Source organism: Girardinichthys multiradiatus, chromosome 1 (assembly GCF_021462225.1).
Source record: "Girardinichthys multiradiatus isolate DD_20200921_A chromosome 1, DD_fGirMul_XY1, whole genome shotgun sequence".
In the NCBI taxonomy this organism is placed as follows: domain Eukaryota; kingdom Metazoa; phylum Chordata; class Actinopteri; order Cyprinodontiformes; family Goodeidae; genus Girardinichthys; species Girardinichthys multiradiatus.
In genome coordinates this window covers 29,513,839-29,585,927 of record NC_061794.1, presented here as the reverse complement: position 1 = coordinate 29,585,927, position 72,089 = coordinate 29,513,839, and the positions used below count along the sequence as shown (strand labels likewise).

At 39.2% G+C, this 72,089-nt stretch overlaps 2 protein-coding genes across 3 annotated transcripts; one reads left to right on the top strand and one right to left on the bottom strand.

The window, feature by feature from the left end:
- Positions 1–26,384: 26,384 nt before the first annotated feature.
- On the bottom strand, positions 26,385–34,904 carry spata2 (spermatogenesis associated 2). Of its 2 annotated transcripts, none has more exons than XM_047374893.1 (3): positions 34,848–34,904; positions 32,879–33,686; positions 26,385–31,781 (listed from the first exon to the last, which is right to left on the bottom strand). In XM_047374893.1, the coding sequence occupies exons 2-3, from the start codon at positions 33,221–33,223 to the stop codon at positions 30,426–30,428; spliced, it is 1,701 nt and encodes a 566-aa protein (XP_047230849.1). In that variant the 5' UTR covers positions 33,224–33,686; positions 34,848–34,904; the 3' UTR covers positions 26,385–30,425. The 2 variants fall into 2 exon arrangements, with proteins under 2 accessions (XP_047230849.1, XP_047230857.1); XM_047374901.1 differs by having other exon boundaries at positions 34,809–34,899.
- Positions 34,905–36,772: 1,868 nt separating this feature from the next.
- Positions 36,773–46,350, top strand: rnf114 (ring finger protein 114). Its single transcript, XM_047368504.1, has 6 exons — positions 36,773–36,962; positions 37,522–37,672; positions 37,866–37,972; positions 44,192–44,306; positions 44,407–44,514; positions 44,620–46,350. The coding sequence occupies exons 1-6, from the start codon at positions 36,826–36,828 to the stop codon at positions 44,683–44,685; spliced, it is 684 nt and encodes a 227-aa protein (XP_047224460.1). The 5' UTR covers positions 36,773–36,825; the 3' UTR covers positions 44,686–46,350.
- The last annotated feature ends 25,739 nt before the right edge of the window (positions 46,351–72,089 follow it).

The following is a 72,089-nucleotide window of genomic DNA, read 5'->3' as shown; positions in this document are numbered from 1 at the left end:
CACGACTGTGAAAGCACCACCAACATTCAAAAGTGACCAAAACATCAGCCAGAAAGCATAGGTACTGAGAAGTGGTCTGTGGTCCCCACTCCTTTATTGAGTGTGTCTTTCTAATCGCCAAAGATTTCCCCGTTGTCTATTCCATTTGCACAACAGGATGTGAAATTGATTGTCAATCAATGTTGCTTCCTAAGTGGACAGTCTGATTTAATAGAATTTTGATTTACTTGGAGTCATATTGTGTTGTTTAAGTGTTCCCTTTATTTTTTTGAGCAGTGTATAAACTCCTCTTCTCCAAAAACAAGAAAATAATTGATAAAAACTGCAAAACCACCTTTATTTCAGAACACAAGGAAATTAGAACAACACAGAGGCTTGTCAGAAGGTTTTATTTAAAATATTTAAAACAAACAGGCTCACCTTGTGTTACCTACACTTAAAAAGTCAAATATCATTTATATAACAAGGTTTCCTTTTTTCATAAACCCAAGTTTTAGTCCATACATAAATGTTGACAATTCCGGCGTCATTTGACATTTTGCCTAAAACACAAAGATTTCCTGAAAACTGACTTTATCAGATGGAAAACATTGCTTCAGCAAATAAGTCAAAAAATCACTTCTACCAGGAACAAAACTTTTATTTTGAAACTTAAATGTTGACTTCTGCAATTTTCTATACAGTATAAGTGAAAGTTTAATCACAATCACTTTACCTCAGTCAAAAGACCTCACATAATGGCAATTAAGTGTATTTCTTTTTTCATTATTTTACAGTACCAGCGCCTTAGCTTTAGATGTTATGGCTAGTTAGAAAGTTATGACTGGCACACTGACTGTGGTTTAATATGAAGTCTCAGGTCAACAGGTTTGCAAAAATGTTTTAAATTTTAGTTTTAGAGCAAAGTGGAGCAATTGGTGCATTCTTTCTAAAAAGGCCAAGGTATCTACTTATTATCCTCTGTGACTTCTCTAATATTTAGCCTATAAAACCACATTTTGAATACCGTAAATTTCAGACTATAGCCGCTACTTTTTTCCCACACTTTGAACACTGTGGCCTATACAACGGAGCGGCTAATGCATGTTTGTTTTTTTCATGCGGCCAAAAACATTTTGCTTGGTAACAGCAGACCAATGAAATTAATGAGTAGTTCACAGTGGTCCAATGAAATTGTGCGATAAATCAAGAGCACATTCACAATTCAATTACCGGTATTGTAAATCATACATTTATATTCACCCTCATCAACATGGAAAATCACCAACGGGTTTCGAAAGGCTGGACTGCTGCGTGTGGGACCGGGTGAGAGCGACAATAAAGAGGCTAAAGTGAGTGACGAGATCCTGAGGCTGTTCAATTCGGACACTGAAGAACAGGATTTTAATGGTTTCAGTGCGCAGGAAGAAGATGAAGAAGGCAATCAATGACTTTTGACCTGGTAGGCTGCAGTGTATATCAGTCGTTAGGAGATATTGGAATGTTGTTCGTGCACTGTTCAGTAAAAAAGCATAAGCAAGGTAATTTGTGTGTTACTAATAACGTATGTATATTTAAAGGTAGCCGTGTTACAGGCACCATTCGAAAAAAAGCATTTGCAATATGCATTGTTTATATTACCATATGGATTAAATTAAAAGTTAAAAGATCCTCACGTGTAATATCTTTCTGTGTAAATATCTCATATTTCAAAGTGGGACACCCGCTGCTTAAAATTCGGTGCGGCTTGTACAAGTACAAAATTGGTTTTCTTTCTAAAATTAGAGCATGCAGCTTTTAATCAGGTGCGCTCTGTAGTCCGGAATTTACGGTAATTTCTCCTCTTTAAAAAAAATCCACTTGTCTGCAATACTTGATCTCTTTTTATGTTGAGAGGGGAGGTAAGCAGGGAGTCCAAAATATATTACAAATTAGGTCAACTAGCCCTAAAGGCTTAAGGGAATTCTCTCTCTTCTCTTCATGAGTGTTTTGAATATTAGCCATTGAAAGAGACTGATAGTGTGGTAAAGCAATTTTTAAGCATGAACTTCAAGGTTACACAGCCAAATTGGATATTGTGTTTTATGTGATTTTAATTGCACACATAGGTTTATCTGAGTATCTAGGCAAACACTTGAACTGAGCTTGCTTCTTGAACTAAAATGAAGAGAGGTAATTGTGTCACCAGAAAACTGTGCAGTGCAGTTTGATGTCAAGGATCAGGGGGATGCGAGGAAGTTTACCAGAAAATGTTTTCCTGTTGCAGTCGTTAAACACTGCTTGGCCAAAAAAAAAGTCGCCACCAAATAAGGCACAAAGGCTTCTCCAGCACATCCCAAAGATTCTCAATGGGGTTAAAGTCTGGACTCTATTGTGGCCAATCCATGTGTGAAAATGATGTCTCATGCTCCCTGAACCACTCTTTTACAATTCTAACCCGATGAATCCTGTCATTGTCAATATGCCCGTGCCATCAGGGAAGAAAAAATCCATCGATGGAATAACCTGGTCATTCAGTGTATTCATGTAGTCAGCTGACCTCATTCTTTGAACACATACTGGTGCTGAACCCAGACCTGACCAACTGCAGCAACCCCAGATCATAGCACTGCCCCCACAGGCTTGTACAGTAGGCACTAGGCATGATGGGTGCATCACTTCACCTGCCTCTCTTCTTTAATATTGCGTTGGACAGTTATTAACCCAATTTTGGTAGTTTCTGCAATTCTCCTTAGATGTTTTCTTTGCTTGATGCATGCCAATGATTTGACCCTTCTGAAACAGACTGACATCTTTTCCACAACCACGGCATGTGTCTTTCGACATGGTTGTTTAAGAAATGAGAAGCAACTCATTGCACCAGTTGAGGTTAAAAAAACTTGCTGCCAGCTAAAACATAATCACCCATGCAGTAATTATCCAATGGGAGGCTTGTACCTATTTGCTTAGTTAAATCCTGGTGACAACCTTTTTTTTTGGCCAGGCAGTGTATCACGACACACATGAAAGAAGTGTTTTCAAATCACTCTAAATAATCTAGTTACCAGTGCTTTACATTTTCCAGATAGCTAACCCCATTAATTGAAATTGTGTAGTTGAGTTCAAGATCACAATGTGCAATATACATGATCTAACAGATAAACCTTCATCCTTGAGAGGGCAAGATAAGATCTTTGACACCAAAGGAAGAACAGAGAAGGGGAGATAGATAGATAGATAGATAGATAGATAGATAGATAGATAGATAGATAGATAGATAGATAGATAGATAGATAGATAGATAGATAGATAGATAGATAGATAGATAGATAGATAGATAGATAGATAGATAGATAGATAGATAGATAGATAGATAGATAGATAGATAGATAGATAGATAGATAGATAGATAGATAGATAGATAGATAGATAGATAGATAGATAGATAGATAGATAGATAGATAGATAGATAGATAGATAGATAGATAGATAGATAGATAGATAGATAGATAGATAGATAGATAGATAGATAGATAGATAGATAGATAGATAGATAGATAGATAGATAGATAGATAGATAGATAGATAGATAGATAGATAGATAGATAGATAGATAGATAGATAGATAGATAGATAGATAGATAGATAGATAGATAGATAGATAGATAGATAGATAGATAGATAGATAGATAGATAGATAGATAGATAGATAGATAGATAGATGATAGATAGAGATAAGTGGACTGATGTGAGGAACAAATGTTCTACAGAATTAATGAGAAGTGAGCTAATTGTCAGTCTAATTAATGAAATGTCCTGCTCAGAGTTTTACTCGATAGTCCTGAAAAGCAAACAACTCCTTGCAGCAGCAAGAGCTCAAATGAAATATAAATGGAAAAAATACGTTGTTTCTACACAATTCACTACTGCATTTTTTTAGTTCACTAGTTCAATATTTATTTCACTACACCTGTACAGTCATGGCCTTTAAGGCACAAATGTTTATGTTTACAACTTTTCTACAGACTTTTTGTTTGCACTAAATGCACTATTACGAAAATGTTTTGCATTATACTGTTATGCTTTTTTATATTGTTTTAAGTTAAGCAGGACGGAGGTCTTTTCAATAGTGGTTTATTTATTTTAGAAGGATATTTGTTTTTGTCTACTAATTTTATTTTGCAAAAAGAATAAATTATTTTATAAATTGCTGAATAATTATTTTTCCATGGATATTTGTATCAGTCAAAAACATGCATCAAATTAAACTTGGGTTCGAGTCCAATGTTTCCAAAGTCATTTCACACAAAGAAAAATGGTGAAAACAATCACCAGGCCGCTAGAGGTGCAGACAGTGGAGTTGGATAGCCCTACCAGGAGGTGTCCCTTATTTATTTATCAAGGAGTTGGCAACCCTAGTGGCAGGCTAAGGGTATGCTGAGCCAAAGAGATCCTGAGTCAGATCACTTTTGGAGAGCCAAACTGTACAGGTGCAAGTGAATACATGAACATCAGTGATAGCGTGAGCTGTCCACGCAAAGAACCTGCATCATTTATCCCTTTGTATAACTAGCTTGGCCCTGCGATGGACTGGCTCTTGACTGCATATCAGTTGTGCAGCTTCCCAAGAATTTATTGATAGTTTCATAATTTTTGTAGTTATTTTGTATTAGGTCATTTTTTTATTTCTTGTGCAGGGGAGGTTGTTTAGTCAGGTGGGAGGAAGTTTATTGTTTGTTCTTGTATCCTGCTAGCAGTGGTAGCTTCTGGGTGAAGGCTGTCAGTCATTCCAATCCTGGCTAAACCATTGCCTGTAAGTACTATTCTTACAAAAAAGGTTTGCAGACTGTAAAATGCCAATTGCACTAGCTAAACGTTACATGTTAGTTTTTTGTCACCATATGAATGTTAGCATTGTTGTGCTAAGCTAAATAGCAATGTGTTTGACCAAGGCCAGGTTTCAGGCCTAGATATTTATGTGCTTAGCTTTAATTGTAATGACATGTCCAGACTTTATGTTTGGAATTAATTAATATGCTTTATCTATTATTTGGCTGTTGAAGTTGCTATATCAACCAAAATGTAATTTACTGTATTATTTCAGTTTTACAGGTTTCTGAAGTAAATGCCATGAATATAATTCAGACGTCTTGGAGTTTTCTTTGGGACTATTTAATTGCTTGACAGCTGGCAGCTCATGCTAACAGGGTGACACAGTGAATGAAAATTGCACCCAACTAGTATAGCTCATCCTTTTCCTTGTTTTGTTATAGGGAATCATGCCCCCAGAAATGAGAAAGCTACAGTCAGTTTCATTACATCTTGATAGTTTAGAACAGGATGAAAGACAAGTGTCTACAGTACATTAAGGCTTTTACATTACATTACACTACATTAAGTTTTATACAGTTAAAACAGCAACTTTTTAAATCTTCTACAAGGAATAAAGTACCTCGCCTCAATGTGTTCCTGTTGTACTGAATTGAAATACACCTCCTACTACACCACACAGCTGTCTGCCAACCTTCGTGCAACCTCTATCTGCCATAGACTTTTGCAAACAACCGTTGCAGATAGTTAAAGCTCTGAGAGACAAGCAAAGGCAATGGTGTGCAACCATACATCTGGAGATAGGACTCTTATCCATTTAGAAGCACATTGCGGTCATTTTACCGCAACTTCCCTGTCACATTATTGTGCCTTGCTTGCCAATGGGATATAAAGATACAGAGCTTTAAGAAACCCATGTTACAGCATCACCTTTATATATATCTGATATTGTGGCATAGGTAAGGTCATGTCCATCTATACCAGACTGTCAAAGGATTTCTTGGACATGTAGACATATTTTGAGGCATAATCACTGTCACTCAGTTACATAATATACATTTAATACCAATATATTTGGTTTTTGTTCGTTACAACTATTAATTATTTCAGCACTTGTTGCATTCGGACTCTGTATAAAATATTAGATTTCCAGGCCAAGATGGTCAGGTAATGACTGACAATATAAAAAGGAAAAAAGACACTGTGATGCCAGGACAAAACTTACTCTATCCTCATGCTGTGGCACATTTAAAAGTCTTCTGTCCCAAAACACATACATGTGTCATGGGAGTACATGATAAGCAATGTAAAAACTTTATTATAGGACTTGAGGTTTCACAGAATGTGCTCCACTTGCACTTTTTTAGGTAAGCTGACCCCCCCGGTCAACTTTCTCCACATAAGAGGAAGTGTCAGAGCAGTTAAAAATAGACTGTTTGATTAAATCGTCTACACTTAGTTTTCACTCTAGTCTTACATATTAATCTTCCTTATTGCCTCCCAGATGAGGAACAGCGACAAACAAAATGCCAGATACAAATGTCAGGAATACCTTCATATGTCATGCTTATTATACAAGTTTGGACTTTGTAGGCAAAACTTCTTTAAAAAAAACTCAACAAAATAAAAATCTTACTTGATTTTTATTTTATTTTTTATTTTAAAATAATTAAGAAAAAAAAGCTTATTTTTAAAAAATACAATAAAACCTGCCTTACAATAGACTGGTGACCTGTACAGAGTATATGATGTCATTTGCCTTTTGACCACAGTAGATGGATAAATTGTGAACTGCTGCCAGTGATGATATAAAAAACTACAAGCATAATTCTCTCGATCAAGTAAGTGTGAAAAAACAGCATTTTGTCAACAAAATTTCTAGAATTGCGCCGCTCAAGGTGGCAGCAGGTTGGAGTAGCTCTGTTACTTTTGATTCTGATTTATTCTTTTTTGGGAACTATTCCTCTTGTGGTGGATACAGTTGATTTGTTTTGGATGACTGTCCACTCCGGTGTTGGATGCTGTGCAGCTTGGAGGATTTTTCTTAATAATTAATATTTTTGGACATTTGTTATGATGCATTGCCATGGCAACGGGGTTGTTTCTTACAACCGGGAGCAGCTGATTAATATCTCAAAAGCTCAAATAATACTTCAACTACAAACCCTAATCCTTGATGAGTTGAAAAGGACACACCGTGGATGCAGAGCAGGAGCTAAGAGAAGAGAGAGAAGGAGGAAGTTCAAACCATCTCTTCCGTCGATTATGATGGGCAATGTGAGATCGTTGGGAAACAAGTTGGATGAACTCCAAGCCCTACAAAGGACCCAGCCAGAGTACCGGGCATGCAGTATTATGTGTTTTACTGAGACATGGCTGCAGGATCATATCCCCGACTCCAGCGTCTCCCTGCTTTTTAACCATACGAGCAGACAGAGATTTAAAGAGGAGCGGCAAATGTAAAGGAGGTGGACTGGCAGTACTTGAGAACAACAGATGTAATTCAGGACATGTAACTGTGAAGTGTCATCTCTGCAGTCCAGATATTGAACTGTTGGCAGTAAGTTTTCGTCCATATTATTTATCCAGAGAGTTCACCAGTGTTATTTTTGGCAACAGTTTACGTTCCACCTTCTGCTGCATGTGATGCCATCAGCTCAGTTGTTGCTCAGCTATAGACACAAAACCCCAATGCTTTTGTGGCAATTTCTGGTGATTTTAACCATGCTTCACTCTCTGCTACACTTCCAACATTTCAACAGTTTGTCAGCTGCTCTACCAGAGAAAACAAAACATTGGATTTGTTTTATGCAAATGTCAAGGACTCATACATCTCTACAGCAAGACCTCCTCTAGGCAAATCAGATCACAATCTTGTTTTTCTCTGCTCGAAATATAAGCCCCTTGTTCAGAGGCAACCTGTAATAAAGAGGACTGTGAGAAAATGGTCACAGGAAGCTGAAGAAGCTCTGCAAGGTTGCTTTGAGGCTACAGACTGGGACGCACTGTGCCAGCCACATGGAAACCGACTATATAAACTTCTGTGTGGATAACATCATCCCCACCAGAACCGTGAGATGCTTCCCCAATAACTAACCTTGGATCACAAGTGACCTGAAGGACCTGCTTAACAAGAAAAAAAGAGCCTTCAGAGAGAGAGAGACAGATAATTATTTAGGAGTATACAGAAGCAACTTAAAGTCAAGATAAGAGACAGCAAGGAGGTGTACAAGAAGAAGCTGGAGAGCAAGCTCCAGCAAAACAATATCAGAGATGTGTGGACAGGGATGAAGAAGATCACAGGCTTCAAGCAGAAGGATGATGAGACCGATGGAGGTCTGGACAGAGCCAATGAACTGAACACATTCTTCAATAGGTTCAGTTCAGAAACAAGCTTCGCATCCTCCTCTACTGCTCACAGCCAAAGAGACATTCCACCCTCCTTTGACTCACAGGACCCACAGCTGTCCAGTAACACCTCACATTTTTTATCTTCCACCTCAGCCCTAGACCCTTCTGCTTCTACATGTTTGCCTTCAACCATATCAGAAGTTTCTCTAGAGTCCTGAAGGCCTGTGCAGAGCAGCTCTGTGGGATTCTGCAGCACCTCTTCAACCTTAGCCTGGCCCAGAAGAAGGTTCCGGTGTTGTGGAAGACCTCCTGTCTTGTTCCGGTACCAAAGAAAACTCACCCATCAGTCCTCAATGACTATAGACCTGTTGCCCTGACATCTCACATCATGAAGGCCCTAGAGAGACTCCTGTTGGCCCACCTGAGTAAGCAAACAGTAAACCATCAGGACCCCCTTCAGTTTGCTAATCGCTGTTGAGTTGGAGTTGAAGATGCCATCATACACCTGCTTCAACAAACCCACTGTCATCTGGACAAAGCCAGTAGCACTGAGAGGATCATGTTCTTTGATTTCTCCAGTGCATTTAGTACAATCCAACCTGATTTGCTTTGTCAGAAACTCCAGAAGACTCAGGTGGAGGCCTCAACAATCTCTTGGATTAAAGACTACTTGACAAACAGACCACAGTTTGTGAGACTGAAGGGTTGTGAGTCTAACCAGGTAGTCAGCAGCACAGGAGCACCACAGGGGACTGTACTCTCACCATTCCTTTTCACTCTGTACACCTCAGACTTCCAGTACAAGACAGACTCCTGTCATCTGCAGAAATACTCGGATGATTCTGCAGTCGTGGGTGGATCAGAGATGGACAAGAAGCTGAGTACAAGAAGGTAGTGGACCGCTTTGTTGCATGGTGTGGAAACAATCATCTCATTTTGAACTTGACTAAAACAAAGGAGATGATTGTAGATTTTAAGATAAACAGGCATAAGTCAAAAACTATTTCTATCATGGGAGAAGAAGTGGAGGTGGTGGAGGAGTATAAATACCTCGGTGTTCACCTGGACAACAGACTAGAGTGGAGATGCAACTGTGAAGCCATCTACAAGAAGGGACAGAGCAGACTGTACTTCTTGAGGAAGCTTAGGTCCTTTGGTGTTTGCAGCAAGATGCTGCATATCTTCTGTAGGTCTGTTGTGGAGACTGTGATCTCTTCTGCCATCATCTGCTGGAGAAGCAGCATCAGAGCCAGGGACTTAAAAAAAACTCAACAAGCTGATACAAAAGGCTGGCTCTGTTCTGGGGACTCCTCTGGAACCTCTGAAGATCATTGTGGAAAGACGGATTCTTCATAAAATGAAGAACATTATGGAGAACCCTGAGCATCCTCTTCATGAGATTGTCCTACAACAACAGAGTGTCGTCAGTCAGAGGCTTCTTCAGATTTGCTGTAAGACGGAGCGCTACAGGAGATCCTGCCCACAGCCATCAGCATCTACAATGGCTCTTTGAGGAAACCCTCATAATGAGCTACAACATTTAATTCCCTTTGGGATTAATAAAGTATTTTTGAATTGAATTGAATGCTGGGAGGTTAGCTGCTTTATTGCCAGCTGAATAGGAATTGAACATTCTGGCTATGCTTGATTCAGTAGAGCAGAATCGTCTTCAAGCTGGCAGGAGATTAAGAAGTCCATTGGGGAGTGGGAGAAGGATGTCTCACAACACAAAGGGCTTTCTTCTCAAAACATTCTTAACAAAATTGCTCTCTGAGTGGGGAAGTGAGACCCCAATGACTCTCTTAAGAGTTTTCCGGTTAGTTATTTAAACAGCAGTTACTGTACCAACAGGTGATGCAGCATGGCACAATGTTTTCAGCAGTGCAATAGTTGTTGCTTTCTTTCCCTCCTGTGTCCCATGTTTCTCCACTGCTCCTTGGGTAACTCATTTAATTTTGCTGGTGTTGCGGAACTGGTTTATCCTCATAAGCTTGTGGTGAGTGTATAACATCCAGTTGTAGTTTCTGTACAGATCTATAACTTCTTTTTTTATTTAAAACATATATTTTTAAGATATAAAAATAACCACAAAACGTACAAGAATATACAAATCAACAAAACTAAAACAAATTAACACAAATATTTCCTTTAAATAAGACTATTTAAAGGAAAAAAGTTGTCCAAATCAGTCTAGGTCTGTATGAAAAAGTAATTATCCCTCTTGTTAAATCATGAAGTACTTAAGATTAAGCACCTTTTTATTTGAAAAGTGAGTTTAATTTCAATAGCCACAACCAGACCCGATCATTGTCAGACCTATAGAAATCATTCCAATAGAACCTGTCTGACAACATGTAGTTGACCTAAAAGGTCTCAAAAAGCTATTTCCAGGGCTTTGGGACTTCAGCAAACCACAGTGAGAGCCATTATCACCACGTGGAGAAACATGAAACTAGGGTAAAGCTTCCCAGGAGTTGCTGGCCAACCAAAATTCCTCCAAGAGCTCATTGAAAATAATTTTACAACAGAACCCAGAACAACATGTAAAGCGCAGCCTTCATGAAGAGACTGAGCAAACATTGCATTTATGCGTGAGATCCGGGCCAAACAAAATACTGACCATAAACAACACAGTTACCCATCTCACATTTTCCCAAAAAACATCTTGGTTATTCCCAAGACCTTCGGAAAATGCTGTGGAGACGAAAGTGAAACATCTGTTTCTGTGACACCTGGGTAACTCCTGTTATCATTCGCCGTTATGCTAAACTTTCTTTAGGTCACACCAGTCTTCAAACATGGTTTTATTAAATGTAAAAATATATTTGCAAAACATATTGTTGTCAGGTTGTTAGAGGCTCTTCAAAATGTAATAAAACCCTTTTAATCAAAGGACTACTGTGCCCTTTAGTTCTTGTGCCTAATGTTTGAAATGTTGGGGGATAAAAACACATACACAGCTTTTTTTTTTTTTTTTTGCAGTCACTCTGTGTAGTCTCTTTGTTTTTCTAATACATAGAAAATAGTTCTGGCTCGGTGCTTCTGTTAGCTGTGTCACTTTCTATATCAAACCCATTGACAGAGCTATTAAGTCTTTGTTTTCTTCTTGTCGAAAGAAAGTGATCCTGGCCCTGACTTTTCTCTCCAGTTTCTCTCTCTGACATGGTCAGACTGCCATAAACTCTGTGGATTTTTGCTCTTCTTTCAAATTAAAAGTACACCTGGACAAGTGCTTCTATGGTCTCCTTTCTGTCTTCTCAGACTCCAATCTATCCATTTTCTATAACCACTTAATCATGGTCAGGGTCGCAGGGTTGTTGGTGCCAATCTCTGCCATTCAGTAGGTGCGAGGCGGGATACATGATGAAAAGGTCAACAGTCAAGTTGACAGACCAAATAAAAAGATATACAAGACAAACAATCATTCACAATACATAATCGCACCTAAAGCCAATTTAGAATCTCCAATATGCATCCAGGATATTGACTTGAAGGAGGAAATCACTTTAACTTTTAACCAAAAGAAAAACCACAGAAAGGACAGTAACAAAGGACAAACAATTCTATATAAAATGTAGAAGCAGTGTGAAAAAGGCCTTTCCATGACTCTGTTCAACTTCAAGTACACATCTCCTGAATTTATTCTGTCACATTATTACAGATGGTTTTTGCCTTGCTCATATTTTCAGCACTGTTGTATTTTTTTTTTTTTTTTTTTTGAGGTATGGCATTCAACAAACCTTGATTCTTTTCTGCTTCAGCTTTTTTTATTGTACATAGATCTGCCTTGTTAGAGTTGATAGAATTCAAGTCTGTTTTTTTCCACATTTTGTTTAGTTTCAAACCCTGTTGAAGATAGTGCTGTTTGCCATCATGTTAATATACATAAAACATCAAATTGTTTGAGAGTGTAATTACTTTTTATAAAAGTCTGTACAAACAACATGATTGTTAAATTGAACTTAGTTATTCAAATGAGAGAAACCTTTCTACTCTGAACTTGTGGAAGGTTAAATTCTAATTAATTAACCCAGACCATTTGAAAAGGTCCTCAGTGATAAAACAGGTTAAATACACAAGATTAGATTCAGACCACATTGCAGTGACACTTTTTGTATGCTCCATTTTCTCCCAGTTCATGTTGAAATGCTTTCACAAGTCAGCTTTCTCTCATATTGAAATAATGTCACTAAATAGAAATGCTTTCAAGCAATTCTAACCCAACCTTGAAAAATACCGGTGCTAATAAAGAGCTGAGTTTTTGCTGAAAATGTGACAACACAAAGCACTCCCTCATCTTACCTGCTGCTAGTAGTTGGCCTGTCATCTAAAGTCTCCCTTTAGTGCAAATGCTCCAACAAAACGTTTACACCTTGATAAAATGCTGCAGGGATACAGATGCAAGAGAATTTGATCTCCATGAGAGAGACATTAAGGACATCCTTCAATCAAACGAGGTGTGAAAATGTTGGCAGGTGGGCGGGACTTCCGGTGGCTGGGACATCCTAGGGCGGGACTTCCGGTGGCTGGGCCTTCCTGTGACGTAACCGGATATCATCATTAATCGGATGTTGTCATTAGCCGGATATCATCATTAATCGGATGTTGTCATTAGCCGGATATCATCATTAATCGGATGTTGTCATTAACCGGAAGTTGTCATTACAAGGAAGCGACTCTTTCTAATTGTATGTTTTTAGATGTTTTTTACATCTAAAAACAAAACATGTAGTTTCTCCACTTTAAAAGGTCACTCAATTTAATGCAGGCACATCACACGAAATTCTGATAAGAAGAGAGAACCTGACAGATTGTAAATTCATTTTGTTTTAACACAGGGGGTTATTTAGATGCTATTTAGAAAAGAAGGATGAATTGGCTTTTGTTGTAGAGATGATCTAAAACAGAGAAACCAATGAACTGAAAAAAATTGTTATGAGTGCTCAGCATCCTGTTTCCAAATTAGAAATGGATTCTACAGCTAAAAGACTTTGTTTGGAATCATGAGAGACTCCATTTGGTAAAATGGATGATCATTTTACTTACCTTAAGCTTTTCTTTTTTTCATCTTAGAGCAATAGTTATTGATGATTTAGAGAAAACAGTTTTCTCCTCATTCCACGTGGGAGCCAGAGGTTGTAACCAGTATGTCTATGTAAAACGTAACAAGAAACTGAAAAAATAAAAAATAAAGGTTATAAAATCCTCAGACATGTCACTGTTTATTGAATTAAAGCAGACAACTTGTGTATTATCTCAGACAGTCTTCACACCAACTGTAGTCAAAAGTAATCAAGAGGAAAATAGCAATTCCTGGCTACAAGTCTGGAGCATTGTCTGACAATACACATCCACTGTTTAATGAATTAACGCGTCTGCGCTGTTGCTGAGGTGTCTCGGGGGGGTATGGCCAAGGGGCGTAACTAAGCGCGCTAATAGGATTTTGTCATTAGGGGGCGAATCTAGAATCAACAAATTAAAAAACAGAGGGGCGTTCTTCATTGTTTGTTTTAAATACTAGCGGAAAATGCAACAATTTACCTGCAGCATTCGCTGGAAAAGAACGCTTGTTGAACAATGGTTAGAGTTAAGAGAGTTTTTCATCAAACCGGGGAGAAAAGCAAGATGTGCCAAGATGATGAACAACCATCTACATCATCTATTTCCTCGTCTGAGATACCTATCGGAATTCCTATCGTAACATACTCTGCAGATGATGATTCAACTTCACCAACAACAATGGATGAAAAACAGGCCTCAGGTCAGCTAAGACGTACATCTCTTCTGTGTGAAACCCCAGTAACCGTCTACAGGCATACGCGCCGTGAAATGGATGCCCCGAAGAAATCAACATATTACCTATGCAAGGTACAAAGGCCTCCGTTCGACACTCTGCAGGAAGAGTGGTCTTTGGAACCATATGGACTGAGCGGTAGCTGGGGGTATATTTTCATGTACGAAATAGGAGAGCTCTGCCTGTATCAATTGGATCAAGACGAGGTATTTAATGGATCATTGGCTCTGTGTACTCTCACCCACAACGACTGGGCTGTGTTACGGCTGGCAATCCCACACCTTAATGATAACCCTGAATCAGTCTCAGTGTACGAAAGGGAGGATGAAGATGAAAGCTCTCCTCGACCAGCAAAAAGGATGAGAATGTGTCCTTCCGATGTTGAAATAGCTGCGAGAGAACCTCTCTTTAGTGCAGTGTGGGGGTCAAAAACCACAACAAATGGCCGCTGGTCTTTTCAGGCAAGCAAACGCAAGAATAACCAGACGACCCCCTCAGATCTGTTTGTGTTGGAGGCATTCAATCAGAACTGCGGTGTATTCAAGACTGTGCTGGCTCTACCGTATGATGCTTGGGTTGAGAAGATGAATGAAATTGGACAGCGTCTTTCCAACCTTTTCGAAAACTCCCGCTGCTGGATTGATGTTATGTCAGTGAAAAGAATCCTGACGTTCCCTGTTGTGGATCTAAAGCCCACCCTCTTTTGAGGACCCACCCTCTTTTGAGGACCCACTCCCCTTCTTGAGGACCCTCCCACCTTCCTGCGCTATATATCAGGGTCTAACTGCAAGCTCACAGACTCTTCTTCTTCATAACGGCGGGCGGCAGACCTTGAGAATGTATGGAGCGTACGGGAAAACACCATACTGGGACCTCTACAGCCAGCAAGAAGATACCGTCTTCTCTCCTGATCATTATGATAAAAGCTTCAACACCGGGCCATATCATCCACCTTCTCCAGACCTCTACTCACCAGCCGCCTCATCGTCGCAGCTCTTTGAGTCCCTATTCAGTTCAGGGACACCGACAGGATACAACCTCAGATCGTATCATCCGCCTTCACCCGGCCTCTATTCACCACTATGCGTGGCTGAGTCTGTACACACAGATATCCAACCTGAAGACAAGAGGGTGATCGTGGAGGACAAGGCAACCATCAGCTACTCACCCTCCCCACCAACTCCAGACCCGATACCTGCCCCTCAGCCTTCACCAGAGGAGGAGGAGAGTAATCAGGGTGATGAAATTGATGGCTGGATCTCAAGCGCTCTCATCAATACGGTGAAAACAGCAATACTTCATTTATTCAACATAACCTGTTTGAACTATGTCAAAGAAACCTGTTATGGGTGCATTACGAACCACCCGAGCCAACGACAGCATCAGTGCCTGGAGATATTGGAGGAGTATTACCAAGTCAACTTTCAACGCATCGTGCGACGACTCGTAAAACCCAAGCTCCTTCCTGCTATTCGGAAACTTCTGACACTTCGACGCATACAAGCAGATGACTTCAGAGTGAAAACGATTGCTGAGACGGTTTTATATGAACTGAAATCGGTACAAGGCTTCCATAGTGCAATCACTGATATGTACGATAAGATGAGCGGTAATGATTGTCTCAAGCAGCTTAACTCTGTCTCAGAGTGCTACGATCCGATCTCAGATGATTGATGACTTGTTTTGTCTTTTCTGTATTCTCTCTCAGCTTTCTACTGGTATACATACATAACAGTTTTGGTTTTTTTTAAAGATTGCAATGTTTGAATTGATCTTTATTATCTGAATGTGGTTTTTTTTTTTTCTGTTTCTCTATTAAATACGGGTATAAAATAAAGAAAGAAGTATAAATATACCCTCAGGTGTTTGTTTTATTCATTATTTAACAAGTAGTCATCAGAGTGAGCATAAAACTGGGATGTCTGAAAGAAGGATCATGAAAAATGTATATTACAACCCATCAAATCCTGGAAGTTCAGGGGGTTTAGAAAGGTTGAGGAGGGTTATACAAGATGAAACGGGGAAGAAGGTAGCGGTTGAAAAAGTTAAAGATTTTTTATCGGGAGAAGATACCTATACTCTACATAAACCTGCTAGAATAAAGTTCCCGAGAAACAGAGTTTTTGTCACCAGACCATTGAGACAGTTCCAAGCCGATCTCTGTGACATGCAAGCTCTGGCCAAGGAAAATGACGGTTACAATTATTTATTAACAGTCATTGACATCTTTTCAAAGAGGGCGTATGTACGTGTTTTGAAGAGGAAAACTGCTGCAGAGGTGCTAAAGGCTTTTGAATCAGTTTTTAAAGAAAGTCAGGTCCCAAAAAAACTTCAGACTGATGCAGGGAAATAATTTTTTAACAAGAAATTTAAGCTTCTAATGGAGAAACACGGTATTGAACATTTTGCCACAGCAAGAGAAGCAAAAGCCTCTGTGGTTGAGAGGTTTAACCGTACGTTAAAAACAAGGATGTGGAGATATTTTACTGCTAACAACACCCGGCGGTACATTGACGTCCTGCAAAATTTAACTAGAAGCTACAACCACAGCTACCACACCAGCATTAAGATGAGCCCAATGGAAGTGACCTCAGAAAATGCCTTTCAAGTGTTTCAGAATCTGTACGATGTTACCTCCAACAGATATTGCAGGGACTCAGTGACAATGTTTAAACAGGGGGATCTTGTCAGAATATCCAAGGTACGTGGAGTGTTTGACAAAAAATACAAACAGAGTTTTACGGATGAAGTGTTTACAGTGTATGAGCAGATACCCCGATCTCCTCCTGTATACAAACTCAAAGATTTGGATGGAGAACCTATTGAGGGTTCTTTTTACGCAGAGGAACTTCAAAAAGTAAAAATATTTAAGGACAAGATGTATCAAGTGGAGAAAATATTAAATCAACGCACCGTCAAGGGTGTCAAACAGGTTTTTGTACGCTGGAAAAATTGGCCTGAGAAATTCAACAGTTGGATCAAGTTTGATGAACTACGAAACGTATAAAATAGGTGTGTACTAAAACCTAATGATTCATACAGCATCATGGAACGCAAGACAGAGGATGACGGTTTTTACATTACCCTTCCCTCTAATGCTAGCATGGAAGTGTTTAAAAATAATACCAGTTCGAGTTTCCGTGTAAATTTAGCTCAACATATTGATTTAGAAGGCCAATGGATGGTTGCATTAGCAGAGATTTCATACCCTCATACATGGCATAATTTACCGGATTATGATGCCTACTTTGAATGGAGGAAGGTTGGTGATGTGGAGATCAATACGCAAAGGATCAGAAGTGGCTACTATAACAGCGCTATTCAACTTGAGACAGAGATGGAACTGTTTTTCAAAAAAATGAACTCGGGTATCCGCATTAAATTCAGCAAAGTTCAAAAGAGATTTGCATTTCAAGCAAGCAGTCCGTATGAAATACGCTTCTTCAACACTCTGGCTTATATGATGGGCGTGAAACCAGGGGAATGGATTCATGTATCTGAACCAAAACTGGCTCCTTTTCCGGCAGATATAAAGGCTGGTTTCTATCACCTATACTGTTACAGCGACGTGGTCAGCCCTCAAATAGTAGGCAACACTTTTGCGCCTTTACTGCGGACCGTCAAAGTACAAGGCGACTTCAGTGATATGGTTACTTTGACGTTTAACCCCGCCCACTACCTTCCAGTCTCCAGAAGACATATTGAAAATATCCATATAGAAATTAAATTGGACCAAAATGTTCCTGTAAATTTCGTCTATGGTAAGACCATCGTAAGACTACACTTCAAACCGGTGATATCACAACGTAGCCTGAGATAAATTTTATTTGTATAAACAGAGATATATATAACCTCTAAGACTGATTGATTATCATTCATATTACCCTGGTCCTCCAACACTGCATCAAGCAGGCAAGAGAGAACATGGCACATCTAAGTCTGAGACGTGATCCAAATCGCTTTGTAAATTACTATGTAAGTCAATCAGGCGGTAATCTGCCAGGGTTTTATGGGGCCCCGGTCATGTACGGACGCGGAATCGGATCATTATTTTCGTAAAATATTCCGCTTCGTATCCCCTCTGGTTTGCTTTTGCAAAACCCCATCTTAAAACGGCTGCATCAAATATCGCTTCGGATGTCATCGGTAGAGCCGTGAGTAAAATGAGTGGTTCTACACGCACCGAAGGTCAAGAAGGTTCAGGAATTATGGTTTTATCCAAAAGACCCAGAACAAGACCCCCTGGTGATCGTTTAAGGACAGTTAAAAAACAACGACAAACGCGAAAAAGGAGATCAGTTGGAGCTGACAAACGAAGAGGAAGGAAGTCATCCGCATGTTTTGATATATTTAAATAATGGCTCTTTTACATAACAAATCATCAGAGTGCACGCTGGCAGAGTTGGACTTATTTTCTGCCCCGATGACGCAGCTATCGATTGAAGATAACATTTACACCGAGATCCAGCCTTTATCAGCAATCACCGATGAAGGCCCGATCGAGTTTTTCATTCCGGGAGATGGAGAAAATAATCTAGATCTCAACGATACGCTGTTGCATCTCAGAGTGAAAATTACTAACGAGGATGGAACAAACCTGCCGGATGATGCACCTGTAGGGCTCATCAACTACCTGTTAAACACCATCTTCAGTCAGTGTGACGTCACTCTCGGAGATCGATTGATTTCACAATCCAGCGCTACACATCCATACAGAGCCATGATTGAGACATTGTTAAACTTTTCTGAGGATTCTTTAAAAACCCAGTTTAGCTCTGGTCTTTTTTATAAAGACACTGCAGGGGCTCTGAACTCTATTGTTACAACTAACGGCCCTAACCAAGGTCTTAACAGCAGAGCAGGCTTTACGGCAAATTCCAGGGAGGTACATCTCCTAGGCCCCCTGCATGCAGACATATTTTTCTGTGAAAGACTTCTTTTAAACTCTGTTGACCTCAAAATTAAACTTACAAGAGCCAACGATGCCTTTTGTCTCATGGGCGCAAGAGACTCTACTTTCAAACTCAGGATATTAGGAGCATCTCTTTTTATCAAAAAAGTTACTGTCTCTCCAGCTGTACGACTGGGTCACACTACAGCTTTAATGAAAGCAAATGCTCTGTATCCACTTTCACGTGTGAATGTAAAAACATATTCCATCCCTGAAAATTCAAGGGTATGCAACCAAGAGAATCTTTTCTTAGGCGTCTTTCCCAAGTATGTGGTGATTGCATTACTGGATCATGATGCTTTTACAGGAACACGCAATCTCAATCCGTTTGACTTTAATCATTTTGATATGGAATATTTAGCTTTGTGTAAGGATGGCAGACAAATTCCTGCTAAAGCCTTCCAGCCAAATTTTAACCAAGGTCATTCAGTGAGAGAGTATTACAACTTGTTTACGGCTACAGGACGACATCTAAAAGATCTTCCGCTGAGTATAACACGTCAGGAATTTAATCAAGGATACTCTCTATTCACATTTAATCTTAACCCGGGCGAGGACACAGATGCTCTATCTCCAGTTTCCAGTGGGAATTTAAGACTGGAAATGCGTTTCAGAAACCCGTTGCCTCATACCACCACGCTGATCATCTACGCTTGTTATGATTCTATTTTAGAGATTGATTCAAAGAGGCGTGTGCTGGTGGATTATTATTAATCTAATCAGACATGAATAATCATGAAATTGAGAACATACTGCATCATCTGCTGGGAGATTTGTTTTGTGGTGTATGGCCGTGCGACCAGCTCCCGCTGCTAGCTGACAAATTCCCAGGGCCGGCCTACTTTATTGTGAACACACATCCTTCACACATGCCTGGAGAACACTGGTTAGCTCTGACATTGGATGAGAATGGTCAATCCAGCTTTTTTGACTCTTGTGGATTCTCTCCGGATTTTGAGTTCTACCCGTCAAGCATCGTAACATTTTTAGAAGACAGATCCTCAAAAATATTGTATCATAATAATCAGCTTCAAAACACTCTGTCCACTGTGTGCGGTCACCATTGCATTTTTTATCTATGTCATAGAGCGTGCGGATTATCACTGCAGCAAGTGTTGTCAAAATACACCGGAGATGTGATTAAGAATGATTTAATGGTATCTAAGTTTGTGAAAAAATATCAGAAATATGTCATTAATCAAAGTTGTACATTTTATACTCACGGAACATGTTCTTTGGAGATGTTTCTGGATTGTTATGGAATTTAAATTGTCTTTTTTTTTTTTCCATTGTTTGTTTTTTCTTATGATATAATATTTGTGTAATGACATCATATGTTAGTGTGTGAAGTAGAGAACGAAGCTAGACTTGAAAATATAATCAATAAATATTTTATTGAATAAAAGAAATAGGCTACATGTTTCATTTTCTTAAAACGGTTTATGGTGAAAATGTAATCCATCGGGGTGGTAGTGTCGTCTTACGAAGAGACTTTTTTGACTTCCCATCAGCATTTTTTGGATCTTCCAGCTCGGATCTCGACCAATAGGGAGAATGAGTTATCTGCCTTCTTCTTCTTGTTCTTCTCTGCTTAATGCTGGGTGGTGTACCCCCATTTTCAATAGATGTACCCCCTGTTTTGAACTGTCTATATTCTTCACGAGCATAAGGGTTAATGACTGAAGATATGGGGATGTTTACCTCTGACAAGGTATGTAGAAAGTCTGACCACCCTTGGGGTAGCCATGCTCCAGATTTTTTAAACGGAAGGATGAGATTTTTTAACAAGTCAATCATGTGGGACCCCTTTACAACATTCCCTTTATATACAAATTCACCTTGCGAAGTCCAACTCTCACTTCTTTCGGATAATTTCATCAAAAAGTACTCAGCATTTTTACGGTTATGCTTCGGTAGGCTTTTCAGTACATCCGTAACAACCGGATCCTTAGGGGCCTCGTCCTGCCCTGGGCCTTGTTTTTCTTGGGACCGCTCATGTTCAGGAACCTCTGTGTCACGCTGCAGCGTTAAACTTACCCGCTGTTCTTCTTTCACACCTTGCTTGAGTAAAGTCAGATACCTCTGGAAAAGTGCATCATATTTCTTGATTTTTTCATAAGAAGTCAAACCGGGCTCATTTATTATCGCTCTCATTTCAGCATCCAAATTCTCTTCCGCCGTCTGTCTGATGGACGTGTCTGACTGGGTCAGACGCTTGAATTGATGAGGGGAAATGAGAAACATCTTCTGCGATGTTCTGAGAGACATTATCTCCTGATTATACCACCCACTAGATCACCTATCAAGGGAGCAAGAGCCGTTAAGATGGGGAGAATAAAACCACCTCGTTGCCTTTTGAGAGCCAGCTGTTTAGTTTTTATTCCGTTTTTTTTATCACCCAACAATCTGATGATTTTTCTTTGCTTCTTCAATTTCCGGTGTTGAGATGGAGATAGTTTAATGTTACCTTTTAGGATATTCAGAGCAATCTCGCACAGAGCCTGAAGAAAGTCGGGAGAGCAGTGTGCAAGAATATCTTTGCGCTTCTGCGGGGTGGCCTCAAACAAGGCTCTGAATAATGGTACATTCCTTTTTATACGTGCAGACATGATGACTTACTTTGTTCTGGGCACATACACAGCAGACCACTGGTGAGGAAGTATGCCTGTTCTCAATCTGAAATGTTCTGGGCAGGTAGGCGTAAAATCGATGATTAAATATCCATGAGCTTCTCTCGTCGCATCTTCAAAACTCTCCAAGAAGAGACCCTTTTGAGATGGAAACATTTGACGGGCCAGTATATTCAGCTGCAGCTTATCTCTCGTGTTCTTAAACAACACCATATAATTACAGTTCAAACTAATAGTGTGACGGAACTTTCCTTGATGAAAAACATTCTGAGTCAACATCATAACACTCATATTACGATGGTGACGAAACTGGGTAAAGACCTTCATCACGTTTTCATCATCTGAGGCTTGAGTGATAACATCGTCTAGAATAATCAGATGATTCTGATCAGGAGGAAACAGGTTTTCATCTTCAAAAGAATAAGGCAATCCTTCCACAAATTTTATATTTTTATTCATCTTCTGCAATTCAGCATACATGGGTTGAAAAGATGTGTAAATCCACACAATATTTTCTGGAACAACATCCATGACATGGTTACAGTTCTGCAAAACACTTTTTACAAAAAAGGTTTTTCCACAACCACTGGGTCCTATTATCATACATGAGAAAGGCGCTCTAAATCTAGGATCAAAATCAACCTCCTGTAAATTGGCAGATTGCAACATTTTTATTTTATCTTTCTTCTTCTTATGCTCTAATAACCGAAAGGCAGAGTTGTCCCGTCAGAAAAAAGGCATCTCTTGTCATACAACAACCGAAACCTTTTAACAAATGCAGCATTTCTTAAGAGGAATCTCTTTTTATCCCTCCTGATTGTGTGCTGAGGGATTTCAATGACACCCTCAGTTGACCCCTGTAAGTAGCCCTGGACCAGCCCTTTGATGCTGTCCAAATTGACCCTCTCGCTGCATTCATGCGTCTGAGTGATACCCTTAGCACGTATCACTAGCTTTTTCTGGTTTTTGGTTTGATATGCATAACTCTTGGGTCCTGTTGATGCAAACTCCGAAATGCTGTCTCCTGCGAGCTCGTCAGTAAGATCACCCAGATAATTCCCCAACTCCAGAGGAGTTTCACCACTTTTTGTCACATAAATCAAACTGTCTGTGTCAATATAAATCAATCTGTCCTGTAATTGCTCCATGCTGCTGAGAAGTTTTAAACGCGCATAAGCGGTGGTGAATGCTGCAATAAAGACATTGTTTACCTTGCTTGGGGGAGAGATGACACGTTTGCTGTAGTTCCACTGCACTACACACATTTCAGGGTTGAAGAAATGGAAGTAGTTAACCCTGTATTTACTCGAGAACATGAAGCTGAAAAACTCATCAGGGTTAGTGATGACTGTGGTCTGAGACAGATCACTTCGCTGCGCAAACTTTCCCCAAAAGCTGTTTAAGCACAGTTTCGCTACCTGTCTTTTGGCAGGGTTCACCTCGATTTTGCCTGCGTCTAATTGGATACCCTGGTGAAGTTTGTAGTCTGCGACATACTTTGACCTGCTCTCCTCATCCACCGCTTCAGATGGGTAGCCTGAAGCCTCCTGCTTACCCTTTAAAAAGCAGTGAATGTAACCTTTGAAGATTGTGTCGCTGGTCTTCTCAAAATGCCAAACTTCAGTGATTTTAGCTAGGCTATAACCACACTGTAACGCTTTACAAAACTCTACACTCACCCACACACCTGTCAGACCTCTGTCCTCATCATTATGCCTGCAGGGACCTGACTGGTTATTTATTTCAGCACATGTGCGGCAGAGAGTAAACACCAGTTTACCTTGGGATGTTCTGTAAGGCAAAACAGGGAAAAAGAGCCCTCGTGGGGGGTAGACCACAGCTCTGATGAGGCCAAAGTAGCTGTTGGGGTCATCAAAATCTTTGTAAATGATGGTGGGGTGCCCGAGGGGAAAGACGCAGCTAGCATTTACATAGGGGTACAGAGATGTGTAATCCACATAGCGTACAGTTTCACCTGCCCCCGCTGTGTACCTCAACCTCATAGGACAGGTGCGTCCACCATACAGAGCATCTCGGGCCTCCTTAAGACCTCAGCAGTGCCACAGGCTGATTGCCTCCATGCCACGCCGCATTGAACCAGTCATTTCTGCCAAAGGATTCCCGACCAAGTATTGAGTGTATAACTGTACATGATTATTTGAAGGTTGACGTTTTTTGTATTAAAAACACTTTTCTTTTATTGGTCGGATGAAATATGCTAATTTTGTGAGATAGGAATTTTGGGTTTTCATGAGCTGTATGCCAAAATCATCCGTATTAAGACAATAAAAGACCTGAAATATTTCAGTTAGTGTGCAATGAATCTAAAATATATGAATGTTAAATTTTCATCATGACATTATGGAAAATAATGAACTTTATCACAATATGCTAATATTTTGGGAAGGACCTGTATACTGAGCGGTCTTTTTTGAGAAAAAAACAAAAGACATTCTCAGCCCTCATAAAAAGTACAAGTAAATCTTTGACTTGACGAAGTTTTTTCATCTAACAAGATAATTAGACCTCGAAGGACAAGAAGAAAAATAGAAAATAGAAGATTTTTAAGCTATGAGTAGAACGTGGGTTGTAACCTTGGGTAGGCATGAAACAGAGGCATGGACACACTTGGAAAACATTGCATATTTTATGATTAATATTTTTCATGCTTTACAGTTTCAACAACAATAGTTTGGAGACAAAAATGTTAAAGAAATGGTTACCTGAATGGCGACTAAACTGGTTTCACTGCAATCATTCCAACAGTTTGATACATTTGTTTTGTATACATACTGGCTAGAGAAATAAGTGATGGTATCACCTACTGGTTTCATGGTGATCTGTAAGACAATGCTGAGCAAGACCAGACTCCAGGTTGGTATTTAACCCCTTCATAGCCATCACATACTGTACAGTGTCATTCAAATATATTCACACACCTTGAAATATTTCACAGTCTGTCTTGTCATAAATAGGGCTGCACAATAGATTTTATTTAGGGGTATCAGAGAGAATGGGGCTGAATATACATAAATATTACACTTCCTTCCCCTTCCACAATTATGTAGTAGTTTGTGTTGATTCATCACATGAAATGCCAGGTAAACAGTTTGTAGCTGGGACATGAAAAACTTTGAAAATATTAAGAGGTATGAATAAGTTTGCAAGACACTGTACTGCACCTGCTACCAGAAAAGATGTGTGTTTTGTTCCAAGATGCATGTGATAATGGGCCCATTTATAGACGTTGTCATGGAAAAGACTAACTAAAACGCAGAGGGATGTAAAATAATATTTTTGCACTTTTACTCTGGTGCAAAATGAATGCAAATACATATATCTTTGTTGAAAACAACTAAACATGTTCTTATACCATGCTTTTTTTTCCAGTAATCTTACCTCATTCATGGTGGATTATTGTAAAGGCTGAAATGTGTGCCTTCATTCACAATCTTTCTGTACAGCTGGACAGTAATGTTCTTTTCTCCATGTGTCTCTGACTTCCTCGAGGCATGTAAAGGCTGTTACTCAGCACACTTCTGACATGTCCCAGTGGAAAGGATGATGCAAGGATACTGCTGATACTCGCTCAGCATTTAAATCCCTGCCGAGATCTCTGTAATATCCATCCTTGCTGTTAATCTATTGCTGGAAACCCCTACTGCCATTCCAAGGGACTGCTGGTAGCAGGTACATTATGATTCCTAGTTTGTTGAGCTATTGCGATTGGTGGCACATGGCATTCTCTGGTTCTTATTCGCTAAATCTCCCTGAGCCAAACACTCACAGCTGTAAAATGATCTAAAGCATGAGTCATTTCTTAAAATGCCCCTGTTAAAGTAAATAAAAGATACTGCATGAATGTGCACAGAGAGGTATGTCATGCAAGAACACAAATATGAAAAGGATTTTCATCTGATCCAGGTTGCAAATAAGGAATTTAATTCTTTAAACTTGTGAACCCATCTTAAGAAAAAAACGGCACGCTGTAGAACAGGAAGGTAAAAGATCACATATATATATATATATATATATATCTCTAACATTCACATTTATGCACCGGTCTATGTTATTAAAACGCATTACCTTTAAAATACAGCCTTTACCCCCACATTCGGCAAAAAAAAAAGCATTCTAGTTTGGTATCTGTCGCCATCTACTGGCGAAGTTTGGGACATTAACCCATTGAGTAGTAAACAGCCTGAATTCCTTCAAACACAGGGATGTTGGGGTAACAGCATTACAGTCCAAACATCAGAAAAGGTATCTTAATGACCCATTTACTACAATTTGTAGGGTTATGGACTTTGATTTTATCTTCCATATGTTATGCTACAGGATAAGAAAGTGGCCAGGTATTCAAATATTTTTAATCATTTTAGCTTGTTTTCCCATAAATGAAGTCTTAATTTTAACTTAGTGAGATTTTAGTCCATCTTTGGAGATTTTCACAACTACTACTTCCTGTTCCTAACATGTTTTCTGTAGGTAAGAAAGGAAAAAGGGTTTTACTCAGGTCAAATAAAGGTGAAAACTAAGTAGATACATGTTATCTGAGAAACCTAGTGCTAGTGTGGCATGTTCAAACCTTCATCCAGGTTTCTTTTTAAGCCTCTATTTTTTTACCATCTATTTGGGGATGCATTTTCCACAACAGTACTAAGCGTTACCCCTTCCACCTGCTTTACTGTGTAGAACAGGCAATTACCCAATTTAGGAGAAATTTAATCACAAGAAATATATACATGATTATCAACATATAGGTTCTTGAACTTCATTGTGGTACTGATCCCTGCAGACAATCCACATAAAGATGAACGGGAAGACACACACACCAACACCAATAAAGGTCTTAAAAATCAGAGCAAGATTGTGTTTTTAGAATTTTATTCTTCAAATTATTTTATAAAATCTCATTTACATTTCTTTTTCATATATATATATATTTGTGTATGTATATATTTATATATATAATGTTCACCAATTAACAGTTTTGGCTATTTTCCCTTTCTACCCCATTTATGCCTACACACTGATCCTAAGTTACCAACCCCTTCACAAACACATTGTGCGATGATCCTTAGTGCCAAGGTAGGTGGGTGTTTGGGATTTGGGGATGGTTCTGAACAAAGCATGCCAGGAGAAAGGCTATAGAAACAGGGGATGAATGAGGCAGCCTAACTACACAACCAGTAATAATACTGGTTAGATAACCACAAAAAAGGTAAAGGGAGTATCATCTTCCACAATGTCTTGAGTATTTCTGGAGTAAGATTGATGTACAACTTTATTTCATCCAAGAAATCAGTAATTCATAGTTTATAAATGTAAACTACCACAACATCAGTTTCTCATTTAACTTCTAAAATAGAGCCAACCCATCTAAAGGCAGCCCTCAAGACTGTTTAGCCCTTTGTAGTGACCAACACAAGTCATCTTTCTATTGTTTACAGTCAGAGCCACGTCAAATGGAGTGTAAGTGGTTTTCTATGTTGATGATTTCCTTCCTAGGCTTCTTAGTAGCCCAGGATCTACAGACAAAAACTTACTTTCAGCAAAAATCACAGGTTTATATGTTACATTAACTTTACATCCAGACAAGCTATACAATATATTTGTTTCCACTCCAGAGAGAGAGAGAAGGAGAGAGTTGTTCTTCACTTGGCAAAATTATGACTCTGGAGACATGGCTCAATACTTCTGAAAGTTCTCGTTGATGCTGGTTATGATTTGCAAACAGAGCTACTGAAATACAGCAATGCTGAAACATTTAGAAAGGCTTGGCTGGATGGAAAAAAAAAAAATTGCACATTTCCCTAAAGATCACAAGACTTTTTGATACATGAGCTTGGCTAATGTTGACATATCTTAGAGAGCCTTCAACCTACATCAAGCTGATATCGAAACATTCCTTTTTTTATCCGTTTTAAAAGGTTTAAGACACGACACATGACTTCAGGTTTTAAGGAACGAAAAGGTTCAAAATTAGTCATTGCTTCCTGAATCCAATATCAGTTCAGATAACATCTACATAAAGAAAACAAATATTTAACTTCTTAGTTAGACATGGTCATTACATCACATTACCCCAATACAGGTGTATAATATTATGCTTTAAAAAAATTCAAGATGCACCTTAAAAAATATCTGGAACCTTGTCTACTTTTGTTTCATATTTTCTTCATTGCACAAATGAATTTTACAATTGGAGCCTGGAGATGAAATAACAATACTGAACTAACAGATTGGTAAAACCTACTATTTGATAACATTAAAAAAATAACTAAATATTCTCTGATAAGAGAGTTATACAGTCGTAAGGCATTCGGAGGTTAATCCTGACAGCACATAAAGGCTCAAGCAGCCAAGAAGTCTTAAAATGAATCAGACTAACTTTTTTTTTAATGAGAAGTGACTGAAAATTAGCCCTTGGTAACTATAGCCTTTTTAAATGGAGAACTAGAATAAACACTACCAGTTCCCACTGAAGTATGGGCTAATGCTTAAACCTAAGCAGTATATCTCCAACAACAGATCTAAGGGGGGCTCCGTGTTTTACAGCAAGCTAAAAGATTTCAAGAAGTTCAATTCATGTAAACTTGCAATGCACAAGCTGTGCTCAAAAGTAACATTTCAGAACAAAAAAAAGTTAAGAGATGCACCAATCAGGCTTTTCCTGGCCAATGCTGATGTCCCATTTTCTTTGAAGCCTTTTCTACTGATTCCATTATTTTCAGCACTATAGCATAAAAAAAAAGGATAACAAATTTGCTGAAGGTTCTTCGACAGTAGCAGTAGTGTTAAATCAAACGTAAAAAAGAACATTATCCTCATATATGCATCAAAGCATTAATCCCTAACCTTTATCTATATGCATCAAGCTACATGCCATTTGCTGATGCATCTATACACTGAACTAACCTGCCAATCATCCATCAGAGCCGATCAAGGGAAAATTATTCCTGTTTCACTCTCTGGCTGATTGATTGGTGCATCTCCAAGACGTAGTGTTAATGTTATATATCTCTATATTAGAAAGTGATGAAGTTTAAATGAATCATGAGGCTCTGAGCTGTCAGTGCTACACTGAACTGCAACAGGTTTCTGTCTTTTGCAAATCTAACCAAAAGGAGAAAACAATGCAACCCAGTTCATTAATGCAAAATAGAAATTTCAAAATGAAATTAAAACAGGTTATGCTACTTATTAAATAAATTAAAGTATTTTTGTAGCCAGGTTAAATAATGCGTTCTTAGAATTCACATGTATTCCAGCTTTTTATCTGCAAATTATTCAAATGGAAGAAAAAAAAAAACTCTCCTTCACTAAATAAACCTCTAAAACTGATTCAGTTTATAGTAAGTCTAGATGGTTTTCTGAGGTTATTAAACAACGTTTTAATTACAGACAAATTGTTGATGAAATGCTTTGTTCTTCTGTGTTTTTTCCTCTGAATATAGAGACAAGTTTGAATCCACAATATCAAACTGGGTGTAAGCTGATGTGAATTGAGATAGACAGAAACCATTGAGGAGCACACATCTTCAGACCGCCAAAAACCAAACAGTTTTACATTTTTTTTAGTCACTTGACTTGTTAACAAGCATTACATTTCCCCCCACCTGAAACTGACGGAGAATCACTAATTTGTGGAGGAGGCCTCATGAGTTATGTGGGGTTTTTGGGGAGTAATGAAAAGGGACCAGGCTTGGATCTGACACCAACTGTCTGACAGAAATCGATGCCAAACATCTTTAACGTCTCGAGTTCACAGCAGCGTTTAAAACTGAGCCATAAAAAAAAAAATCACAAATATTTCAGGGTAAATTTACAAGGCATATTTTAAATAGAACACACGTCTCTTACGGATATCTTCCACCGTACACCAGCATATGCGAGATGTACATCCTCGTGCCTATTTAACAGTCTCACATTGTCCCAGAGAACAGTTACTGACTTCCAGTGTTTATGTTTTTTCAAGTTTTCTCAAACATTTCTTTAATATTAGGCAAGCTCAGAGGTCTTTTCTACACATACATACACACATTCATACATAAATATATACTGTATCTATTTATGTATATGTATTTATATATTAGAAGAATCTTTAGCTGCGAAGTTAGGCAAAGTGTATAATGTTCATCAGGACAGATTTCATTCAAAATGAGATGAAATTGAATTAACTTGTCCAGTTTTCCCCTGGAGTAGAGTAAAAATCTGAGAACAATGGGAAGCACAACAACAACAACAACAAAAGCACATGATCTGATAAAACCGATAGTAGAGAAAAGGCTTGCAGCTTTACAAGGCAGAGACTAGGCATGGGCCGGTTATAGGTACTGAGGTATAAGAAGGTGTTACAAATTGAGCTTTCAAAACTAAAACTGTTCGTCTTTCTGTTCCTACGGTTTAACAGGGTCACTGTTATCAAGGCTGGCTGCCAGTGCAGATAGTCACACAATTAGTCTGGCTATTATAAAGACCAGAACCATAAAAAGATGAAGGAACAGTTCAAAACTACTACTAAATTTAGCAATAACTGTAAAAGATATACCTATAATGATCACTGTCTCAAACTTTCAGCAGCGATGCGAACAACTAATGCTTCTGATTCGTTTAACATTGTTTGTTTTAAATTGTTTGTGACACAGCTGTATTTTTAGTCAAGATCATCATACCGTGAGGACCTCATACCAGCCCATGCCGAGCAGAGAGCTGGGTTAATGATATGAATCTGTGGCATGTGCATTCCATGGGCCTACTGTCAGTGGGTGAGAATGTACAAGTCGGAGAAGAAACCACCAGATTAAAAACAGAAACCAAAGAAAGACCTATTGAAGCAGAGCAATAGTGCAAAACTACATTACATGTTAAGGGAGCCGCCTGCAGGGAATTATTCTGTCTGTCTGCTTCATCGGTACACCACGTGTGATATGGTGCCAGATTTAAAGTTGAGCTGATGGTTGGGCACAAAGTTGTGTTGAGGATTCTTTCGTGTGCACATATCTTTTGCATACAACCCCATGCAAGAGTCACACGACACCTTAGAGCAGTTTACGCACGTGTGTGTTGCACCTGGCTTGTTGCAAAACCCACACCTTGAACCCCCCATGCTTATACGCTCTGTGCTCCCAGCCTTTGGTGTTGTCATAGCAACCGACTTACTGGGAAACAGTTTGGTGGGCATGAGGGGTTTTTCCAACATCTGGGGGTGAGGATGGGAATGAGAATGAGAGTGGGTCAGGGTAAGGGGGTGCGGATGGAGATGGGGGTGTGACTGAGCATTAGAGTAGACAGACAGCTTTTCTTTCACTGGAATGTATCCATCAAGCGGGCGTGGGGATTTTAGGTGGTAGTCCTGGAGGCCACAACAGGGGGATGGGTCTATATCATAGCAGGCAGGGCAAAGAATCATGTCACACCTCTGACAGGACGCCATTGGGGAGCATCCCAGTCCACAACCCTGACACTTCACACTACCATGAGCTTTAAGCAGCCAGCCATCCCTGGCATCACGGGGTTCTCTGGACGGTGGTCGAGAAGGAGTTTGCCTTCCTCCTGTCCCAACACCACCCCTCTCTGTGTACAGGTCAATGTCATCCAAGGTCGACATATTGTAGGATGTGTAGGGGTCGACTGGTGGAGGCGACTGCATTGGAAAAAAGTCTGCAACAGGGCTGTAGGAGGGTGGAGCTGCGATAGAGAAAAAAGATGCCGAGGTGCTGGGCCTGATGATCTCATCCTTCATATCCTCCTCTGCGTCCACAAACAGAGGCTCCTTCCTTAGACTCAATGATGCCTTCAAAACAGGCTTATTAACAGCTGGATGCCAGTGACCTGCCCCATCTGTAACATCCACAGACTTGGACGGTCGGCTTCCTCGTCTCAGGTGGTGGGCATGAGGCCTTTCTATATCCAATGGTCGAACAGACAACCGAGATATATCTACCCCAAGGCTGTCGCGTCGGCGCAGCGCTTCAGCGCAGCCAGCCGCATCATCTCTACAACCCCGGCGGAGCTCCAGAGCTTCGAGCTCCGAGGCTGAACCACGGGCGAGAGCCACTACCTCCCCTAGGAGACGACATTCTGCCTGGGCCAGGAACAGCTCAAACGCTAACTGGCGGAGATGATTGCTGTCCCCTGGGTGGTCCAGCAATCGGAACTGTGAATCATGGTCACAGGTATATCCAATGGTACGCATTAGGGTTTGGAGTTCAACGTCAGATATGGCAGACTGCAGATGGTACACATATGGGCCTGTGAAGGTCTAAAAGAGAAAGAAATCTGGTAAAGACAAGCCACACAATGCTTGCATTTCAAACAAAGATGAGCTCACGATGTCACTTTTGTGACATCCTTTCAATTGGTCTAAAATTTACAAAACAGTCTCTTATTAGATACACCTTTTTGCTTAACATGGTAAAGATAACTACAGCTTAATCTAAAACTTCATAAATTAGCTATAAGAAATACTAGTTAGATTTTTAAACATGAAGAATAATTTGTAGCAAGGAAAGTATTTCATTGCATTTTATAAGATAAGAAATTGCTTGTGTGTTTACATAAATGTCAGAAATAAACAAACGTGAAAGGACAGTAAGCACTGCAAACCATTTCCTAAAGAAAGACCCTTAAAATGCTCAGGATATTGAATGCAACCCGAGGTTGTTTTAAAAACAAATTGAGTAAATCTTTCATTTGTCCAGCACTTAAACAGCCAGGATCCAAAAACAAAAATCACTTTAAATTTTATGGATATTTGTTAGTGAAATGATACTTTGGTAGTTTTTCTGCTAACAACAGTATATAACTGCTAAGATGACCCTTTAAGGAGGAAACACAATCAAAACACAGCTCAGACCTAATCCAAATTCCACAAATACAGAAAAAAAGTCCATGTTTATAGTACTTTTTACTCTCCAAAAGCAGGTCCATGCCCTCTCCAAAAACTCACTTGTTAGGAAGCGTCTGGACAAAACCCAGCAACCCTTAAAGGCTCAACTTTATAAATCAGAAACAAATTATTCTGACATTATTTTGGAATCACAATTCTGACATTTGCAACAATGTTTATAACCAAATGGACTTAAACAAGAGCAATTACAATTAGTGCAGTTGTGTAATCAGAAATCACCATTAAAAATATAAGAAAAAAAGCCCAGAAACATAAAATCTTTTTCAGTTCAAACTTTGATATCTCACTTCTACCAAGGTGTGACCTGCATGTCCATTATTGTTTAATGTGTAGCTCACAGAAACATTATCACTGTAAGCCGATACGAAATTTTAAATTTTATGGCATCTGTATTATCTAATAAAACTTTTTTCACCTCTGAACTCATTACAACAATAAACTGGACTCACCTTTATACATCGGAACTCTTTTTTCCAAGGGAAGAGCAGGAGGTTGGTGCAGATGGTTTCCAGTGTATGGAAGGCCCTCTCCAGGCTCTTGAGGTTGCCTCCTCTCTGGCATCGGAGCGAGTTCTCCACCATCTCGTAGAAACGCACCATGCGAAATCGTTGTCCAGGATCCGGCTGATAGGCTCCGAGCAGAGCCGTCGCTGTGGACAGTAGGCCCTCGCTGTCTGTGTGTCTGTTTTTGTCTCCTTCCAGTGTAGTTCCAGTCCCTGTACTTCCCTCCTCCAGACGCTTTTCCAGCGCTGTCACATACCTCCGAAACAGGTCCTCTCTTAACTTGGCATCCATTATTTGCAACAGACTGTCATTCAGATGTTAGAGAGAGCCTCAGCCCTTCAGGCACGCCTCGAATTGTGATGCCACATTCAAGCACCATTTTCGGCAAGCATTATTTACTGTCCACCTTGGCATACACAATTACAATGTTCTGGAGAGAAGAGCAGACAGACTCAGTAGCCCATCCTCTAAACACAAAAAAAAAACCGTTTTCTGGTAGCTTTCAGTTGATGGAGCAAGGCAGCAGCTTGTACAGTTGTGTAGGCATCTCTTCTCAGTCTCAAAGCATAACTTGTTTCCAGACAAAGAGGTCTGTGTCACACAGACCTATTTAGTAAGGATAGTAATTGCTCTCTGTTAATTCAAAGCTGTATTTATGCAGTTCCATTGATTTTGTATTTGCAGAGTTTGAGGTCACTCATCTGGAAGAGAGAGCCATTCTTGACGAAAGGGTTCTCTCTCAGCAATTTTCAAGCTGTAAAAAAAAAAAAAGAAAAAAGCAGAACAATTTTGAAAAAAAAATAAAAAATTATCTCACATCAAATGAAGAAAAAACAGGTTGCTGCTGGCTAAACAGTTGTTTGGTACATTAATGGATTGGTTTTATACCCTTTCTACAAGTCATTAAAGTCATTTTAAGGACAGGACAAAAAAACTGTCACAGTTTTCTCTTGTACAGAACAGAGTAGTACAATGTAGCCCTTCTATCACCTCAGAGTTTCACTAAAGGGTTACTGGCACATGCATGTGTTATTAATTACAAAAACCATATCTATATATCAACCAATGTTTGTTTTGAAAATGCAATGGTTCAGACAGTACAGAGGACCACGAGCTGTGGCAGTATCAGTGCTATGAGTGGGATGCTGAGAGGATGCATTGCGTGGGTTTCTGAATGTGGGTCAAATCACATTTTCACCTGGACTGATTGAATTTTTATCATTATGTTTATACCAGTGACAGAGACAAGGATTGGTAAAGTAAAATAAGCACATTTAAGGAAGAGAGTGAAAAACTTTATCTATTTACATTTGTGAAAGTTAAACTGTGAGCTCTGTCAAAGTGCAGCTAGCTTTATGAAGCTAGTCACTTACAACCCTCACAAACTACCATGAAAGAATTCTGATGTGTAGCTTTTTTTATTCATAGGAATGTTTCCCAACGAAAAGCAAGGACGTACTTATTATTATTATTATTTTTTTTGTTTTTTGGCAAGCTGGCTTTTCCAATTTCTTTACAAATACAGTGAGCATCGGGTAACAGCGAGCTAGCGCGAAATGTTATCATCCGCCTTCACTGCGCATATCAGCTGCGACAACATCAGCAGCCGCACTCAAAGATCAAGAGAAAACAACTGAACCGCTTTTACATGGATTCTCCATCTCAACCCCGAAACAGTGATCGAGAGAGACCCCAAACTAAACGAAGCAGTGAACGCCCATTTCGTCACAGCCGCCTAGCTAACGTTTGCCTCTAGCTAGCAGGGCGTTCCATCGTAACCAGGATCTATTTATCGGGTTTAAAGACATTTATCAACACATAAACATAACGCAACACCGCCTGTGTAAATTACAGTAAAGATACTTCTGTAACCCACCGTCTTTTGAACAAAAACGCCGTTCCCCGCGTACCTTACCTCAAACAAGTGTTAGCCTGGCTAGTTACACCTCCTCAGCTGTTAAAAATTCCCTTCATCGCAATGCGCATGCGCTCAGTGCTAACAATTCGTCAGCGTCAGGGACCCACGTGCTAAGGAAGATCAGAAGGATCTCTAGAAAAGTTGTATTTCTTTTTTTTCTTCTTATTTCAGACTTTGCCACATTCCGGTCCTCTCAAATTTTTTTTATCATTGTGGCAAGGTTTTTAACTAGGATTAATTACTTTGAATCCCAAAATTATGTGATCCAAATAACACTATTTAACATTCGTATTTTTCTCCATTTTATGAACAACAATAATATTATTATTAATAATAATATATTTTATTAGACACCCTTCAAAACATTCAAGACAATCTAACAGGTAACGTGCAAATATAACAAATAAAATATGATAAACAGATTACATTTAAAAAGGAGCAGTCCAAGTACTGAGCTACAAAGAAAGCTACAGGTAATTGTACTGGGTTTTGATTGGAAAAGGTTAGGTTGCTGAAACAAAATGCTGATGCAGCTGTTTTAAAGTAAACTGAGAGGGGTTCATGGCCATGGAAGTAAGACCGCTAAGAAGAATGTTATGTGAGATGGTGTTTAAAGACACAATCGGATGATCTGACTGCATCTGACTCGGATCAATAAAGATGAGCATGGAGAGAATATCAGCATCAGATGCCATCAGGAGATTAGTTGTGCTGCCCAGAATATCTATAATCTTTCAAATTAAGGTGCTAAATTTATTCAGTCAGTCATTTTCTTCCACTTATTCCATAGTGGGTCGTGGGGGAGCTGGTGCCTATCTCCAGCAGTCTATGGGCAAGAGGCAGGGTACACCCTGGACAGGTCACCAGTCCATCACAGGGCAACACACAAACAACCATGCACACACCTAAGGGCAATTTAGAGTTACCAATTAACCTAACAGGCATGTCTTTGGACTGTGGGAGGAAGCTGGAGTATCTGGTGAGAACCCACGCATGCACGGGGAGAACATGCAAACTCCACGCAGAAAGACCCCCAGCTGGGAACCGAACCCAGGACCTTCTTACTGCAAGGCAACAGTGCTACCAACTGCACCACCGTGCAGCCATACTTATTATTTATTTATTATTTATATCCTTGTACTTCTTCTGGATGTTGACCTATTTCTTGGACACGTTTTTGTTGAGGTTCAGGTTTATATTTGTGCATTGTACTTTACAATAATACCATCAATATTTTACCCATTGTTTAATGAGCTGGTCAAGTATAAGATGTGGTAAGAAAAATAAAGTTCTTCTGCTCTGAAGTGAGACATTATTAATGTGATGATAGCGATTGTACATGCAAGCCAATATGTTGGCATGTAAATTTTACAAGTGCACAGATGAAAGTAAGGCAGCCCTTTTTCTTATTTGTTATTAACAAGTGCAATAGGCTTAGTTATGATACAAATAATATAATGCAGTTCTAATAAAGCTTAAATGAATTCAAAATGTCTCATGGCTTTTCAGCATGAATTCAGAAGCTCACTTAAGCTTCCAGGATGGACAAAAGTGCAAGCCAAGGGTTTTTCTCAAGTAATATTCCCACCTTTTATACCTTACCGGGAAACTTTGAGATTTCCCAACTAAAGAGTTGCATTCATTTTCATATATCTTATGTAATATACACTTGGTATTAAAAAGAATGCACATTTTACAAATATAGACGGACACTGCAGATTTGAGGCTTGACTGCTTAATTACCAGCAATAAATAGGCTGCCAGCTTAAACTAGCATTTTTTTGTTTTTGTTTTGGTGGCTAGGTCTCCAGAGATCTGTAGTACACCACTGTTTTCAAATGTTAAACAGCCTCAGTCGTAATTCTACAAGCTCCGCCCCCCTCCCTCCTCCCCGCGCGCTTAAAAAAAAGAACCCGAACCCGGTGACGTTTTGGTACAGTTGGTGTTACTGGGGCTGACTCAGAGAAGAAAAGAAATGGCGATGCTCGGAGGCTTCAGCTCAGCACAGCCCAAGAAGAGTGTCTCTGACGCGAGCAGCGACGTGACGGATTTCGTCTGTCCAGTTTGCCTTGAAATTTTCGAGAGTCCCCTGACAACACAATGCGGTCATACGTGAGTATGTTGTTTAATTTTGCGATCTCCCTCCCCCCCTATCCGACGTCTAGAACCACCAACGACGCAACGGTACCAGTTAAAAACAATGAGAGCAAAGGGTTAATGTTAAAGACATTGCTGGAGCAATGTCCCAAAAATGTTCACGGTGTGTGTGTGTCCGCTTTTTGTCGAGACTCTGTCGTTCTACTTTGTTCGCATAATTATGTGTTTAACTCCATTATAGCTTGCTAAGTCAGTTTCAGTTTTGTTTACATCAAGAAGGAGGCCTCAGTCGGGAATTGTAGTCTTGTTTCCCTTTGCAGCAGCTGTTAAAACGGCTATAAAAGACTACAACTCCCTGCGCCTTCATGAGGTTGGGACTTTCCTTCGGATTTACGGGAACCTCATCCAAGTAGCATTAAAAAAAGCAGTGACTCCACTATCCGCTTACAAAGGGCGTACATTTTTAATACAATTAAACAAAAGTTGTCTTCAAATAACAAAACCCCAAAACAGATCACAATTCCATTTGTTCTGACCGCAATATCTTTATATTCATTCCTCTGTTCCGTGGTAGGTTCTGCCAGAGCTGTTTGCAAGAATGTTTGCGTCCACAGAAGCCTGTGTGTGCTGTATGCAGGACAACTCTGAACGCCTGGACTAAAGCTGCTGATTTAGAGGCCTCCATCCGCTCTTCTGTGGCAGCTTGCAAGGGATGTGGTGTTCAGGTATGATTAATAAAAAAAAAAAATAAAAAATCCTGGGCAGCTTTATGTGAAATGTGTTTAAGAACACATGGTGACTCCTATTTCTATATTTAATCTGAATTTGAATCTTTATAGTTGGGCATTAATGTGACCATTGCAACAAAGACTGAATTGTGTTTATAATAAACTAGTATTTTATCTGTTTCCTCCCAAGATTGGCCTCTCCCAGATGAGAAGCCACACAGCTGCCTGTTCAAAATACCAGGAGTACATTGAAGAAGGGGTGAGGAGCACTGCCCAAAATCAGCCCGCCATTATCAGGTAAAGGATGAGCTGCACAGTCATCGCTATATTGTAGTGTAGGAAGATATTTTGGCTCTAATGACGGCCTTTTCTTGGGTTGTATACATTTAGAACTGCATTAACATAAACGACGGCTTTAATTTAAGAAGCACAGCCCTGTTATTATCTACACAACCTGTTTTACAGGTGGAACTCAAATCAATTAGACTATTATTGAAAAGCTGAGTTTGATTTCATTCATTTGATTCAACAAGTGAAACTATTGTATAGTTTCATTTAACAGACTAATTGTCTATTTCTTGTCATTCAGAACCCTAACCCCAAATTCAGTTTTTCAGAACATTAGAATATTGTATTGGACAAATCTTTAAACCAGTTTGTAATACAGAAGTATTATGGTATGGCTATTTAGGGTTTAAACAATTATGGAGAAGACTAATGACTCAAAAGCCACAAGGAGAGTAAGCCCCAAAAAGTAATTGCTAAAGCAGCTGGCTGTTCTGAGTGCTGTATCTTGAAGTGTGAATAAAAACTCTGCACAAGCAGCGGGGACAACCACAGCCTTGAGGGGATTCTAGATAGTAGGAGATTCACAAAGCTTGGCCTGTGGCCAGAGTCGATGCTTCAAGATTGACCACACTGGCATATCCAGGACATGGGGTTCTCAAAAAGAGACAAGGTCACAAGTGTCTTACTTGGGCTAAGGAGATGAAGGACTGGACTGTTGCTCAGTGGTCTAAAGTCCTCATTTTAGATGAAAGTGAATTTAGCATTTTATTTGTAACTTGAGGTCCCGGAGGCTGGAGGAAGACTAGAGAGGCACAGATACCAAATGTCTTGAGGTCCACTGTAAAGTTTCCCGAGTCAGTAATAGGCGGGTTCTGTGTGTGTTGGTACACTGTGTTTATTTAATTTCAAAGCCAGCGCAGATGTCTACTTAGAAAATTTTGGAGCACTTAATGCATCTCTCTTCTGACAAGCTTTATGGAGATGCTGATTTCATTTTCCAGCAGGACTGGGCACCTACCCACACTGCCAAAAGCAGTGGTCAGTTGACTCTTCTCACAAGAACCCCACGGTGAATCTGTTTAGTATTGCCAAGATAAAGATGAGATAGCAGACATGTTGAAGGCCACTATATCACAGCAACCAGGGCTTCCTTAAAACACCTCAGCAGAGCCACAAGCTGATTACCTCCATGCAGCGCTGCACTGATACAGTAATTCATGCAAAAGGAGCCCCAACCAAGGACTGAGTCCATATTCTATATAGTATATGGACTTTCTAGCAGGCCACATTTCTGTATTAAAAATATTTTAATTGTGACATTCTAATGTTCTAAGAAACTGAATCTTGTGTTTGTTTTTTAGCTATAACCCATAATCATCACAATAACAGAAATAAACACTTGAAATATATCACCATATTTAAGAAATCTATTTAAATAAGCAAGTTTCCCTTTTTAAACTGAATTGCTGAAGTAATCTTTTTAATGATATTCTAAATTAGTAAGATGTACCTGCAGACATTGAGTGTCTCCTTGCTCTTTATGTTAAGTAGTTTGTAACCGAGTCATATCACCTCCGTTTGAAAGGGCAATGCTGCTGCACTAGTTATCTACATCTATGTGTCATAAGACATCTCCGGTTCCAGTAAACTCTTAACTGAGGGTATATAAAAAAGGTTGGCATTACTTCTGTTTTTGTTTTAGTCAGTGTGTGGTGCTTAAAAGAAACATTGACAGAGTTACTCATGGAAAATATAACACCAATGGCTGAGTTTGTCTGCATGAGTGATTCCAACACTGATGCCGTTTAACCTTTTTAGTGCCGAAGCGCCACACTGCACAGGCGACATTTGTCATTTACCAAACAACAGACATTTATTAATGATGCACAGTGGCTGTGGATGCTGTTGTAATGGTGGATTAAAGTAGCTGAAATAGTACCCTTTCTTTGGTGTCATACTCGTGTGTAGCCAATTAATTGCACTGCTGTTACATCTCTGTCACTGTGACGTTACAGTTGGAGGTACGAAGGAAATGTGTGGGAGGGAGAGAGAATCTCAAGTTTGTAAACACAATCATTTAAATATTTTAGGTGAAATGTTCTTCAGGAAACAGGAATGGAAGCAATTTACTGAGTTACATTTAAAAATGCAACTAATTGCTTAAGAGCTTTTATTAACTTTATTTTGACATGGCATTTTTTGCTATGTTCTGTTAGGCTTCAACATTATTCTAGACAGACAAAGTAGTATTTTACTGTATTTATTTTTTTTAAAGAAATTAAATTGTTTGCTTCAGACAAACGGTGCAAAAATATTCACGAAGGCTTTTATCAGCTAGACTCTGTTCTTCATGGTGGTATGGGTTTCTGCACAAATAAAAGCTTTATCTATGTTTCACAACTTCATTGATTAGAATCATTATTAGGTGCTTTTTAGCTGCACAGTTTTGCTATTTAATTATGCATGGAATAACCACGTTTAAAGTCTATGTTTTACTGCTATAAATTTGATTGTGAGGCTCTAGACTGTATACAGGGAGAGATTTATATTCAAAATTAGATTGTGATATTATTTTTGGTCTATATCCCATGTATGGAATTGTTTAGTTCTTTCAGGGAAACTAGTAGAAAGTAGTTTATTTTTGAGGTTTGCTTATACTTCCCAGCACGAACATTAGAGACCATATTCTACGCACGTTTAAAGTCCCGAAGGTGGAAGCAGAATGTGCTGGTACTGGACGGATCTGCCCCCAAACAGGAATAAAAAACAAACAAAAAAACAACTTCTTGACAAACTGGTATTTTTGCTTGTTGCTTACACTAAAATATTTCGGGGAACGAAGAATGCAGCAAGGAGAATTCATTAAATAGGTTTTATTTTCCATGAAAGTCCGAATATGTTGCTGAGCATTGAAGGGCCGTTATAAAGTAGAAAAATTCACAAATTCTTATACCGTTTTGGTCTAAAATCCAGGTCAGTAAAAGCAAAATGTAAAATAAAATGAGCATCAAAACATAAGTGAAAGTAAACCTGACATTTTCTTTCTAATGTGAGGTTGTATAATAAGCTACTCTTTAGCAGCACTTTGGCCCATGTCAGTGAAAGGCCATCAAGTCTAAAGCTTAAAGTGCGCTGCTAATCCTATTTTATCCTGCGTATTTAAACTATGTACTTCTTTCTGTTTTAGATTTACTCTGTCAGGGTAAAGAACAGAGTTTGGTTTTTGAGGCTTTGAGAGATGTTGATGACGTACTTATTTTCAGGTCATGGTGTCTGAAACACCAACTGCTGTAAAGGAAAGCAGGTTTATTTGTATCACAATGCATGCAAGAGGTAAATTAAAGTACTTTACGCAACAAAGAAGGAAAAGTAAATAAAAAAAATGACATTAAAAGAGAAATGCATTCAAGGTAAAATTTATGATTAAATACAGTACCTTGCGAAAGTATTCGGTCCCCTTGAACTTTTCAACCTCTTGCTACATTTCAAGGCTTCAAACATAAAGATATAAAATGCAAATTTTTTGTGAAGAATCAACAACAAGTGGGACACAATCGTGAAGTGGAATGAAATTTATTGGATGTGTCAAACTTGTTTAACAAATAGAAAAATGAAAAGTGTGGCCGCTTTACTTTCAGTGCAGCAATCTCACTCCAGAAGTTCAGTGAGGATCTCTGAATGATCCAATGTTGTCCCAAATGACTGATGATGATGAATAGAATCCACCTGTGTGTAATCAAGTCTCCGTATAAATGCACCTGCTCTGTGATAGTCTCAGGGTTCTGTTCAAAGCGCAGAGAGCATCAGGAAGACCAAGGAACACACCAGGCAGGTCCAAGATACTGTTGTGGAGAAGTTTAAAGCCAGATTTGGATACAAAAAGATTTCCCAAGCTTTAAACATCCCAAGGAGCACTGTGCAAGCAATCATATTGAAATGGAAGGAGTATCAGACCACTGCAAATCTAACAAGACCCGGCCGTCCCTCTAAACTTTCATCTCGAACAAGGAGAAGACTGATCAGAGATGCAGCCAAGAGGCCCATGATCACTCTGGATGAACTGCAGAGATCTACAGCTGAGGTGGGAGAGTCTGTCCATAGGACAACAATCAGTCGTACACTGCACAAATCTGGCCTTTATGGAAGAGTGGCAAGAAGAAAGCCATTTCTCAAAGATATCCATAAAAAGTCTTGTTTAAAGTTTGCCACAAACCACCTGGGAGACACACCAAACATGTGGAAGAAGCTGCTCTGGTCAGATGAAACCAAAATCAAACTGTTTGGCCACAATGCAAAATGATATGTTTGGCGTAAAAGCAACACAGCTCATCACCCTGAACACACCATCCCCACTGTCAAACATGGTGGTGGCAGCATCATGGTTTTGGTCTGCTTTTCGTCAGGAGGGACAGGGAAGATGGTCAAAATTGATGGGAAGATGGATGGGGTCAAATACAGGACCATTCTGGAAGAAAACCTGTTGGAGTCTGCAAAAGACCTGAGACTGAGACGGAGATTTATCTTCCAACAAGACAATGATCCAAAACATAAAGCCAAATCTACAATGGAATGGTTCACAAATAAACATATCCAGGTGTTGGAATGGTCAAGTCAAAGTCCAGACCTGAATCCAATCGAGAATCTGTGGAAAGAGCTGAAGACTGCTGTTCACGAACGCTCTCCATCCAACCTGACTGAGATCGAGGTGTTTTGCAGGAAAGAATGGGCAAGAATTTCAGTCTCTCGATGTGCAAAACTGATAGAAACATACCCCAAGAGACTTGCAGCTGTAATTGCAGCAAAGGGTGGCGCTACAAAGTATTAACGCAAGGGGGCCGAATAATATTCCACGCCCCACTTTTCAGTTTTTTATTTGTTAAACAAGTTTGACACATCCAATAAATTTCAGTCCACTTCATGATTGTGTCCCACTTGTTGATTCTTCACAAAAAATTAGAGTTTTATATCTTTATGTTTGAAGCCTGAAATGTGGCAAAAGGTTGAAAAGTTCAAGGGGACCGAGTACGTTCACAAGGCACTGTATGTACAGGGCTCCTACTCAGTTTGAAAAGGTATGGAAAAGGAAAATAAAGTGTGGTAAAATAATTTTATTTCCAGGTTCTATTCCCATAATCTAAAGGTTGTTCTCTTCCTTCCTTTTTTCCTTCCTTGCTAATGACCTTCCCTGTGGCTTTGGTTTCTTTCCTTTCCCACTTTCTTCCTTGTGTCTTTCCTCTCTTTCTTTCATCCCTCCGTCTTTCTTCCTTCCTTCCTATGTCTTTCTCCTTTCCTCATTGCCTTTCCTAAGTCCTTCTTTCCTTCTTGGCATTGACGTTTTTTTCTTCCATCCTTCATTGTGTCCTTTCTTTATTATGTCCTTCCACCTATCTTTTTAATGTTGCCCTTTCTCCTTGTGTCCTTCTCTTTCTTATCTTTCTTTCCTTCCTCCATCTGTTCTCCCATCCTTTTTTATATTGTTTCTTGAGTCTTTCTTTGTTTCTTGTCTTCCTTGTGTCCTTCAACCTTTTGTCTCTGTCTCCTTTCTTCCCTCCTTGTATCATTCTGTCTTTCATTCCTTACCTTCTTTTTTTCTCTTTCATTCCTTCCTTTATTCCTGGTGTCCTTCCTTCCTCCCATCTTCCTGGTACCCTTCCATCCCTGTGTCTTTCATTCTTTTTTTTATTCTTTATTTTGTTTTGGATTTCTTCCTTGTCTCCTTCTTCTCTTTCCTTCCTTTCCTAAATCTTTTCTTCTTGTCCATTCATCCTTCCTTCCTTCCTTGTTCACCCTTTCCCTATTCTTGTGTCTTTAATTATTTCCTTAATTCTTGGTGTTCTTCCTACACTTGTTTCCTCTGTGTCCTTCATCCCTTCATGTCAGTCTGTCAGTCTTTGGTTCATGTATGTTCCATTACTAGTTTTCCATGTGTAGAGGGGTCTTTCTTCCCTTCAATGGAAATTGTTTTGTACAAAAATAAGAGAGAAATTAATAGGAAACCAATACAAATTTAGGTTAAGAAAAGTGTGGATTTATTTTTACATGAAAAACGTGTAATAACTCTGCATGTATCATGAATTAAATGTCGCTCTCACTTTCTTTTTATCCTCCAGAAGTTCCTTTGCATAATTAGTAGGCTGAAATCACAACAAATACATCTTTACAGTTTAATTCATTGTAATCATGCACAAAAACAACCATTACAGAGTTATTTTTGTTCCTTTCCTTCAGTTCGGTGCCAAACCGCTTCACCTTCTCCTGTCCCTACTGCAACTGCCAGAACCTCGATCAGGATGGCCTAGTTGAACATTGCACCACCCAACATGCACGGGATATGCGCCAAGTGGTAAGAAATCCACACTGTGGTGCAGTTATGTTTTTTTTTATGTCTGTAATTATGACCAATAAAATGTTTATGGTTGTTTTATTCCTCTCACTTCTGTAAGGTGTGTCCCATCTGTGCCTCAATGCCTTGGGGAGACCCCAACTACAGGAGTACTGACTTTTTCCAGCACCTGAAGATCAGACACACTTTCTCCTATGATACTTTTGTTGTGCGTTAAACACTTTCAGTAGTACAAATTTTCTTTTCAAAAATAATCTTTTGGATAATCTTTCTTTTTTTTTTTTTTTTCTGTTTCTCTTGTCGTTTCCTGCAGGATTACGCGACAGATGAGAACACAATGATTCAGGAGGCTTTACAGCGATCCCTCATGGAAAAGTGAAGTGTGCGGAACAATGTAGCAATAGGAATCCAGAGAAAGAGAGCGGGAGATTGTCTTAGACAAAAACAAAAAAACACTGTATCATTAATTTATCTATCCAGAGGACGGTTGTACTGAAGCGCTATGGGTAATTAATATTTCAAGGGGACATTGGGTTGTATCTTCAAAATCTGAAAGATTTCGAATAAAACAATATGGAATATGATTTAAACCTATTGTACTGTTTGATTTAGGACTGATACAGTGTTTTCTATGTGATAATCTCTTATCTTCCCCTCTACTGAGTCTGTGTTCTTGGTAGTTAGTTTTGCATCTCTTCAACTATGTTTGTCGCTTAACTAATAATGACCTTGTGTCGTACAACCAAAAACTTCCAAAGTTGTGAAAAAATTGTCAATACTTGATGTTATGAGAGGGGTCGACCACTAGGTGGCTGAGTGTCGTCAGCAAATGACAAACTTTATGAGAGAAGGTTGTCGAGCAACAGTAATAAATGATATCCTCGCCAAGAACGGTTGTGCGTAAGTACCCTCCTGGAGAGAGAAAAAGGGATCCGTATAAATCTATGCTGTTTCTGGTTAAAGTGTGTGAGGCTGTTTGTTTTTCCCATTTTGTTTTCCAAGATGTGCTGAAAAGAACTTGTATAGGGTCAAACAGACCCAGAGTTGGTGAATTGCTTCATTGTAATCTTCCTCCCTTTGTGTCTTTGTGCCTTCTGGTAAATATTATTCATGACTTCCTAAATTAACAGGGCTAACTTCATCATACTGGGAATTCAAAGATGCAAAAAGGTCCACATCAATTGGTTGTATGGGTTTTGTTTTTTTCCCACCTAATTTTTGTAACCTCTTTTTTGCCACTGGGGGGCACTAGAGTTCCACCTTTCCCTGACAGTTCTAGTTGTGACACTGCTAGATCAACCTAGATTTTATTGTATTAGTGTTTTCTCACAAGCATTTTCTTTTTGCTTGTAAGTGCATTAAATGAAAATGTCACAGATAGGAATAGGAATTAGTGAACTAATTTAGTAATAGTTGAAACGGTGATTATAACTGAAATTACATGGTGAGGTAATATAACTGTAAAGTGCTGTGATGTGTTGCTGGAATAGAAACTCTAAGTGATCCAAGATGCATTGCTTTTCTATCTCTTCCTAAAAGTCTTAGTTCTTTTATTGAATGCAACTCCAATATTGCTTGCATGCAGGGTTAGAAAAGTACAGTGGTTGGGTTTTTTAGGGATGCTTGGGCTGTTAATTTTTTCTTTTGTTTACTTTGGTTGTATGCTTTTGCGTTAGTTTTGTTCCAATAACTTTTGATGTCTCAGATCAACCTTGGACTGTAACACAAATCTTTACATGGAAACAATGTGTTTTTCTTCTACCTACAGATACATAAATATCCTTACAAGCAGATTAAGTAGCTCCAGTAAAGAACGTTTGTCTTTTTTGATCTAGTCTTTGGTCCCACTTAATACGGCCTATTGTGATTATTTTTTTGTCCCTCTCTGAGGTAGTAATGTGTTTTTAAATTTCTATGTGTTTCTAATGGATAATAGCATTTAGTTTTCCTTTTCTCAGTGTATCTTTCATTCTCTTTAATCAGCCCTACTGTCAGGGTGTGCTAAATCCTGAGGAATTAAAGCTCTTTAATTATTTAAACCATGGACTCGGATATCAGGTGCAGTGATTTATACGTGTGTGTGTGTGTCTGTGTTTCATTCACAGCTGACAGTGCATTGCAAAAACATCCATCCCAGTTGAGTTTTTTTTTTCACATGTATCATTACAACCACAAACCACTTTATTTTAGTTGGATTTTATGTGATAGACCATTCAACCTCCATGGGCCAGTACTTTGTAGAACCACCTTTTGGGGTATGACTCTACCAGCTTTGCACATCTATATTCTAAAGTGTTTGCCCATTCCTTTTTGCACACTAGCTAAAGCTCGTTATCTGAGAACATTTAAGTCTTGCCACAAATTCTCTGTGGGATTATGACTGGGCCATATTAATACATAAATATGTCAGATCTAATAGCATTCTGTTGTAGTTCTGGCTGAGTTTGGGGTTGTTCTGGTGGATGCTGAGGTTTCTTTCACAGTCTCAAGTCTTTTGCAGCGTCCAGCATGTTTTCTTCTAGGATTACGCCGTATAACCTCCATCCATCCTACTGTCAACTCAGGTTATCCTCACCATCTCTGCTGTAGAAAAGCAACTCTACAGCATGACTCTGCCACCAGCAGGTTTCACTGTGGTGATGGTATCTTAAGGGTGTTGTTTTAATATTCCTACCCCACAAAGCATTTTGAATTAGGGCCAAGACGTTTTGTGAGGTGTCTGGTGTGCTCCTTGGTTGTCATCATGCCCTAACAATTATTGGTTACCAGATTAGAAGAGGCTGAATACAAATGTATCCCATACTTTTTAGGACTTTTTTTTTTTTATCATTATCAAGGCAATGTGTTATTCCCTCATCTCTCTTATGTGCGTTTTGTTGCTCTATAACATAAAATACATTGAAGTTTGTGGTTATAATTACAATCTATAGAAAGGTTCAAGAGGTATAAATACTTTGGTTTTTATTGCCAAAGTGCATATTTAAAGGTTTTTAGAGAAACGGATGCAAGAATAATAGGGACTTGGTTGGATTTCCCTGTCAGAGTTAAGATGGAGCCCGCTTTACTGAAAATAAACTGGAAATTAAAGCTTTCTACAAACCTTTGTTTTATGTTTAAGAAATGAGGACATCACACTAATGGTGATCTTGCAATCTGTCTTTGAATGTGACAACTTTCTGATGAAACTTGGGCTCTTCAGTATACACTGTCCACAGAGAGGGAAAATTCTCACATCTATTTCCTTTAGAGCCTCTTGTAGCTCTAATCACTGCAGCTTAATAATACTACAGTTTTATAGCTCTACAAAGACCCTTATAAACCTTATGTTTTCTTACCACCCTCCAATCAGCGGTTTGCTCCTGGCAGATACAGGAGTAATGTTAGCTGTGAGAGAACTAACGAGATACTCCAGTGCTTCTGGGCAGGAAGGAAGTTGCATGGAAAAACATGGCAGAAAGAAGTCTTTCTTGTCTGTTCGGTGGTGCCACATAAGAGGGAGAAGGGAGCTCAGGGTGTGGAGAGAGAAAAGGAAGAAAGAGCAGAGGAGGGAAAGGAAGAGAAGGGAAAACATTAAATAAAAATTTCATAAAGTTTGCTGTGTTGTTTCTTTGATGCGAGCAATAGATGGTAGAGTCTGCAGGCTCAATGGAAGCAGCAATTAATGCAACATGTGCCTGAAGGGATGTCGCTGGATTGTTTTGGAATAAAAGTATCATGCCATTAGTAATCAAGACATTTCTCCACAACTTTTGTTTTTTCCTGGTGTATTGTAAACCTTGTCTATCTCTGCTCTGATTTAGGTACCCTGTTTAAAACAGCATCCTTCAACTTGCAGGTTAGGTCCCATAACTCGTCAGTTTAAACACTAACAGGTACAAGGCTCTCACTTGTTCTATAACCGTGTCTGTAAGATTGTTGGAGCTCAAAAGGTGAGTCACCTTGAATTAGGTTCTTTTTCTCTCACAGAAGGACATTTTTGGATGATACTCAAAGAATGGTTTAGACCGTTTGAGGCACATTCTAGTGAACATGTGACTATTATAGTTTTAGGGGGATTGTGGACAAATTAGGACAAAATGAGGAGGATTGAATTATTTCCATCACTAGCTGCTGTCAAAGTCTACGTTTACGCTCTTTGGAAAGGTTATACGTTATTTCTTTAGATGTTTACATACACTCATTATTGGCAGGTATTTGTTTTGGGCTTTGAGTGATTTATATTCTGATGTTCTTTCCTCTTTGGGGTTGGACTGACCCTACAATGTATAATGAACACACATAGGTGAAGAAGTTTAAGTTTAGTGATAGATTTTCTCTCATATATTTAGGTCTCAAAACACAGGCAATATACAATATATTTAGGCCACGTCAGTTTATTTTTTAGTGCTAATTTGCTTTGTGCTAATTCACTTTGTGTCAATTCACACTAATTCAAATGTTATCTGAAGGCACTTTACCGGACAAGCAGATCCAATTTATATACATAAATATATAATCGAATCAATCCAATCATATAGATTTGAATTTAATTTCTTTACATTCCAAATCAATTCTAATTATCCTACAATGCTTTTATTTTATTTTAAGATACTTTATTTTGCCAGTCAGTAAAAGGTTTTTCGTTCCAAGGGAACTCAGTCAATTGGACTGAGTCTGTGATTGTGATTTATTCACACATCCTCTCTAATATTTGAATAAATGTCTCTAAGTTGAATGAAACCCACATGTTCTCTGTACCCATGAACATAGTCATGACAAAGATTTGGAAGTACATTTCACCTCTTGTCATTTCTTATTAGTTTTCTTGCTTTGTAAGCTTAGTAAACATATTTTCAATATGGCAATATTAGGGCAATACCAAAAACTTAATATTAGGCTGCTTTGCCTGTTCCAAAACCAGTTTCAATCTGTGTTTGGGTTCCGTTGACGGTGGTGCATTGCTCAAAATAGGTGAAATAATAAAGGATGACAACCTTTAAATTCTTTGATAAATACAAATACATCAAAGTGGCTTTGATATGCAAAAGAAAGTTTACCATCAAGCATCTGGAATGGCCCAGACCTCAGGTATAAAATGTAATCTAATAAAATGGACAATGCTTACAAGCCAGGTCTGTGCCAAAAAAACATCCATTTTAAATGAGCTCAAACATTTTAGTTAGGAGTGACTACATATCCAGACAGACTTGTGGCAGGACCTGGTCAAGGGGCAGACAAGGCACTTGTCTCCAACAAGAGACAGAAGTACCTATAAACCCTGGAAAGTTATCTCTGTTAGTCCATATCTCACATTTTGCTGAGGCAGCTTTCTTGGATGAGGTGTGGGGAGTGTAAGAGGAGAGCACTGGGAGTTTGTTCACCGAAAAATTCCTCAAAGTCAGGAGAAAGAGGAAGAGCAGGGATCCTGATCCTGGCTGCTGCAGCTCGGCAGGTCTGTCCTTTCAAATGTTTGAACAGAAAGTGCCAGTGGGCTTCCCCAACATCAATGCGGGTTCTACACCAACTTATCTTCCGCTTTTAAACTCTTAACAACCGCCCCCTCTAGACCAGCCAGGCATGCATACTTCATGTGTTGCTTGCCTGAGAGCATCAACTCTTAACTTTGATTTAATGTTGCCTGTAACCAACCTGGCCCTGTATCAGCTGAACTGGATCTTGTACATCTTGTGTGAGTGTGCATCTGCTTCTTCCCTTTAAAACCCTCCATATCATAGCTTAGGTACTCAGAGCTGCAAGAAGAACTTCAATAATCTTACAATTAGCAAGTATAATTCTCCAACAGCAGATTCAGTGAAGAAAATGAGAAGAAATGTTTATGAATCTGGTTTAAATATAGTTGTTTTGATCAGTTTTTGATTTTAAACTTGGAATGTTCTCAAAACAATAGTTTTTACTAAATAACAACTGTCCTGGAAGTGAAAATTAATATGAAACACATTAATAGAATTATCAGGAGAACTGCTCATTTTTTATTTATTTTAAATCCTCACAGCCGCTGTGCTAATATTTGAAAGTTAGACCCTTTGGGGTGTAAGAGTAGGTGGGGTTATGATGGTCTCGGATGTATTTATGCATGTGTGCGAGACTATGTCACAGTAGAATCGCAGACCAAGTGAGGCGATTTCATCTAAATTTTATTCCTCCTTCTCCACGCCCCTGTAGACCCACTGAGATGTGCATGGAGGAAAGCGATGCCCAGGGCTATTATTCTCCCATTAATTTTTCCATTTGAAATCAAATCTCAGTGGGCATGCATGAGGGGATAAAAGGGGGGCAGAGAACTGGCAAGGGGATAACCTTATCCGGAAGTTGGCATGAGTGTTTGTTGTAGCTGCAATAATGTCCAATAGGGGAGGCAATTTGACTTTCACCAGAGTGCTTGTTTACTTGCCAAGACTTTTTATCTTCCTCTTCTTGCATGAAAAAAGAGGAAATTGCCTGTAAATGAGATGTTATTCGTGTTAGGTTTTCAGTTTCACATGATCATATACAATGCTTTGCAAAAGTATTCATACCCAATGGACTTTTTTTTAACATTTGTTCATGTCGCAACAGCATACTTCACTGTTTTTTATTGGGATTTGAGCTGACATAAAGTAGTGCAAAGTTATGAAGTGAGATAAAAAGAGTACATGTTTTTCAAGTAAAAATCTTAAATGTGGTGTATCAATCATTCCCTCTGACCACCTTAAATAAAATTTTGTTCAACCAGTTGCCATCTTCAGTCATGGTGAACATGGTCCACCTATGTGCAATTTTATTTGTGTGTGTAAATACAGCTGTGAAGGCATCAGATGTTTGTTAGAGAACATTAGTGAACAAACACCATCATAAAGCCCATGGAAAAAAACACACAGGTCAGGGACAAAGTGGGTGAGAAGTGCAAAGCAAGGTTAGATTATAAAGCAATATCTCAAGCTTCGAACTTATCACAGAGCACTATTCAGTCCATAAGCCACAAAATCAAAGGAATGGCATAACTGCAAGTCTAGCAAGACATGGCCATACAACTAAACCAAAAGACTGGGCAAGGAAAGCAATAATCAGAGAAGCAGCCCAGAGGACCATGGTAACACTGGAGGAGTAGCAGAAAAGCACAGCTCAGGAGGGAGAATCAGTTGACAAATCAGTTGTGCCATCCACAAATCTAGTGTTTTTGAAAGAGTGCTAAAGGGAAACCCATTGTTGAAAATAAGTAATAAGAAGTGTCTACTGCAGTTTGCCACATACGCACGGGAGAAGTTTGTGTAAGAAGGTGCTCTGGTCAGATGAGACCAAAATTGATCTGTCCTGTCAACATAGAAAAATACTGTGTCGAGAAAAAGCACCACATTACCCAGAACACAACATCCCAATGCTGAAACATGGTGGTGGCAGCATCATGAAGTGGGGACAGGGAAGCTGGACAGAGCTGATGGGAAGATGGATGGAGATAAATACAATTTAATCCTGGAAGAATACTTCTGAAGGCTGTTTAAGACTTGAGACTGGGGCGGAGGTTTAACTTCCAGCAGAACAATAACCCATAGTGCCAGACCATGGTTAGATCACAGCATATTCATGTGTTATCAAGGTTGAGTCAAAGTTAAGACTTTAATTTCACTGAGAAGCTTTAGCAAGAGTTGAACATTTATGCTAACAGAGCCAAGGAAGATTGGGGAATAATTTCAGGCTGTAGATGCACTTGTAATTGCAGCAAAAGGTAGTTCTAGAAATTATTTATTTATACAAGGAGTTCAATATATCCAGCCTTTTTGTCAAACTTCACAATCACTCACTATTTTGTGCTGGTCTATCACATAAAATAATTTTTTCCATGTTTAATGCAGCAATTTTGGAAATCTCAAAGTTCCTATATCACAGCTTTCCCCTGGCACAAATACAATCAAGGGAACTTGTGTGCCTCAGATTCCTCAAACCTACCTACCCACACAAACACACACCTCCTCGACCTCCCACTTCCTCTGCGAGGGTCCCCTTCAACTCCAGTCCCTCATCTCCACCCTGTTTTTCTCAGTCTTTCTTTGAAAAAGCAAAGTGCTTGCTAATCTGTCAATCAGATGTTGTCCTGTTGTGGCAATGATGGAGGCGTTGGGTGGGGGCTGTGGTGGTGTCGGTGTGACGGTGGGCATACGTCTCCAGCAGTTTGCGGGTTGGATTTGCTCGATGATTAACCAGGCAGGTAGTGAGTGAAACTGCTGACAGCAGAAACACACTGACAGCTGATTTGAAAGACAATGATGGTGCTCCCTCTACTTAACTTGTCAGAGCAGTCAAAGCACCTTCTCAATTAACTTGTGACGTATCTGGAAAGATGGAGGGAAATACTGGCTAAATCATCATAAATGCAGAAATACATGTTTTTTTGTAGGTTTGCTTCTCTATGCAATGGGTTTGCCATAAAGGCAACAGCTGAAGTATAACAAACTAATTTTCTTTTTCAAAGTGACTTAAATATGCAGCTGAGATAGATTTTTTTTTTCAAGTTTTGACCTCAATGATTCTTTCGGGGTGCATCTGAAAATCAGAGCCAGAGCGGCATACGAAACAAAGCCCAGTGTCATCTTGTCTTATAGATTGATAGTCCAAAACTTCCCAATAATTAACCGCCCCTGTAGTGTAACAGTTGTTCTCAGTGCTATTTACCTCCCTCTGCTTCCTGTGCTTTGTACCTTGTGTCTTTATACAAGGGAATGGACGATGCAGGCAGATCTGTCAGTCAAACTGCACCCCCACCACAGTGAGCGGTGGCTGCCCACAGACAGTTGTTCATACACCTCCACCAGCTCTGGTTCCTCTTCAGCTCAATGAGTAACTAAGCTGCAGGTACTGAATCAAACTGCTGACATGCATGTGTGGAAGGGTGGGGGGATAGGTGGTTTGGGGGGGAGGTAGACAGACAAAAACAGAAACCAAGGGGAGGACAGAGATGACAATAGCATCATTTTACATAAGACGGGGCCTTCTTCTGATCATCCAGCAACAACCCCCCCCCCACTCTGTCACATCATTTCTGCTTCTCACTCTCTAAGTGGCATCCTTTGATGGGCTGTCCCCTTCTCTCATCTCGTCCTCTTAGACAGATGAGCTCTGTCAGTGCTGTCATCACTGCCCAGCTAAACATTAATGACTTACTCGCCTGAGTGTTGGTGGGGCAGCAGAGAGGTGAAAGGGGGACACCTCTGGACAAAACCAGGGATGAAAAGGAGAAGTGATGCCCTCATGTGACTGACAGATTCTCTTTTTTCTCTCGCAACATGCGTGTATGTATGTGTGCCATCAGCAGATTCTTGGCTTGATGTGATGTCCTGGTTTTCTGCTCCTCTGAGAAGATGAACGTCTTTGTATTGGATTCCCACTGCCTCTCATTCTTCCATTCCTCTCATTTCTGACATTCTTTCTCTAAACTTTGCAGACTTTTATATATATATATATATATATATATATATATCCTTTCAAAATTATTGGTACTGCTGTTAAACATGTATTAAAAGTCTAAAAAGTTGCATTATTTTTTTTTTTACAATAAAATAATCCTACTTTGAAAGAATTATAAACAATCCATCTTTAATTTTTGAGCCTTTAGTCAGCTTAAGAAACAATTGTTTTGAACAAACTCGTGGCACTCCTAACAATTTCAGCAGGGCCTCTTGAACTTTTCAAAGTTTTGTCATGTTACAAACACGAACATCAGTGAATTTGATGTCAAGCATTTTTCTGATAACAGTGTCTAGAATTTGTCTAGTCTTAAGGGTTTTATAGCTTTCAGTGGGTTTTCTTCCAGGAGTTCCCTGTATTTAGCTCTGGCCACCTTCCCACCTGGTGATGGTGTGTTCAGGGTAATGTGCAGTGTTCATTTTTCACCATATAAAAAACTTTACTCTTAGTGCTTCATCTACAAATTTTCTGTATCTTCCACATGACTTGTTGCAAATTGGAAAACCTTTATTTTGAGATTTTCTCTCAAGAATGGTGTTCTGCTTGATAAAGGTAAGGTTTTTCAACAGATTATCCCATCTGAGCTGTGGATCTCTGCAGCTCCTCCAGAGTTACCATGGACTTCTTGACTGTTTCCTTGATTAATACTCTCCTTTGCCTGGCCTGACAGTTAGACGTGGCTGTGTCTTGAAAGATTTTTCTGCTGGGTGATGGACTTTGTACAATAAAATACAATTCCGCTGTATTTTTTTTTTCCCCCTTGTATTATGGCTCTCTTCATGCACACTGGTTCCTCTTTCTATCCTCTCTTTGGTCTCTATCTTCCTCTCGTGCACTCTGTTGTCTCTCAGACTGGTAGCCTGTTTCCCCCAGTCTCCTGTGAATTATTAACTCTTAAAATGAGTGGGTACTGCTGAGTGGACACAGAACAGATCAGGCTTCTCATTGGCCACACTTTGGATACTGGTTGGTTTTCCAGTCCATACACACAAATGAATGGATATTACCCAGAAGTAAAACAGTACTTGTTTTCTGGCTGGTTTAAGTGATTTAATGGATTTCAGATTAATCTTAAATTTTGTAAAATGATCATTCAAAACACATATTTTGTAATTATGAAGCAAGAAAGAATTATAGTTTTGATTGATAAAAAATAAAATGTTCCATTCTCTAACTTCTTTACTTCGATATTATGTGCTCTATGGCACAATTTAATTAGAAAACAACATGTTTTCACAATTCAATTGGAGTCCATCTTGACCCAATTGAAAAGATGGTTCCTTCATAGGACGGAGACCTTCAGAGAAAACCAGGAGACATTTATGGAAAGACTGTTTAATTGAGCACTTTGGTTGAAGAAGACATTGAACATTCAAATGTTCTACAGCCCAGGTTCCTCAAATCCTTAAACAGACTTCAGTTATAAATGGAAAAATCTTAATTTCTATGCAGTTGAAATCTGATATTTAAATCTGATGCACTGCACTAGAGCACATGTGTTTTTTCTCAGTCTCTCCCATTAATTAAATGTTTCTTGTTTCAGGTGAAGTAGAATTACCAAATTTATTTCTAGGTAATGAAATGCCAGAGCAACGAGAGAGAATTTTTTACTTTCCTAAAAGTTCTTCTTTTTCTAAAGACGTTTTTCTGTCAAGTTGCCATTTAACTGGATTTTTGTTGTGTCACCTGCATAGTATTTTGTGTTGCCCTCAAAAACAAGTTAAAAATGTTGCAGGTAGTGTTAACAGACTCCTGGGACTGGACTGTGCAGTCTCGACTGGATTAGACGCAACCTAAAACATTATCAATTTTCACAGGTTTCATAGAACAACTCACCTTGTGTTCTCTGGACAGTTTTAACCAGATGTCCTAAGAAGTCTGAAGTTTCATTGTGTAAAATAACCTTGCCCTGTACCTCATGGAAAATATCAGTCTGTCTTTAAAAATTTTTCTGAAGAGAAGTGCCTTCTTTGCTTTCCTCCTTGACACAAGTCCAGCTTCAAACAGTCTCCACCTGCTGCCATTTCAGAGAAAGCTTTGCTCAACATAATTCTTTAGTTGAATTCCCTTAGAGAGATGGTTATGGAACTTCCTGGTCTGTCTTGTCTCAACTGGAGTTGGACATCTCTTATTGAAGCTGGACCATTAACCATTTATTGAATTATCAAATTAAATAACTGGTTCATTTTTGGTGCAATCTTAACTTGTTGAGGTATCCTTGGCTGTGAAGTCGTTTTGATCCAAAGTGATGATGATTGCACGAGTTTCCGATTAGATTTTTTGAATGAGAAACATTAACCATTCTGCTCTTTTAATTGAACTTTTCTGACTTTAATTTAACTCTTTTAATTTTAATCTGATTGTAGTAACCTATGCAATGAGCTACTATAAAGATGTCAAATTTTCGCCACTAAAATCCAAGACTTCTAACAATCTCAAACCTTTTGGCCACAACTGTATTATGCAACAGAGCTGCAAAAGGATAAACCAATACTTTTCAATTCATTAAAGGTGCATCAACGCACATTAAATTTCATTTTCAAATTAAATACATTTTGGAACAAGTGACAGATTTCTACTATAAATACAAAAAACAAAAAAGAAAACAGAGCCAGAAATGAACAATTCATATGACCAAAAATCCTATTATCACTATGAATGAAATCCAGAGTCCCTCTGCACAGTTCTCCATCAGTCTGGCCTTCATGGTAGAATGCCCGGACTAACTGGGCAGAAATAATCTAAAAAAACAGTGTGTGACAAGGAATATCTTCTGTTCTAATGAATGAGTACAGTGCTGTGAAAAAAGTATTTGCCCCCTTAGAGATTATTTGCTGTTTTTGCATTTTTGCCACACATATATGTTTGAGATTATCAAACAAATCTTGATATTAGACAATAAACTGGATAAATACAAAATACAGTATTCAAATGTTGATTTCATTTGTTGTCCAAACCAGTCTGCCACTATGTGGAAAAGTAAAACCTAAAAACCGATTTTTCTGCCTTAGGTGAACTGCAATCAGGCGTGTGCTATAACTGGCAAAGAGTCTTTTACATCGCAGTGGAGTAATTTTGGTCCCCTCTGCTGTATTTGTAAAATTAAGCGTTTTTTGAAGGTTTTTGAGCATAAATGCTAAAGGATCTTTGCACAGCAGACTTTAACTAGGCCACTCCAAAACCTTAATTTTGTTTTGTTTATTAAGCAGTCCAGAGATGAACTTGCTGGTGTGCTTCGGATTTTTCTCCTGCTGCGTAACCAAACTGTGCTTGAGAATAAGGTCACAAAATGATGGCTGAACTTTCTCTTTCAGGTTTTATTATGGTTCATGGTTCCATCAGTTAATTGTAAAAGACACCATACCACAACTATGTTTGACTGTAGGTATGATGTTCTTTTTTTAAGTTCTGTTAGTTTTTCACATAGATAAAATGGAATTTACACCTTAAAAATAGTTCTACATTTTCCTCATAAGGCCCCAAAACATCTTCCCATGGTCTTTGGTCATCAGGATGCTTTTTTGTTTGTTTGTTTTGCTTTTAATGCTAATGTGAAATTAACCTTTAATTTATTTTTGGTCACCAGTGTTTTGTCATTGGAACTCTCACATTGATGCAATTTTTGCTCAGTCTCTTTCTTATTGTTGAGTCATGAACTTTCACATCTGAGGCAACTGAGACCTAGAGTCCTTTAGATGTGTTGCCGGGTTTATTGTCTTGTGAATCATCACCTGGATGAGTGTGTGGTGCCCTCTTGGTGTATTTTTGGTAGCCCCCACCCCCACTCCTGAGAAGATTCACCACTGCTCCATATCGTCTCTATCTGTGGATAATGGCTCTCACTGTGGTTCGCTGATGTCCCAAAGTATTAAAATTGCTTTTTTAAATTGAGGTATGATTTGTTGCTTTTTGTATATTTTAACCTACTTCATGTTGTCAGTCAGGTTCTATTTAAGTTATTTTTTTATTCTACAGGTTAGGCAGTCATTAGGCCAGGAGGTGACTAGGGATATTAGACTAAACAAATGTGATTAATCACATGATTAACAATTCATGGTTTAAACATTATAGTTTCACATAGGGCCAGGTTGGTGTGGACAGCTTTTTACTATTAATAAATGAATTCATCATTTGAATGCTTTCGTTAAATTCTCTGGTTATTTTTGGCTCAATGATTATTTGATTTAGGTGTGACAAAAAAGCAAAAACAGAATAAATCAGTAGAACTGCAAGTATTTGATCACAACATTGCATCAACCAGTCTCACCACACTTCTAAACCATAAGCACGGAGGACACCAAAGATGGAGTCGATATATGCGGGCCTACCAACATATTTCAACTCTATGTCCTTAGGTATTCAGTAGGATTTTGACAAGCATGTTTGTAGAGACCCAAAAATACAATTATACTCAGTATCAAACATGTCATATCTCTTACATTTCTGCTAAAATAAAAGAGACAAATTTATAAAGGGTTTTTCATAGGAGGCCTTTCTTGTTTCCACTATGTACTATGTGCAGGAGTTAAAACAATCATGTAAATGACGTTACAATTTTTTCTCAAATAAAAAATAAAAAATGTTTCTCAAATAAAAAACTTGCCAACTACCTCTTTTTTCCACTGTGACATGTTGTTCACAACATTGTGAATAATAAATGTACAAAACCCACTTCAGAAACACAAATGAAACATAACTGAGAGGTTCTGGTATGTACATGTTTTCAGCGTTCTGTGCAACAGCAAGATGCACAGACAAGCTCTACATTTCCTCAGTATGGAGCTGCAGGCCTCCCGTGGAGACGCCGCCCACTAGCTCTGCTTACCTCTCCCCAGGCTGCCTCTGTTCTTCTGGGTTCCCGGAGCAATGATTAACCATGGTTCTGATCAATGCTTCTGCTGACTCTTGATACATCACTGGAGCCTTTCAGCTGCCATGTAAAGGAAGCGTCAGGTCTGTGCAGCTCTTGACAGCGTCATTCCACTCCATCACCTCCTTCAGGGTATAGTCCCCCAGATGGATACACATTAGTCGCCAAATGCACAAGTATCCCTGAATGTGCATGCAGTACTATGGAATGGTGATACGTTTACACAGTTTACTTACACAGTTTTTATTTCACTTTTTTCATGATATATTTTGCTAAACCTTTTTAAGCAGAGAATGAATATGGACACTAGGTGTAAGAAGTTAAAAAAATTAAATACATACACAGAGAAATCAGGAAGCAAAATGAATAACAGAATGCAGAAAGGGACTGTCAGTCATAACCTGGTGGTCCTTTACCTCAACAGCAGGGGAAAACCCTGATTTCCTGAAGATGACAGAAGGCACAATAGGAGAATAGTCTGTCAGCACATCCTACTCACAGTGCAGGTTAATGATTCAGTGGTCACAGCTAAACCGGAGAGAAGGATGAGCATAGTGAACAAAAAGAGGAGGGAACCAGCATTCAGGTACACTAAGGATGTCATTACAGCTGCGTTAGAAATAATTGTGGGCTTTTGTCATTTTAATTATCTTTAATCTGATCTCATACTTCAGCCATTGCATTTCACATGTGTTCCATGGGTCCATGTAGTCAGTCACTCAGTTAGCATGGCAAAATGTTCACTGGTCTCAAGAGTTCTCAGTAGAAAAGCAAAAGAACGTGTTGAAGAACAAGAACTGTCGTTACTGACGACATACAGGTCCTTCTCAAAATATTAGTATATTGTGATAAAGTTCATTATTTTCCATAATGTCATGATGAAAATTTAACATTCAGATATTTTAGATTCATTGCACACTAACTGAAATATTTCAGGTCTTTCATTGTCTTAATACGGATGATTGTGGCATACAGCTCATGAAAACCCAAAATTCCTATCTCACAAAATTAGCATATTTCATCCAACCAATAAAAGAAAAGTGTTTTTAATACAAAAAACGTCAACCTTCAAATAATCATGTACAGTTATGCACTCAATACTTGGTCGGGAATCCTTTTGCAGAAATGACTGCTTCAATGCGGCGTGGCATGGAGGCAATCAGCCTGTGGCACTGCTGAGGTCTTATGGAGGCCCAGGATGCTTCGATAGCGGCCTTTAGCTCATCCAGAGTGTTGGGTCTTGAGTCTCTCAACGTTCTCTTCACAATATCCCACAGATTCTCTATGGGGTTCAGGTCAGGAGAGTTGGCAGGCCAATTGAGCACAGTGATACCATGGTCAGTAAACCATTTACCAGTGGTTTTGGCACTGTGAGCAGGTGCCAGGTTGTGCTGAAAAATGAAATCTTCATCTCCATAAAGCTTTTCAGCAGATGGAAGCATGAAGTGCTCCAAAATCTCCTGATAGCTAGCTGCATTGACCCTGCCCTTGATAAAACACAGTGGACCAACATCAGCAGCTGACACGGCACCCCAGACCATCACTGACTGTGGGTACTTGACACTGGACTTCTGGCATTTTGGCATTTCCTTCTCCCCAGTCTTCCTCCAGACTCTGGCACCTTGATTTCCGAATGACATGCAGAATTTGCTTTCATCCGAAAAAAGTACTTTGGACCACTGAGCAACAGTCCAGTGCTGCTTCTCTGTAGCCCAGGTCAGGCGCTTCTGCTGCTGTTTCTGGTTCAAAAGTGGCTTGACCTGGGGAATGCGGCACCTGTAGCCCATTTCCTGCACACGCCTGTGCACGGTGGCTCTGGATGTTTCTACTCCAGACTCAGTCCACTGCTTCCGCAGGTCCCCCAAGGTCTGGAATCGGCCCTTCTCCACAATCTTCCTCAGGGTCCGGTCACCTCTTCTCGTTGTGCAGCGTTTTCTGCCACACTTTTTCCTTCCCACAGACTTCCCACTGAGGTGCCTTGATACAGCACTCTGGGAACAGTCTATTCGTTCAGAAATTTCTTTCTGTGTCTTACCTTCTTGCTTGAGGGTGTCAATAGTGGCCTTCTGGACAGCAGTCAGGTCGGCAGTCTTACCCATGATTGGGGTTTTGAGTGATGAACCAGGCTGGGAGTTTTAAAGGCCTCAGGAATCTTTTGCAGGTGTTTAGAGTTAACTCGTTGATTCAGATGATTAGGTTCATAGCTCGTTTAGAGACCCTTTTAATGATATGCTAATTTTGTGAGATAGGAATTTTGGGTTTTCATGAGCTGTATGCCAAAATCATCCGTATTAAGACAATAAAAGACCTGAAATATTTCAGTTAGTGTGCAATGAATCTAAAATATATGAATGTTAAATTTTTATCATGACATTATGGAAAATAATTAACTTTATCACAATATGCTAATATTTTGAGAAGGACCTGTACATCTGTCTTTGTGAAAGCAGTGTCTGGAAACAATTTCTGTATTACGTTCAGTTCTGTCACTGTGGAACTTTCTCTTTAATACCTTCACATTACTTTTTAAAAGAAAACCAAATGTTATTTTTAAACAGCTGAAAGAAGTACAAGACAGTAAAGCACACAAAATATTATAACAGTCAGTCATTTTCTATCACTTCTTCCACAGTGGGTCGCAGGGAAGCTGGTGCCTATCTCCAGCAGTCAATTAACAGGGTACACCCTCGCCAGTCCATCGCACAGCAACACAGACACACACAGGGCAAGCAACCATGCACACACTCATTCACACCTATGGGCCTTTTAAAGAGTCCAATTACCCTAACGGACATGTTTTTGGACTGTGGGAGGAAGCCGGAGTACCTGGAGAAGGACCCACACATGCATGAACATGCAAACTCCATACAGAAACACTTCTGGCCAGGAGTTGAACCCAGGACCTTCTTGCTGCATGGCAACCGTGCTACCATCTGCACCACTGTGCAGCCCTATTATAAAATATTTGTTAGGTTTAGAAGCATAATCTCACTATGATTTGTTTTTTGAAAAACCCAGCTTTTAATTTGAGTACATTTAAGAAGTCAAATTAAGAATACCCCAACAACTCATGTAAACACCTAACTGAAACATTTTAAAGTTTATGCTTTGATTTCCAAATTCGATCAGCACATCTCTGAACTAAAATAATGACTTCTTGTTTCCCTGTTACACAACGGCCCATTTCTCCTAACTACTCTTCAAAATGGGAAAGATAAGAGAACATGGCAGGTAAGATGAATGGGTGTTAATTTATGTCCTCATAAGTCAGTACGATTGCCTATATTTTTAGTCAGAGAAATAACCTATTGATCTTGTTTCTTTGAATTTATTTCGAACAGTTGTTAATAATAAGCAAGTTAAATCTATCAGTCAGTGCCAGTCAGTGCCAGTTTTCCTAAATTATTATTTTTGAAATGTTTCTCCATTTTTATGATTGTTGAAATGGTTTGATGGTCTTTTAATGTGTTTGACTTGTGTAACTCTTTTTTTGATGTGTGCTGCAGACTTTCTACCCAGGTCCCCCTCGCAAAAGAGATCTCGATCTTACTAGGATTCTAATCTGTTTAAATAATGGAAATGAATGAATGGATGAATATATTATTGAAGGAATGACTGAATAAAAACGGATACATTTAAAACAACTGCAACTGTGACAAAAAAGGCCTGTAAAACTCCCATATTTGTCTTGTCACAATGTAGAGTAGGGAGGATGGCAATGCAGCAGAGTCACCAACTTGTGTAGATGTTGCTTAAAGCAAAAATATTTTCTGTCCTTCCAAGACAAACATAAACATGTAACATTTCCTAAATTCAGCTGGAACTAAAACTGAAACCATTTGCTTTGGTCAAATGAGATTAAGATTGAACTTTCTGGCAGTAAACACACTAGATGGGTGTGTCATGAAACAAAGGATGAATATGTGGACAAGCATCTCACGCTCACTGTTAAGTAAGGTGGAGGTGTGAAGCTGTGGGCCCTCCTCCAAAGGGCCTAAAAATCTTGTTCGAGTGCATGACATCAAGAAATCTGACATTTCCAGGGACCTAAGACCCTGGATGATCTAGAAATATTGTGTAAAGAGTGAATAAAGTCCTAGTGAATAAATCCTAGTAAGTAAATGTCCTTTGTTTCTGTTGCCATGACAAATATATATAATATATTAATCTATGTCAGATTTCACAACAAAGTAAAGATGATGTTGTTTAGAGGATGTAGGTTTGTTCTGTGGTTTTAATGCGGAACTGAAATTTATTGTTACCACTCCTACAAATGTGCTGCCTCCTTTAGCCAGACTGCCTTATGAACATATTTCTTACTTATATATAAGTAAAAAAATACTTACTTATAAATTTAAGAGAAGGAAGGGCCAGGTATGATGTCATGATCCTGAGTAGTTTGGGTCTTGTTTTTCTTTTGTGTGTGTATTTTGACCCTATCGTTGCTCTTTATTATGTTCTCAAGGTTTTGCTTTCTTAAATTAATTCCCCTATACTTATCATTGTCACGTCTTTTCATGTTTGATTCCTGTTAGATACATTCCTGGGTTTTCCTGTGTTTCTGTTCAGCTCTGTTCTGGTTAATTAGTCTCCCTTCTTCAGCTCTTCTGCCCTCACTGTGCCTCAGCTGCTCCTCATTTCCTCTGATTAGCCCTTCTGGTTCATTGGGCATCTTCCACCCCTGCCTCAGTATATTTGTTCACTGGTTTTCAGTGTCATCTGCTGGATTCTCTGTTCTGATTCTGTTTGTCTGCCATTTCACTGTGTTTTATGTCTGTTCTCCGTGTGCAAGACCACTTTGTAAGTTCTTTTATATTTATTTATTTATTAAAGTAATTATCTTCACCTCCCTTTATCTATGTATTTGAGTCCTTTACAAAACTGAATATGACAATCAGAACCATAATCAATGCAATTGGGGTGTTATACTTAGTTTAAATACATACATTTATACATTCACAAAAGATAGTGAAAGGGGTAAATTAACCCGGAGCCAAATCAAACTCCTGAAATTTATAAGGATCATCTCAAGATTATCTGTGTCCTGTTAGGATGGGCCAATTACCAGTCTAAAGGTATATCACATTTTCTTAAAGTTATGGTCTCAAAACCATTACAATTTTACATCATACTGCCTCTATGGTTTGAAGTCATTTGTATAAAATGCCAGAGGAAGTTCTGAAGTGGGCAGAGTTCTCCTCAGTTGCCCTTCTCTGACCTGTTTGGACATACTACTGCCATGGTCGCTCTCATTTTCTCTTCTTTATAAGAAAGACAGGCGGCTCGATAGAAAGTCATGGTGAGGAAGCTGAAGGACACTGTCCATTATTGTTATTAAGGTAATGCTCTTTTGAAATTAAAGTTGGCATGCAAAAAGTCTAAAGGAGTATGTCTGTTTGACTGACTAACAAAATAAGTAAACCTAGATTTTTTAACTTTGTGCTTCTCCAAATAGGCCAAAATGGCAAGAAGCAATAATATTATGAAAAATAAGCGTGTTTATTTAAATACTTCCAATAAAATGTGAATGTTTATTCAGTGTTTGTTTTAATCTTCCACCACTATGCACACTGGTTCAAAACAATCTTTTAAAATGATCTACTGTTTAAGCTTATTATGTGTTCTTATAGCCATAGTAGCATGTCATTTTTAATTTAACTTGAATGCATTATTGTAAGAACAGGAAATGGTCGACTGTCAGTGCTTTCAGCTGTGTTTTTAACAAAAATGTCCCTGACTACATTAGGGTTTGAGATGCAGCAATGTAATAACTGTTGTTTTAAATTTTGCATTAATACTGGGATACCATAAAATCTTTTTTTTTTTACTTTAGGTTATCATACTGTGAGATTCTCAGACTGACCTATGCCTAGTGTCTCCCATCCAGACACCCCTTGCTAAACTTTCTGGAGGCACTCCTCAGTCGAGAAAGGGAGGGTACTTCCACCCTTCCTCTCCACATAAGTACCAAGTTAAAGTATTAACCCACTGCTGCTTAACAATATTGCTGACTGGTAAGTGGAAACGGGAGGGATCAAAGTTATCATGTAGAAGAGAAAATCCCTTTTCAGTGGGCCCATACAGCCTGTCCACTCCATCTTACCAGCCCATTCATAGCAGCTACCCAGAGCAGCGCTCGAGACACTCCCATCCTCCCACTCCTCACCTCCTTGATTGTACCCTCATTTTTCTTCACCCCTCTTCCTTTTCTTCACTTCCCCTTCTGAGTTTTTCACACTCATCATTCCTTGATGAACATGATATTAAATAATTCTTTGATTCCACCAGGAAAGCATCCTTTGGACTCTATCCTCCATCAGCCACTATCCCTCTGTCTCTCAGCCTGTCACCTGGAGGAGTAATCACATCCACAATTGATAAGGTTGGTTAGGTGGGTCATAAAAACTTTATGCTTGTGATGCTGGAGTCTCATTTATTATCCCTGCTAATGCAGCAGCTGGAATTGACAGGAGGAAGGGGTATGGGGGGTGAAGACAGAGAGAGTGTGAGTGGTTGAGGGAACCACCACATTAAGGGATCATTACTGCTCTTACGATTTGCTCTGTCCCTTCCTTACAAAGCTGGAAAAGTCCTCTCTACGCTTTATGGCCTTGGTGAAGCTTTCTGTATTTAAGTGTTTCATGGCCACTAAGAGTTCAAGATGCTTCTGGCACAGGAGGTAGTTACCACAGACCTTCGGCTTAAGCCATGAGGCTTTTCTTTGATCAGTTTTTATACATTTACAGTAAAGTTAAAAAAATCTAAGGGCATCGTTTGGAGATTGTTAAGTGCAGTTTAATGACAAAATTAGTTCTACCCCGGAGCAATATTCAGTCAGAATAAGCCCCAGTATTTACATGCTTTAGTTGTAAACCTTTTTTGAATCATTTGGATGGTTTCATATTAAATGGACACCCTAACTGCAGCCCATGACTGCTTATACAAAACATATACTGTGCCCTATAAGAATATTCATACCTATTAAATGTATTCACATTTTTAAACATCACAACCCTAAACCGTAATGTAATTTATTGAGATTTTATGTGATGGAGCAACACAAAGTGCAACATAATTATGAAGTTTAAAGCAGGGTTTGGGTATTAATAAATACCCCAAGCTTTAAATGTCTCACGAAGCCATGGGCCAACACATAGTTGCCCATCTATACTGGCAGGCAGCGCAAAGGAGCATTTATCAGGGAAACAGCTAATGGGCCCAAGGTAACACTTTAGGAATTGTAGAAATCAGAAGCTCGGGTGGAAAAATCTCTTGAGAGTTAGTAGTTATGCACTCAGACAATATGGTTCTTCTGAAAGTGTGGCCAGAAGGAAGCCACTAAAACACCTTAAACACACAACCCCTACTATGAAATATGGTGATGGCAACATCATACTGTGGGGATGCCTTTCTTAAGCTGGGATGGGACAACTGTTCTGAGTGGAAGTGAGATGAATGGAAATGAATACAGAGCAATTCTGGAAGAAAACCTGTGAGAGGCTGCACCAAATTTGAGACTGGGCTAAAGGTTCATCTTCTAGAAGGACAACTACCCCAAACGTACAGTAAGATATACAATGTAATGGTTTTATGAAAGGATTAGGAAAGTGAAGACCAAAAACTACAACTGAGAATGATTGGCTAGACTCGAAAATGTATGATCACAGATGTTCTGCATCCAATCTGATCGGAGCTGCAACACTATTTTTATTTGAAAAAATGTATACAAAATTTGTAATGGTCACAAATATATTTCTACACATTTTTGAATGTTCCCAAAATACTACCTGAGTTGGGCTATATTATGCCTTATAAATCTGTCTTCAGTAAATTAGCTTATTGTGCATTGCTGCGCAAAAGATTCAGAAATGTCAAGTTTTGGTATAAAAAGACCATGGTTGGAGTGCACAGATATGACGTCCAGGGAACATGGGTATGTATGGGAGCGTTTATGTTTCGGGGGGGTGGGGGGGGGAGATTAGGAGGGGGTGGGGGTCTACCCAGAGGCATAGATAGTGATAGATTGGCCTGGGAGCGCTGTGATGCAGATCCACTCATCAAGATTGATGTTCTGCCTTTCTGCTTTAAGTGCAATTAAATTGGCCCCTGTGTTAAAAAGCCCAGCCGATAACATGGCTGAGGCTGAGATTACGCTACATTTCCCTTGCGCTTTCCATCCACCTGCATTCCTGCCACAGCCACTCAGAGATTTACTTTACATCCCTGGCCTGGGATGGACAAAGACCGAGCCGTTCATCTGCCACTAATTTACAACTGTATTTGCTGCTTGTGTTTTGCTTTTTTTCCACAAAGTAGTTTTTAAATCAATGCTCTCTAAAAGTTTTGAACTACTTTCTAGTTCCCGTCTTGCCGCATAATTGATCACTTGTACATTAGTGCATGTTTAATGTGTAATAATGCAGAGTGATTACTGAGAGAAAGGAAGCTTGATGTCTGCATGAACAATTCTAACATAACTCATCTCTGGCTGCCAAGTTGAAAAGCTTGTTTTTTTAGTGCAAAAGCAATACTCTGTAACTAAAGATAAGGTCATGGACATATGCATCGCTGCTTAGTTTCCTGTCTGCAGTGCTGAACAGTCACCAAGAACTGATACAGTTTGCATGCAATCACACCGACTACAAGGGGCGTGAACACTTGATCATGTTCTTATTTTTCTGCTAAATGACAATATTTGTAACAATTCAAATTGAATGTCGATCACACTCCAATCCATCTCTTTTTCTGTCTCGGTTTCCATTCTGCCACGGGCATCGCCCACCTCCGTCAGTGTCAAGTTGTTAACCCCGTGTCAACTGTGGCGCAGGGCGTATTTGGACCCGGGTGATGGATGGGTCTTGGTGGACTTGTCCCACGCAAACATATTCTCAGAGTCAGCTGAGAGATGCAGCGTGTGTGTGTGTGTGTCACCCCGTCTCAACCCACACATGCATATCAATCCATGATTATGTCCTCGGACTCTGGCAGTCCTTTCCGTCACCTGCTTGACACCCGGTGTCTCCCATTTAGACCCAGATGGTTGGAGCATTGACCCCAGTGTCTTAAACAAGTGAGAAGATTTTGTTTTGTTTTTTTCCTGAAAATGCTAAATTGGCACGTGTTTTGATTATTTGTTTTTTCTTGTAAGGGCTTCAAATCCTGTCCCTTTAACTAACCAGCAAAATGAACTCTTCCAGTTTACCCTGAGAGAAACTTGGACTAATCAAAGGGAGGACCATTACAAATTAGCATGATTTTTTCTTTTGTTATTGCCATCAGAAGTATTATTATCACTTGTCATTTATTATAACCATTGCATTTTGCAACATATGTCTCCTGCAATTAATTATTAAGATAAATGTCTTGTTCAGACAGAAAATTTCCAAAAATCTCTTGAAATTTAGAGTGTTTCATCAGAACCAGTAAATAACTTAAAGTTGTCATAACAATCAACAACATATATTATTTAAGCTATTTTTAGAATATATGGTGTGCTTCACTAATTTTGGGTTTCTTTAATTATAATTATGATAGTGAACTTTTTTACGTGAACTGCCCTGACATCTAGGAAATTTTAATTTTAATTTTTTTCTTTAGCCAAGAAGTTTGTTTCTTATAGTAAAATGACATCTCTCAAAAGACAAAAAACAATGTAAAAGGAGTGTCAATCTTAAAATTTGATTAAACATGTTTGATTAAATATGTCAGACATTATTTATATCCTTCTCAACAAATGAAATAATCTGCATTGACATAACACCAATAAAACTCTTGCAATTACTGACTAGCTGTTTTGGATGTTTCCACTTGTTTTAAAGAAGCTAATATTTAGCTTCCTTCATACCAGGGTTTTTAAAAATAAAATGTGAAAATGTTGTTTTGAGCCCCTTGAAACCAATTCCCCTAAATAAAATACAGTGCATCCAACTGCCCTGGGAAGTTAATTATTATGTAGGATGAATTTGAGTATCATTAAGTATAATATTTTTTTATTATCTATGAAAGGAAATTTGAGCCTACTTTGAACTAAAAAGACAGCTGCAACCTTACCATATTCTATGCTACTGAAACACATGGTTAGGGACAGAAATGGCATGGGTACATGACTGATCACTCATCAATACCCTGAGTTCATCCAGGGCCATTAGTCATTCCCACTACGTCATGTCACTCCCTACAGCTGCTTGCCGTCTCACTGCTCCACCTCTCATTTTTCTCTTTCTGCTTAAATTTCTCTGTTCTTCTTACACCCCTTGCCAGTTTCTGAGGCATTCCTGACATGGTTTATGGGGACTGTGGGTGAGAATAAGGATGCAGATGAAGAAAGGACAAACTGTGGCTCATGTAGGTGGATGAATTAACCTACATGCTATGTGTTTTTTTTCTCCCTTTCTGAATAGGCGGTTGTCATAATGTGTTGCGTTGTCCACTCTGGCTTAGAAGGTCAGAGTAAGCAGCAGTTCCTCGTTGCAGTGGCTCTCTCACAGGACACAATGGGAGGGCGATCCATCACTTCTGTCCCTAACAGAGTGGGGGTCAGAGAGGGTGGAGGGAGGCCACAGGGCTGGTCCTCACTCTGCCAGCCTGACGGAGGGTTATGAAGAACAGGATGGGGCTGGTTAAAGTTTAACCAGCTATCTTCCTACACACTGAACACACCATTCTCTGCTGTGAGAGATCTAGATGTTTCATCAATCCAGCACCCAGGACCCATGACCTGACGCCCACTGGGACCCCTCTCTCGCCCACTCACCAGCCTGCACCCAGCTGCATCAATATGGATCACCACAACAATGCAACAAACCTTTGACTACAGCGTGGGAAGAAAAGTGACTCTTTTCCATCAGTATATGGAGGAAGTGGCTATATTAACCCAGCCCTCTGCACGCGCCATACAGTCCTCTTTGATTTCATAAACTTCAATGCCTTACTTCTTTGATAGCACAATTGCATCCAGTGCTGACACATTTTCACAGTGGATCAATATCGGGTTATTCCTGGGAACACTGTGATCAGGCCAAGAAAAATGATAGCCCATCTTTTGATAGTCATTTAATACTCAGTTGCTTACTTTGATAGAATTTGGTAAAAGCTGCCTCCCGGTGAGTTAACAATGAGTGCTGGGTATCATATTTCCTTCTCACACTTTCAATCTTCCCAGTTCCCCTCCCGTTGTTGGAAAGAACTGCCCTGAAAAATGGGATGTGAACAGACTTTGGGTGTTTGAGGGTCACATCAGGTGCAGCGCAGGTTGGAAGTATTATAACCCAATGTGTTCCTGTTCACTGGTGCAATCATCTTCATTGACCGAGGCAATGATGGAGAGGGTCCCACATTTTTTATGGAGCAAAACAAGAAGCAAGGGGTCGAAGTGAATAAACCCAGAAGGAAAAGGAAAAATACTGAGCAAAGAATAATCTACTAATACTTTTCTCTGTTGTGGTTTGATGAGTATATTACAAAATACATACAACTTCTTATTTTTTATGAAATATGAAATGTGATCTAATATCAAACAACTGAGGACCAAAGGTATGTTCTAATGCCAAATATATTGTCATGTCATTCTTAGGACTTTGCTTTTATATATGATTTTTGTTTAGAACTTCAACAGTTAGTTTGTATTTTCAGAGTGATGTTCTCTTAGGTTATTATGATAGTTCTCTTACTTGTAATAAAAAAAAAATGTCACATCACCGCGAGTTTTTTGAAAAGTAAATAAATCTAGTAAAGTTTGTCAGATGAACACCAACTATTTTAGCTGTCTGTGCCAATATCAAGCAAGTGAAAATGTTCCTACCCGTGGGAGGGAATTGGGTGTTTGGGTAAGGTGTACTTGTTTTCTCTGTTGAACTCGGTGCATCTATTTAGTGTTTCGGACTCTCTCGATTTGATCTAAATTCTCTTTACTGTCACATTGCTAAGTTATTCTAACACATAAGCATGTCAAAAAAACTATTTTTTGTCACTGCACAGGGTGTCAGAATTGGAGGTCTGGCTACGCACTTTTGAAAAACCAGCAGATAGCTGATGGGTCTCAGCCAGGGCAGGGCTACCAAGGGTAGTTTCACGTAGCAGTCCTGAACCTCAGTCCAGCTGGGTGATGGAAGCATAGTACTAGATCTCAACCCATGGGTCACCACCAACCCATCCTCGTTTTCTAAACAACAGATTTTCTCAGCAACATACTGAGAACAACATACTGAGAAGCCAACTCTGGTAATTGGCAGCTCCATAGTCAGAAATGTGGAGACACCAGTGACCATAGTCAAATATTTGCCAGGGGCCAGAATGAATCATGATGGATCTAATCAGTTAGGTAGACAACAGGCATGTCTTGAAGACATAACCTGGACGATTATAAAGATTCTGCTTTTAAATTCAGACAATACAAAAGTTGCTGTCTTTGGACCAGAGTCTTTGAAAAAGAAAGTGCTGAGTCAATCACTTAATCTGGATGCCATTAAATTGGCCTCCTGCAATAAAGTAAAGATCCTTGGTATTATTATTGACCAGGACATGTAATTTAAATCCCATATTAATTAGGTCTCCTTTTTTCACCTCCGGAACATTGCCAAAATTAGAAATATCCTATCCAGAAGCGACGCTGAAAAACTAGTCCATGCATTTGTTACTTCAAGGCTGTACTATTGTAATTGTTTACTATCAGGATGTCCACAAAATGCAGTTAAAAGCCTTCAGTTTGTCCAAAATGCTGCAGTAAGTGTTGTGAAAAAAATAGAAAAGAGAAATATTTCTTGCAGACGCTAGCTGCCTGTTAAATCCAGAATAGAATTTAAAATTCTTATTTTTACATACAAAGCTATTTAATAATCAAGCTCCATCATATATCAGAGATCTGATTGTTGTGTTCCCAACACTTCATTATCAGACAGCAGGTTTTGCTGGTTGTTCTTAAAGTTTCTGAAAGGAGATTATGAGGTGGATCATTTAGTTATCAGGCCCTTTTTCTGTGAAACCTGCTCCCAGTTTTAGTCTGTGACACCCTATATACTAGGCTTACAGTTTCCCTTTTAATAACCTTAGAGTGGCTTAGGGTATCATAAGCTATCTCATTAGTTATGCGGCTAGGCTTAGGCTGCTGGAGGACATGATGGCCACTCTCATTCTGCTATGTTCTCCTACTACTCTCCAATTTTGCATTACTAGCCGTCATTTTACCTTTTAACTTTATGTTCTTTCTCTGTTTTTTCGTTATAAAAGCTGCATTTGGCCTGTCGTCCTGTTTAGCAGTGACATCTTCCTGGAGGGTGACATCGGCTGGGCTAATGTTGCCAACAACTTTATGTTGTCCATCTGTAGATGACACACTTGGCCCCTGTCATTCAGTGTTTATTGTTGTCTCTCTCCTAGGCATAGCTTTTAATGCAACTAGTCCTTGGCTAAGGTTTTACTGCGACTTTACTGCTCTCTTCCTATAAAATGAGATAAATATTTGGATTTTTCGCCAACCT

Excerpts from the sequence above, each read along its gene's own strand:
- spata2 (XM_047374893.1), bottom strand. The coding sequence starts at position 33,223 with ATGGATGCCAAGTTAAGAGAGGACCTGTTTCGGAGGTATGTGACAGCG. Across the intron at positions 31,782-32,878 it reads AAGAGTTCCGATGTATAAAG|ACCTTCACAGGCCCATATGT; the intron begins GTGAGTCCAGTT and ends TTTCTCTTTTAG.
- rnf114 (XM_047368504.1), top strand. The coding sequence starts at position 36,826 with ATGGCGATGCTCGGAGGCTTCAGCTCAGCACAGCCCAAGAAGAGTGTC. Across the intron at positions 36,963-37,521 it reads ACAACACAATGCGGTCATAC|GTTCTGCCAGAGCTGTTTGC; the intron begins GTGAGTATGTTG and ends GTTCCGTGGTAG. Across the intron at positions 37,673-37,865 it reads GCAAGGGATGTGGTGTTCAG|ATTGGCCTCTCCCAGATGAG; the intron begins GTATGATTAATA and ends TTTCCTCCCAAG.